Here is a 72,089-nt window from a genome sequence, read left to right as displayed (position 1 = left end):
CTACAGATGACTGAGGAGTGATGACAGTCAAGTCCTTTCTCCTCACTGCTGCTACCCATGCCCGTCTCCTCCTATCTGTGTTTTTTGGGAAACTACACACAAAATAAGTGTGTCAGGAAAAATGCAGTTCCACATAATTTGTAGTTACAATTCAGGCCACAAGTTAACTACTAACGTTATACTGCGTTATGTCACGTTGGTGCCATGAAACAGATAGCTGACAATTTGGAATAACACATACACCAACATAGCTGTTTGACAAAGCATCATAATTTTATGAGTAATATTATATAAATGTTAACCTTTTTTCTTTAAATTGTGTGACATAGCCTTAGCTTAATTTGGCATTAGGACCAGACCAGGACAGTTACTTTACTTGATTAAGGTTAGCTTAAAAGAAGGATCACTTTTTGAGATATATATCTCATTAAACATGTTCGTAACAATAAAATATTGTAAAACAACTTCTTACCTGTGGAATGTTATTCCCTTCTGCTTGGTTTTAAAACTTCTCTCGTTAGTACACCCAAATGCAGAGCAAAAATGTGGCATTTTTGCCGAGTCTGACACGGGTCTGAACCGGTCAGAGCACCTAGGCAAGATGGTGGCGGTATTGACGCAGCCCACAAGCCAGGGTGCGGCATCTATGTGTATATATCTATGGAGTGAAGTTGCGTCTTCTTTTCCTCGCAGATGGCGGTTCGGGTTCATTCTCTCCTGTTGCGTGGTAAGTGTGGTCCATTCACAAACTTTATAACTAAAAAAAACTTTCACTACTCTCTATCGACGAACTACTAACACTCTCTGCTGTTTCCTCCTCCTNNNNATACACTTGTATAAACATATTAATGGGTAGAATATTCAGATTCAGATTCAGATTGACAATAAACCATGCCAAATATTACACACTGGCCCTTTAAGGAAAAGAAATATGGAAATGACGTACTTTAAAATAACTTAGTAATTTGGTTTCATATGGAACACAAACACCAGTCTCCTGGGGAAAAGTCCTGTGTTTGTTTGACTTATCCACCACCCCAACCTGCCTTCTTATGTGGAGTTTTGGCCTTTAAACTACTTCCTTCTTTATTCCCATCAGTGCATTGGACATGTGATCACAGCCTTCACAATTACATGGGATATATGCAACTTCTGGTACATTACTTTTCATACGTACATGTACGAACAGTGCATGAGAACAGCCTGAGACATAACATGCTGGACAAAGCTAGGCTTGCTGTTTCCCCCTGTTTTCAGAGAGAGTGGACTTTAGAGAGTCGTATCAATCTTCTGATGGAACTCTCAGCATGAAAGCAAAACATATAACTAATTCCTTTAAATTGTATTCGACAAAAAAATCAAAATAGTTACTAGTACTGTTGTTAGATCAGTTAGTCACAGACATTGTTTACAATTTAAAAATACTGAAACTATGCAACATGTGTCACATAACCGCTATCTGGTTGTTCAGCACAACGACTTGTAGCCTGTAAACAATGTTGGTTAAAGGTAAAATAAATTAGCTGAAGGTTCCATGACTAGAATCAAAACCTTTTGCCCCTGTTGTCTGAATACCACCTATATTTTCTTCAGATTTTGGTCTCTTCAGTCCTGTCGTTTGTGCTTTAATATGTACATATAATACAGATACTTCATTTGTTCTTTTCTTTTTTATGAATAATATCAAAAAATACAGTCAAAAAGAAATCTGTGGTAAGGTTCATTTCTGATCTGTCTGCTCAGCAAGATTCAGATAAGAAAAGTCAACAGTGTCTTTTACTTCAGAATAATATCTCTCCTGTTTTCTCCTCGTCTTAACCCACATCGTCGTAGTCCTCCTCTCCCTGGTTTTCATCCTCGCCTCCAATGTCATCATAGTCCTCCGAGGAGTAACCTGCCGCTGGATCTGGATCCTCGAACAATGGAGGAGGAGGAGGAGGTAGAAGTACTTCCCCATCCTCCGGCTCCACATAGTCAGACTGCTCGTCCATGTCCTGCACGTAGTCAGGCATACTTTGCTTGTAGTCACCCTTGTCCTGCTCGTAGTCAGGGAAGCTCTGCTCATAGTCACCCTTGTCCTGCTCGTAGTCGGGGATGTCCTGCACAGAGTCGCCCTTGTCCTGCTCATAGTCGGGCATACTCTGCTCGTAGTCGCCCTTGTCCTGCTTGTAGTCAGGGAAGCTCTGCTCATAGTGACCCTTGTCCTGCTCGTAGTCGGGCATACTCTGCTCGTAGTCGCCCTTGTCCTGCTCATAGTCAGGGATGCTCTGCACGTAGTCACCCTTGTCCTGCTCATAGTCAGGGATGCCCTGCACGTAGTCGCCCTTGTCCTGCTCGTAGTCAGGCGTGCTCTGCTCATAGTTGCCCTTGTCCTGCTCGTATTCTGGTGTGCACTCCTCGTAGTCCTCAGCCAGGTTCTCGTAGCTTTGGGCTGCTGAAACATACATTTTAGAGTTACAACATACCAATGTAGCAGTTTGGTGGTAGATTGCGGCCATAATAGACAGTGAGATGGCAGTTTGATTACATTATTATATGACTTATATTAATGAGTAACTATATGTCTGTCATGTGAATTGACAATGAACATTCACTTTAGATATATTTTATTCTGTGAGGATAAATATTTTATACAGGGCTATTTCTAATATTCTTAAGAAAGACATGTTAGTCACTTCCCCTGGACAAGACGACAGTCCTTTATATTACTTTGGGGTCCTACAGTATAAATAAATCCCTCTTGAGCCAGAATTAGACTTAATTCCAGTCTACCTGCCATTAGTAAGTGCTATATAGTAATTGTCATTTTGGCAGTCAGTGTAACCAATTAACTAAACTAATTTTGGATATGTGTGAGCTTAACATTTTGGGAAATACACTTTATTTGTTGGTGGAGAGTTGACTAGATGTTTGATACCAATCTCATATAAGTTGAATATGAAATTACAGCAGCCAGTTAGCTTAGCTTAGCTTAGCTTAGTTTAGCTTAGCACAAAGCTTCAAAACAAAGGGAAACAGCCTGCCTGGCTCAGCACAAAGCCAACAAAAGCACCTCTAAAGCGTACTAATTAACACCATGTGTATTTTATAAACTGTATAAAACACAAGTGTAAAAGCAACAATTTGCTGCTTTGCAGTGGGTTATGTCATGTGCCAGACGTTTTCTTGGCCAGGAACAGTAACTTCTTAGACAACCAGTATGAACGTTGTAACTCTATTAGGAGTCAGTAGTGGTTATCAGCATTATAGGTATAGGTTTGAAAGCTCCTGCTACACTGACTACTATATTCAGAATGTCATTATCTGGTTGTTTGAGGCATTTCCTGCTGTATTTTTGCCCCTAAACATGGGTCTGTCCTTGCTAACCATTGCTGCGTTTCCAGCTGCTTTCGCGCTAATAAGTGTAGGACTCCAAAAAGTGCTATATATGTGTGATGTATTATTATTACTATTATTTTTATCATTATTATTATTTTAAATAGTAGTTGTTGTTTTCTTTTTTACAGAGCCTTTTAACATGTGGCACACTCTCTACAAGTTGAACTTAAGGTTTCATTCACGTTCACCACAGTGTTGTTAAAACATAAAGAAATGTACATTTTTGCCAAGGTCATTTATTAAGGTTATAACGGTATTTTGAACATAATCATCAGTGTAACAGGAGCCATCTCACTGACTAATGTTACCTGACTAATCCCAGCAAGCAATAGTCGTGATTTAAACATATTGGCTATATTTAGCTCAGATTTAGTCTAGCTACATGTAACCCAAATCTAGCCGATTTAATTTTGAAATTGATTAAATGTAATTTTCGCCATTGCAGATGGTGTGCGGTATGATATTCAATCACGTATGGAGAGTTAACAGTAATTTAAATATGTTTATCTCCATTTTTTGGACATGGTCTCTACATAGCCGTATAATTGATGACGTCTACACTTTGGCTATGGTTAGACGTCTACCAAATTTTCACTGACAGCCCAAATTCAGCCGTGATTTAGCCTAGACGTCAGGTCTTCATGTAGACAGCTATTAGACGTTTTTTAAACCAAAAAATGCTTGCTGGGATGTTAGCAATGATAAGTTTAGAGTTAGGTTTTGCCATTCTTTATGTTTTTCACACCTCGCTGACAATGGAATATCAATGGTAAAATGTTAATGTTAGTTTTAGATTAGTTATGAAAGACCAATGACTGTATATAAAGATGGCCGGCAAGACAGCTTCCCAAAAGTGAAGCCAAAACATTTCTGTGGTGTTTAAAAGAAAAAGTGAGCTAGTAAGGCTTAACATAAGAAGAAAATACTGTTATGCGTATGTGCTGTTTTGGGACACATGTTGTATCGTTATTGGCCTCTAGGTGGCGAGAAGGCTCTTTGCAAGAGCCAGTGTTATAATGGAGCTGATCATGCTCAGGCGTGTTCTACCTGCCTCTGCATTAAAAGCTGGACGCTGAGTTTGTAAGAAGCTTTTCTCTCTGTCGTTTTTCACCAGGAGTATTTCCCCACAACCTTCTGTGATACACAACAGATTCAATCGCCCCCTGGTGGCTGGCTGCAGTACAGGTCATAAACCCTGCCACCTCTGTGTTAGCAGATGGGACACGGGCCAAACTAAAAACTCAAAGTACACGTCAAACATATTTTTCCCAGAGATTGTTTCTGTCATTTTATGTAGTTTTTATCACGCTGATGTGTGTTCAAATGTTTGTTTTTCTGATAAGTTTGATTATAAGTAGTTATTTGATGATATCAAAAGGGGTTTGACATCATGACTGAACGCTGTGTGTGTCAGTTGGCATGCTCGGGATCAGTGTTGCTGCTGTTGATGTGGTCGGACCTGTGAATTGGTGGGAATTTGATACCACAGCTCCACTATCATTACTGTGAAGACATTGGCTCTTAGAGTGCAAGATGGCGGCGCCAAAATCAGGAGGATTGGGAGGAAATGGAGACCTATATTTTGCATTGGTCTTATAATGTAAGCCAGTAAAAATCCCAAAAAGCTGTTATCAATGCATCTACAGCCAGCAGGCTTTTACTGTACAAAAATACTAATGTATTTTTACAGACAGCAGGTAGTTTAAGTTTATAAAACTGCATTAAAAGCAGGCTACTCCTCCTATAAAAGCTGCTGCGCATCCCTCCACAGTTTGTGGTACATTTTACAATTGCTTCATTTCCATGGATCTGAGTTGAACTGCAAACATCATCTACACTTCTCACTTGGTCTGATTTAATGATGCACAGATGAACTTTGGTTCAGAAACTGCAGCTTGGATATGTGGTTCTCTCTTGGCTTCGAGAAAAGTTTCTGGGGTTTTCACTGCCCTTCATGTTGCCTAATTTTACTGTCATCAGTGGTCACATGATGTTTGTTTGGTTTGTCAAGACAAACTCATGTGAAACCAGAAATACAATTTCTTTTTTGTATGTCCTTTAGACTTGGGTTTATTGTCAAATGGCAGATGGACTGAGGTTTTGTATTCAGCTCTTGTGAGTATGTGGTGAAAGTTAGTGGAGGTCATGTGGTTTAAAAGAGGACGGGGGATTCTGAGGGGAAGTGTGGTATCTTGCCTTCTGTGAGAAACTGTGTCCGAGGAGGTAAAGCTGGGGTGAAGTCTTTGGGGGTTCTCTCCTGGTAGTTGTTGCTCCTGAAAAGTCGAGAAGAAGAAATGTTGAGCTGTATGTTGTATTGTTGTTATGTAGAAAATATCACCCAGAGGAACAGTTCCACATTTTGGGAAATATACTTTTTTTGCTTTATGGCACTGAGTTAAACAAGAAGACTGATACCACTCTCTTGTTTGTCCAATAGGGGCTGTTCTCTACTTACCAGAGGAGTCAGGGGGGTGGCTGAGGTGTCACTTTGTTTTTTTATTTATTTATTATTTTTAGATTGACCCTCCCCAGAGCTGCAAATATTTTTCCTTAGCCTCCCTGAGTCACTGGGGGAAAATGCATGACTCTCCCGCCACCATAAATAAGCACGCGCACAGCCAGCATTGTAGCAACACGTGGACATAATGACCTCTTTCCTAAATAAACCACAACATACTGAACAGTGGCAGCAGTGGCTACAATAATATCAGTAACTTGGCATGGCAGGCATTATTAGATTTTAAAAACGTATCCTTTGGTGATTGAAAGTAAAAAGCTACAAATAGAAATTAAAGAATGAAATCCTGGAGTTGAAGAAAAGCCTTGGTTTTTGACTATTGTCATGCACATAGTAGCAAGGAAATTTACATCCGGGTAAAGCAAAAATAAAGTGGCCAGTGATTTTGAATGGTTAAAAAAATCTCCAAGTGTATAACAAAACCATGAAAAAATAGGCTTTAAATGTTTTTATAGGATGTGGTTAGGGCACTTCAAATGGTGTATTTTTAATTAGACATGTAGAAAAAATTGACCAATGGAAATCTAAAAATCTGCTGATAATTGCTCTTTTTTTCCAGTGTCTGGTTATGATAAATGGTGTAATTTTGGTGCTTTTTATGTCCCTCCCCTAAGACAAAATTTTTAAAAAAAAATCACTCCCCGTGCTTAAAAAATTATTTGATGTGCCTCCCCCATTTTGCACCATGTCCTCCCCTCTTCTAAGTAACGAAACATCCCTTAAATATGAAGCTATAGCCGGCAGCTGGTTAGCTTAGCTTAAGGACTGAAAACAGAGGGAAACCTGGCCTGGGTCTTTCCATTATACCTTTATAATTTGTACAAAAGCTGCAGTAAAAATATGACAATTTGCAAATTTATGGGGGGACCACACTTCAGATAGAAAGATTAAACATTTTAATTTGCTTTAGAGGTGCCTGTAGGACTTCATTTATTAACTTTGGAAAGAACCAGGCTAGTTGTTTCCCCCAGTTTCCAGTCTTTATGCTAAGCTAAGCTAACGCTTCATATATAACAAAAATATATGACTTTGGTATCAATCTTCCCATTTCTCATTAAGAGAGTGAAAAAGTCCCCTTTAAGGTCCAGTGTGTAGGATTTAGTGGCATCTAGTGCTGAGGTTGTGGAATGCGTGTAGGAAAAATATGGTGGCCAAGACAAAAATGTGAAAATGTGATGTCTAGAGCCAGTGTTCAGTTTGTCCATTCCAGGCTACTGTAAAACAACATGGAACACTCTGTGGAAGAGGACCCGCTCTGTGTGTAGACAGAAACGTCTCATCCTAAGGTAACGAAAATACAATGGTTCTTTTTTTCAGGTGATTAATAAAAAAACACAGTTATGAATAATATATTGTTTTTCTGCTACTAGATGTCCCTAAATCCTGAACACTGGACCTTTAATGCTGCGTTCCCATGGAATCAGGCAGACGGTAGATGGACAACACCTTCTGGACAGCACGTAAAACACAAACAGCCTGGTGGAATGGCGGGACGGTAAAACAAAACATGCATAAATAGGAAGTGAATGGCAAAAAAATGCACAAAAATTGCACAGTTAAATTAAAATGGTGGACTTTGTGTTGCATTTTGGGTATGGCTTCAAGAGACTTGCAGCAACAAAAATATCATAAGTGCGACTGACTATTTTACAAAAAAAAGAAAAGAAAACGATGAAGGGCATGGTTTGCCATTTTGAGGACATATATTGCAAATGGCACAGTTTTTAATTAACTTACATTCCCTTTTTTTCATTCATCTTTGAACAAATCTAAATGAATGGCACTTTCTCTGTGCCACTGTAGTGTAAGATTTAACCACTAATCAGGTAAATGTTTCATTTTGCATAAGTTGATTAAGGTTGGAGTTCATGTAACCATGTTTTATGTATCCATGTATGGCAAAGCACTTTTACACAAGTTTGCGTATTCATATATTGAAAACACACACATACCATACCATGTATTGCCTGGAAGTGTAATAGTAGACAGTAGTAGTAGGTAGAAAAAGATTACACCATTAGGACATGTCTGGGCATGTCTGGGCATGTCCAGACGTGTCTGAACAAAGGCAAAAAGGCCTGCCACTAGAGGGGGAAGGACTAAAAAAGTGCTGAGTCAGCAGAAATGTGACACCGATATGGTGGGAAGGACTAAAACTCAGCAGAAATGTGACACCTTTATGATCAGCGCCCAGTGGAAAAGTTTAAGGAAAAGAGATGACTCAGCAGAAATTCTACGATAAAAGAGCGAGCGCAAACAAAGAAATTTCAGTCTTGCTCCGGAGCTTGGCTCATTGAGTTGTGATGTGTTTGTTGCCTGCGAGCACATTAAACTCAGTTGCATCTGATTCTACGTGTCTCCAGTGATTTTTTGACCTCTGAGTATTTGAGTTTTTGATATCTAATGGAAGACAAAGAAAGTCTGTTTGAAAAGAGAAGAGCGAGGTCGCGAGCTTTCTGGCACGGCTCGGGACCTTGACTTTTTTGCTTCTACACCACCTGTTGATTTGGCTGGTTTTTTTTACCATAAATTCTCAAACATGTCTAACATTACATCAAATACATTCCTTGTATTACTGATTTAAACTCTAGTGCTGCGCTGCATTACTGTTAAAACATCACAAGTATCACACGAGACACACAGACCAGACCTGCATCGAGTTATCGCTGAGGTCACATCCCCTTTCTGGGTAAACAAACGTGTTATTACACAGTTACACAAAGAGAGAAACAGGAAAATACTAAAAGCTGTTATATAGCAGGTTAACCAAAGCTTTCACACTAAGGTCCGAAGCACTTTAGATGCATGAACGTCCACTGTCAGTGTGGTAAACTGCTGAATAATGATGGTGACAGTTACTACTGACAGATAGCTAATGTTAGCTTGAGTCAAAGGCTTCTGCAGTGGTGTTACAGTTATGCAGGATAGCAGCATCAGACTGTCATCTGTCTGCCACTGTGTTAAATCATTGAGTCACTTGGACGGCGAAAGACTGAGAGGACATGGCGGCCATTGACCTTAATATATATTACAACACATTCTCACTTCGACCTCGTCACAAATTGATGTTTGGTCATGGACTTTCCACGTCCACATACGACGTGTAAGGTACTCTGGGTGTGTTGGTTGTTGACGTTCTGGGACGCCATATCAAGTTCTGCCTGTTACATGTATTGTCGTCTTTCAAAATACACTTCTGTTTTCACAGGAAATTTAACGTTTACATACAGTCTCTTTCACAATAAATGCACTACGTTGCTACAACACTGCAAATTGGCTTTTAGGAGACAAGAACAGGGTTTGGCTTTAGAATCTTAGGGGAGGCAAACACCGCTCTCATGGGAGAAAGTCGTGTTTGTTGGACTCATCCGCCACCCCTCCTGCCTGCCCCAGTCGGACTTTTGCCACCTTTAGTCCTTGTCCTGCCGCATTTCCCCCTGATGCTGCCAGGCGCCTTTAAACTATAATGGCAACCAGCCATGTATCATGCCGATGTTAAAGGACGGCTTTTTTCGTTGGTTTCTGATGCTGCAAGGCACTGCCCAAGCTCCGGATTCCAAGGACTTGAGGGTGAGACTGGGCTCAATTATTATAAAATATACATAAGTATAATATATATATATATATATATATATATACTTTGACTGTTGAGCTGCAGCAATCACATCACGCCAGGGGGAGGCTCGCCTAGGGCCCCAAATATGCTAGGGCCGCCACTGTGGCCCCACCTAATTTCACCGTCACTCTCCTCTACTAACATGGCAATTTGCCGTCTGCCCAATTCCATGTGAAAGCAGCACAAATGAGGAACTTTTCTGTTTAATACTGAGATCAAATATTCAACAATTCAATTTTAAATATGAGAAATATGCAGCAAAGTGTATATTCATATTACTTGACAGTGAGGTTGGAAGATCTTCTGTGAAGCTGTGTGATCCTGTGTTTTCCTATGGAAAAAACAAAAGAACATGCAATTAGATTTAAGCTACAGGAAACTCAACTCAACTTAACTTATAGCACCTTTCATACAAACATGCAGCTTAAAGTGCTCCACATGGCAAATTTGGAATGACAGGTGCAAATTAAAGGATAACACGAACAACTATATATAAAGGTTTGCAAGAGTAGAAAATTACAGCAATAAGATAAAATATTAAAAAAGCAAACCAAATAAAACAGAACAAACTAACAAAAAAGATGATTAAAATCCCATAGAATAAAAAGAAAGTAAATAAATAGAATTAAAACCAAACAGGAGGGATAAAATGAGGTGAACTTAAAAATCAAGGCTGTAATGTTACTCCATATTAAGATGTCAGAAACTTGGTATCAGATCTTGAAACACTATGAGGCTTATTATTTTGGTGCGTGAGCAGGATTGTGTCGATACAAATGAGGACACAAATAAACATTTTTTAAGACCAAATAATGAGGTTCTTTATTTACTTTCAGTTTTAAGTAGGACATGATCATGAGAAACCCCCAGTGATAAACACTTACATATTAGATCTGTGTTTCTGTCTAAATTTATGTTCATGTATTCATGTTTTGATATGATCTTCTTTTATCTCCACGTGTGCTGTTACTTGTGACTGTGTTATATTTTGCTCCCTTTATTTGCTCTCTCCATAATAAACCATCAACAAGCCTGTCTCTCTGCAGCTGCAGCCCAGTTTCCCCACAGGGATCATTAAAGTTTCATCTAAGCTAATCAAATCCAGAGGGCACCACTAATAATAGCAATTCATACAATTATAATAGTTTTTCTTCTGCTTTGCAACGAACCCCTCGGAGTAATACTTTCACAGCTACAATGGCGGGCTGTTTTAGTGTGTTTGGTTTCTCTTCCCTGTTCTGGATTTTGATTCGTGGTAGTACAGTATATTGGTTTTCAGTTAGCTAAAGAAACAAACACAAAAAAACAGGTAGTTAGCAATACTGAAAATGAAACTGCTCACTTCTTTTTACAGTAAATTAAACCTTCACATGAAATTCCTGATGAGAACACGAGGAAAGTAGTTGATGGTGTGCTGCCGTTATTACAATTACATTTAGTCAAATGCAATTTTACACTCACACTGCACCACAAATCAAAGGAAATTGTTATACTTCACTTCCTGCATTTATCTGAGAACTTCAGTGATAACAGCTTAAAAAATATGATGCACTATTATAGATCAAACTATCCAAAAATAGTTAAAATAAGCTCCACTTAACCAACAAAAAACCTTCACACACTTTCATACACATCACATTTTTCTGCTTTTCTGTCTTTTAATAATTATTGTTGTTGTTGTTGTTATATATATTTAGTAGTAGTTTGTTATCACTTTTACTGTATGTAATCATATTATCATATTATGTTAAATTAATTTTTGTGTTCTTCATAACTCAGTTTTTTATTTCTGTTTTTTTATATTTTTGCCTTTTTTTCATTTTATATATTTCAAATTGTGCAAAAAATAAAAATATAAAATAAAACAAAAAGACAAAACCCTACAAAGTTAAATTGATCAGTAATGGTGATCATATAATATAATATATATAAAGTTGTGGTAGAAGTATTCACATATTTTAAGAAGCGGTACGTCAGTGTAGAAATGAGCTGTAGTAAAAGTCCTGCGTTCAAAATGTCACAGAAGTACAAAAATATTAGCATCAAAATATAGTTAAAGTAGCCTACCAAAAAGTAGTCATTATACAGACTGGCTCGTTTCAAAATAATGTATATTATATTATTCATATCTAATCGTATCGTATTGTATCGTATTATATTATATGATATTATATCATATTGTAATTGATTCATTAATATGTTCATGCCTTTAAAGGAGTAGTGTGTAAGATTTATGGGAATTTAATGGAATCTCCAGCAGTAAGGATTGCAGATTGCAACCAGCTAAAACTCCTCCTGCTTAGTGCTTAATTTTTTAATTTAATTTAATTTAATTTAATTTTATATACTTTATTAATCCCCAAGGAAGTTTTTAACGGAGCCATATTATCCGTAGCAGTCTTTTCCTCTCCAAAACAAACAGACCAGGTGATTTAAACCAGTGTAAACACTGAATAAAAAAAAAAATAGTGTTTCTCAACGCTCTCATCACAGAGAGGCTTCTAACTACGATGGCCAAAGCCAAAATGCAAAAATGTGAATGGCCCTATCTAGAGCCAGTGTTTGGTTTGTCTGTTCTGGGCTACTGTAGAAACGGGACAGTGAACATGGCGATCTCCGTAGACAAAGACCTGCTCCCTCTATTAATATAAGTGGCACATTCTGAGGTGAGGAGAACGCAATACTTATTCTCAGGTGATTATACATAAAAGAAAACATACTCATATCGTACTCGTATCATATTCCATTCCTGCCAGTATATCCCCCTAAATCTTATGCACTGGACCTTTAATGTTGCAGGTGAGCTAATTGTAATTACTTTATGCAGTGTATCTTAACCTATAATACTGCATCATATTTTCTCATTTGATTTATATTCTATTTTGATGATTTGAATTTGCAAAGTATCAGGAGTTACTAGATAAATGTAGGGGAGTAAATTGTAAAATATTTGCCTCCAAAATGTTGTGGAGCAGAAGAATGAGGCAGCATGAAATGGAAATACTGTGAAGTACAGTACAAGTACCCTAAAAATGTAAGTACTGTAGCTGAGTAAATGTCCTTAGTTACATTCCAGCACTGGACAGCCTGTTTTATAGTAAATGACTCATGTGGAACACTTTGCGGCATCACTGGTACTTTTACTTTTGATTTTGCTGATAATATTTGCATATTTTTAGTTGAAAGTTCAGTGCAGGACCTTGACTTATAACACAGTAGTATTTATTTATTTTTATATTACAGTGTTGCGACTTTTATTTAAGTGAAGGATCTGAATATTTTTTGCAGCTATAACTGATGTGAGGAACGGTGGTAGCTTAGCCAGCGGAGCTAACCATAGCTACTAAAGCTATTAGCATAATAAGCATTGCTTTTATTATAAATTTGTGATTTTTATCTGACAAAAATATCAAAGAAAGTCATAAATGAATCATTTTAATTGAATAGTTTTAATGTTTTACAGTATATTTATAGATTGTATAGTTAATTGCTATCTTATTGATGTTATTTCCCATTTATTATCTTGATTTTAGCTTTTGCCCTCCTTATTTTGATGTAATTTTATTCTCCTTGTGTTTTAAGTGTGTGAAGTTTTATTGTACAACAGCTGGTAATTGTGTTTTGAAAGGTGCTATATAAAGAAAGTTTATTATTATTATTGTGATATAAAAAACTGTATAATTTTGTTTTAGATAGCTACTGACTATTCAAAAAAATAAAAATAAAACAGAAAATCAGGGTTTGCCTTTTTGAGGACATATATAGCAAATGGCACCGTTTTTTAAATTAATAATATTCTTTCTTTTTCTTTTCTTTTTTATCATTTTTCTTTATATATTTCCAAGGTGGCAATTTGAATCACTTGCAATGGCCGGCTCTCTCTATGGGCCCCTCCACCCCAGGGACCCCAGTGTAATCCCACTGCCTGCACTGTCTATATTTACGCCCCTGACTGGAACACATTTCTTATATTTTCTCATGTTTTTATTGAGTATTTTTTTCTATTTTATTCTGTCATGTCTGTTGACTCTCTGGACTGATAAAAATGTTTATGATTCAATAAAGTCTGACCATTAAATAGATTTAGATAGATAGATAGATAGACAGATAGACAGATAGATAGATAGATAGATAGACAGATAGATAGATAGATAGATAGATAGATAGATAGATAGATTTTGACTTTATATTCAGTTTTTGTTGTCTTACGCTGCACGTTTTGTACATCCTGTGGTGTGCATCTATAGACGTATATTTCAGGGGGCGATGCAGGAAACACATTCCCCTCTATATTTAGAACATGTATATTTGTCTCTCCCCATTTTACATTTTACATTTTGATGAAACTGAAAACATTTCCACCATAAATTGGTGCAGAAAAGGCAAGAATCGGTGCATTAAAAAGTCACCCAAATGCAAGAAATTAAGTGCTGGTGCACAAATTTTCCTGATTCATATGTATTCATATGTTCATATTTATATAGAGGTCATGATTCCAAATTTCCCCCAAAAAACCCTCTCACCTAACAGATTCTTTCACATTATATTTGACATTTTCCTGTGCATCTTATTCCCCTGTATGATTACATAAATGTTGTTTCAAATAAATATCCACACTGCCTGTCATTCTATTAATACTGACCCTGCTGAAGTGATAATCACTGGCTGCTCAAGAGGCAAATAAAAAGTGTGCGTGTCAGAACAGGAAAAAGAAATAAACATTTTTGTTTTGGCATGCAAATGATTCCACGTCCTGTAACTCTCTGACAGATGTGTGTGAGCAAAGATTGGACCTACCTTGTCTGGAGATGCACTTGTTGATGAAGATGAAGATGAGGCTGATCACCCCACTTGCAAAAATAATCGCTATTATCACCCATAGCCACTTGTAGGTGTGCAGGAGATCCATGGGCACTGTGTTCGACACGACAAAAGAAGATGATTAAAAATAATCACATTGATGCTGTCAGAAACTACAGGAAGACATGTGAGCCGCTGCTTTTCAGTATACAGAACTGTGGATCGGAAAGAAGACCATTCACCACTTCCCCTTTTTGTGCGTTGACTAAGTCTTAAGGTTATTTTGGTGTTTGCATTAGCCTTCTGAGAATCAAACGGGCCACTTGAGAAGCTCGGGCACTTTTTCATGTGAAGACATCTAGCAAGAACGTGAAAGCTTTTGTTCAGCTGAGATATCTGAGTTTGTGTTTGACATTAACTTGAAAGAGGAAGGCAGTTTTCACATTAATTACTCATGTCAGCTCGAAAAATGTATTTATGTTCCCCTTATCTCTTTGAGCAGAATGATGTAAATGTTCTTTTCTTTGGTTTATCTGAACGCCCCATATCCTCTCTTTGCAACAGCTTCCTGTCAGCTTCCAACAAAAAGACATGTCTGGCAAATACTGCTGATTCAGAATTAAGTCATGCTGGATATTAGGATATTTTTTCACACATGGATGCACATAAAAGTCTTTTTATACTCATTTCTCTTTAATTTACTTATTTTATACAATACAGTGATGCTTATTATGAATAATTTGATAGTTTGATGATCTTAAGGGTTAATTTAAGTCCAAGATGTTTCACATTAACGTCTTCCCAAGTACTCAGAGTGTGTCTTACCTTTTCAGAGAAGAGCTGATGTCTTCAGGGCGGGGTGAAAGTCTGTTGAAAGTCTCAGCAAACGGTCGATGAAAGTGGATGAAGAGATACAGCAGCAGTCATCATATGTTGTATTTGCATGACAGTTTCTAATTTTCTTAGTTAACCAAAGAAACTTGTAGGCTGAGGCTACAGTACACTCCCCTGCCTCCTGCCATGCTCCAGTGACTGCAGCCTGAGAGTGTGTGTGTGAGACTCAAACAAGCATGCTAAATATGTCATGTGTGAAGACATGACGTTTAATGTTTTTGTGGGAGATGATACTCCTCACTCAGTCTCTCGATGCCAATGTCACAATGTCAAAACCAATATTTTATGTATCAGTTAAGAACCCCTGGTGATGTCAGTGTCTTGTAATAGTTTATGTCAAAAACAGAGTATTACATCCATTTCCTAGTCTGGTTATGTTTTCACTTCCTCTTAAATCACCATCATGTTACATTGGTTTTATCACCTTCATAGATCATCTGAAAAGTGTTGTGCAGCTGCCTTTTAAAATTAGCTTTATTAACCCTTTCCATGTCAAAAAGAGACAACTTAACCCATTCAGATCCCCTGTCCACTCCGATAGACGTAACTTTTCATTACTATCATCTGACACTAGCCTACCCAAATAAATAGACTTAATTGATGGGATGTCTATAGGCCAAGAAAGGACAGCAGAGGAGATACCCGCACACCAATGCAACTGGGCTGGACCACCACAAAAATGATTCACAGGCTGAGACCAATCCAGAAAAACACAGGCTGAGACCAATCCAGAAAAACGTTTTTTGTTTTGTGGCAGTCCAGCCCAGTTGCGTTGGTGTGTGGGTATCTCCTCTGCCGTCCTGTCTTGGTTGTCGATTGTACTGATGCACCCAAGATAAACTTTTTGTCGCCCTAAGCGGGCCCAGTGGCTGTGTCTCATTTCAGGGGCTGCAGCCTTCAAGGGCTTCATTTGAAGACTGATTGCGTCACATCGGCGCGACCAGCCTATCCCAATGTGCTTTGTGCGCAGATGACGGTTATATGTTAAGTTAAGCTAACTAACAGTTGTTAACTAGCTACCGGTTAACTGTTGTCCATGATTTAGGGCTAACTAGCTTACTAGCTTACTCCTTTTTAAGTCAAGCTGGTTGCTAGGTAACAGTAACGCCAATGGGTTGGGCCGAGAACAACTGGTGATGCACCCAGGAAATCCTCCGCAGACTGCTCTCCAACCCATGTTGGAGAGCGTTCGGATTGACTGATGTGGTTTTCAAAGGATGTGGCCAATGTTGACTGCGAAGGCTGCGTCCGTCAAAGGCTGCAGCCCCTGAATTGAGACACAGCTAGTTTCACAGCAGCCCTAAGCCTTTGCAGTGTGTCTATAAGCCAATCACAGTGTTCCACATCATCTAAAGTAGACTGCAGTGGAGCCATACCCCCTTTTTTAAAACAGGCATGGCCGCCAATGGGGCAAAGGCATGTTTAAGTCTGTTAATCATATTGTTTATGTACATATTTTGTGTTCAAACAGTTTTTAAAGTAAACATGAGATATTATATTACTTAAACATGTTTTAAAAAAATCATATGAAAGATTTATGCTTTTACTTAGGATTTTTTTTAAAATATCCATCCATTGTAATGGATGGCAGAACTGAGTGTCACTGGAAAGTGAAAAGAGGAAATACTGTTCTAATTTGATTTTCTAATTATACATTCATTCAATTTCCGTAACTACTTATCCTGTTGGGGGTCTTGGGGGGCTGTGGCCTATCCCAAGTGACACTGTGTGAGGGACGGGGTACACCCTGGACAGGTCACCAGATTATCACAGAGCTGACACATAGAGACAAACAACCATTCACACTCACATTCACACCTACGGACAATTTAGAGTCACAGATTAATTCACTGCATGTCTTTGGACTGTGGGAGGAAGCTGGAGCCCCTGGAGAAAACCCACTATTTTTACAGGCAGCTCATAATGCATGCTAAGAGTTAACCATTCATGAAAAATGAATAAACTCGTGTTTTTTTTTTGTTAACAAAAAAGTTCTGTTAAGACATCTTATTGTCATTTTTACTTTTAGGTGGTGTCTGTGTTAAGATTCTTTGTCTATTGGAATGTACAATAAATAAAAACACAATACAGTATCCCAATCAGATTCTTTTTACTAATGATTTATGAGTACATTAAGAGTAGAGATCGATCATAATATTTTTTGTTGGGACATAACTGGGCTTTGAACGGGTTAAATGTGAATGTGGAACTTGGTAGTTTCTATTCCTCAGAAGAAGAAAAAAAATCAATGTAAATTACTTTTATTTTGAAAGATGAAACCGGAATATTAAAGCTGGCTAGAATGAGCAAACAGGAAATGGACAGAGTGCCATCAAAATACTAGCGCAAATTTTTTAAATTGCCAAATAAATATTAGGACGCTGCTGTATAACGTTTATATTGATTCCAAATTATTATTACGGTTTAATTATTTGTTATGCTGTTCGATTTTATTTTCGCTCACGTTACGACTAAAGCAGGCGCCGTCAAGATGTGAAGGTAAGAATTTTATTTTGAAAGTTTAACCGGAAACGGCCCTCATCTCCCCCGCTAGCTTAACCCTAGTTGTGATGTTAGCCTGTTTTCTTGGACACTCCTAGCGCTTATCCCACTGCCCCGGTAATTGCCTCAAGCCCCCTCAGGAAACCATGGCCGAACAGGCCTCGGGACCCCCTCTGTCGTCCCAACATGACGGTAAATCTCTCGTGTTTGTGGGGTTTCGTGGGGAGAGTGTTGAGGGCTGGGAGCAGCGAAGCCAGCGGCCCTCTGCATCCTTGACAACATTAGCTAGTTAGCATCATCAGGGCGACGTGTCACTGGCTGTCACTGGCTCATATTGAACATTTAACACTACGCACTTGGTGCATTTTTGGATATCCACTTGAACTAATTTGCGGGAGGTCACTAAAGTTTCGCAATGCTGAACAGGAGCTATGTCATTCTGCATCCTAACATACCCAAGCTAACGTTGTTATCTCTTTACCTCTGCAATTTAGCTGGTTAGCTTTTAGCTTGAGCTAATCTGACTATATTGATCTAAAGGTCGACACTAGCCTCTGTTAGCCTGGCCTGTCAATCTGTAATGTGGATCATATGGATTATATCAGTCCATTACAATGTGGCCTGCACACTCGGAGGTTGGACCATAATACAGGAGCATGATCCAGCTGGAGGTTTCTCCCTCTGGTTCGGGGACCATCCTGTGGTCCTGCAGGAAATCCAAGCTGCAGCTTTAAGTGAATAGAATACAATCATGCAGGGGTTTAATTTGTTTACATCTACCAGAGGGCACACATACGATAATATCACGATACTTAAGTCATGATACAATATTATTGTGATTTTAAATGGCATTGTGGTAACATATATCGTGATATATTGCACTATAACCTTATTTCAACTGCCAATTATGTCCCCAAAGGAAAGCTCTGTCAACATGTTTTATCTAATGATCACATTTAGCCATTTTTATTGCAACAACTGTATCTATTGGGCTGAAAAAGCAATTTATTTTGTTATTCTTGCAGGCTACCAAAAGTTTAATTTGTATCTGTAATATTAATAATTTATATTCTTTTTAAAAACTACTTGGCGTTAGGGATAGGAGTCGAGAAGCAGTCAACAGCAAAATAGAGGCAGAATTGAATGCCTCCAAGCTTATCAGTTCCTGTCTTTCTGAAAATTTCCCATTGCAAAACAGTAACCTTAAATATCTTCGCTGCTGAAACTTGCAACAAGAAGGAGTCATAGCGGAGAGGAAGAAATGGTTCATATCTTTTTTTCTACGCTGTTTATACAATGTAAATCTGGGCAGAATCAGTAAGGGAATCAATAAAGGTTTGGACTGATCAGCAGATTCGAGAATGGCATTGATATCAGTAAAGACTTATTGATATCCATCCCTACATTTGACCTTTTTTTTTTTTTTTACCATATTGGAATTAAAACTCAGAATCGATCAGACCTGGAATTGATAAGCAGAATTGTAAATAAGATAAGATAAGATAAGATACACCTTTATCGATCCCATAATTGAGAAATTCCAGTGTTACAGCAGTCAAGGAGAAAGAGTCAGATTAAAGATTTCAAATTTAAACTTAAAAACTTAAATAACTAGGCATGCAAATAAGTACAAAAATACAAGAGACAGCGATAAATAACAATAACAATAATAATAATAATAAAAATAATAGGAAGTGGATAATAATGAGCAGCAGTGAATGAAAATGACCAGTGGATAAAGGGAGCACATCTAGTGCAAGTGATTGTATGTGCAAAACAGCAGACAGCTGTGGTGTCCATAAAGTGTCCATAGTGTCAGATTCACACGATACCACACCCTTCTTGGCGTCCTTGCATCAATACAGTGTTGCCACAAAAATTATCGTGAAACAATGCTGTATCAATTTTTTTAATTTTTTTTTTTTTTATCCTCACCCCTAACATCTACCAGATAACAATTTCAGGCTCGCCATCAGTCTCCGCTACAAGTTGTGCGCACAAATATTGTTGATATAAGCAGTAATGGAAATTTTGATCGCAGCAAGCACAACTGTAGGATTTATAAGATGAAGAATAATTATTTTTCTGTCCATAGATTTCAGTGAGCACAGTAATACTTTGCTTTAAATTTAGTACTACAGCTGCAGAGATAATTCCATATGCATCATTTGGGTCTAAAGTCAGGTCCCATTTTAAGTTTCACTGCCGAGGAAACATGAGAGAACCGCTACATAATGTGATTTATTGTGGTGACCTTTTCATGACTGCTACAAGCATTAGAGATTTTTGGGGTTGCAAAACATTGTCATGCCATGCACAGTTCCTCTATGTAATCATTATTAGTGTGTGATTTAGCACAGTGTTATAGCCATGACTAACCTAAAGCACCTGGCCCATAGCATGTTTAGCAGTCCCTTACCTCTACACCTGAAATTAAACATTTATGGATTTATGACCATTTCAATCAATATTTGGCAATGGAACATGTTGTAATGGTTTTAGCACAGTGTAATATAGGTTATGAGGATGCTTTCGGTTATTGATTATCAAAGATTGACTGTAAACGCTCTGAGGGTTTGAAGAGCTGCTTTTAAGACAGCTGCAGTCATCTGTACTTCAACTGTATCAGTGTATGCTGGTGCCATACTGTGTGAATGTGTAAAACAAAGCATAATAAGAAGGTGGTCTTTTTTATGAGGTGATAATGCATTCATTGTCAGATTTACAGCATGTACTTTTGCATAGTTCTTGTTTTATTGAACATAATTCAACAAGTGCTCAGAGTTAAAGTCAATCAGCAATGAAATCAGTATTTCCTGTGTATATGTCATGTTATCTAATTATCTAAACCCTCCTTGCATATACTTTTGTTTCCATTGTTGCTTATTATTAAGCTTCAGCCCACTGATTCTAGAGGTTGGAAAGCATATTGAGATTGAGCTTCATCTATATAGCACTTAAGGTGAAATGTGGATTGTCTGTTGGTTAATTACTGACTTTGTGTAAATGGTTCACATGTGATCTTTGTCTATCCCTTTAACTGAATCATCATCCCAAGACAGACAGTGTGACAAGTTTGTTTGGTCAGCCATGATTTTATAACAGTAGAAGCTGAGCATGCTTTGAGTTAAAGTGCAAAAGGGCTTAACATGACATTCAGTAAGAACTCATGTGAATATGTGTTAAGCTTATGTGGTGATAGAATTTCTCCTTTAGAGTCTGTTCAGCTGTCACATGATCGTGGCGGAGTTGTGCTGAACCACTCGGCTGCTTTGTGCTAGTAAATGTTTCCATTCGTCTGGCTGTGTTTGAGGGTATCATCGTCTCTCTCTCCTCGGTCCGCTGGTTTTGAATAAGAAAGGAAATAAATAAGATGTGCTAGATGTCGGAAAAATCTTGTGACTGAAAGTCAGTTTGGAAGACTTTTGTTCATCAGTTTAGGCTTTCGAGTATTTGTATGGGAAGAAGACAATAAGTCACCCGATACACACTGATAATTACAAATGATATTGTGTGACTTGATTAGCTGCCATAAGCTTGAATGGACCTGAAAGTCAAGACTGAAGTTTAAAATCACAAAAGTTTGGACTCATTAGAGAATCTGTGTGTGTATTTATGTTTGAGGGGAGATCAAGGTGACTAGTATTATATTATATATTAGGTTGCTTTAGTAGTGTTAAACAATATTGGAAGATAAATCCACATTTGAAAAATATTTAAACACTAAGAAGAACAGCAAAGAGTTAATTAATCTTAGGACACATTCACACTGGCGCTATTTGGTCTGCTTTAAACAAACCCTGGTCTGCTTCCACAGTTAGTTCGCTTCGTTTGGATTCCAACTCTGGTGTGGACCAAACGAGCGATCCCTGGTCCGCTTTTAAACTGGGGGTCTCGGTTCACTTGCAAGTGAACCCTGGTGCGGTTCGCTTACAGTGGGAAATGCAAACAGACTATCCAGCTGACCAAAGAGAGGATGTGAACCAAAGAGAGGAAGGGACGTAGAGCACAGTGCATTTTGGTGTTTTTGTGGTGACGAATGAAGGGGATTGATTTCGGTTTTCGGTCTTGGCCAGTCGATGAGCTGGGTTTTCTTCTTCCTCTTGCTTTTTTTCTTCCTGGTCAGTGGTCGTATCCAGCAATACTGCCCCAAAACGATCAGCTGTTGTAACTGCGTGATGTTGTCCAGGCGGTTTGATCCGCTTTAAAAAGTGCAGTGTGAAAGTGAACCGAAACAAATGAAGGTGTGAAATTTTTCGGCATTCCCTGCTCAATCGAACCGAGTCCCTCGGACTATCCTGGTGTGAATGTGCCCTTACTTGGCTGCCTTTACGTGACTATTGATTTGTTACCAGTGTGCTTGTTTGCTCATTTGTGTATTTCTTTATTCATCTACCATTTATTATAAATTTTCTTTATTGTATTTGCCTGTTACTGGGTGATCACTGATCCAGTTATTAAAGCAAAGTGAAAACATTGATGCATATTGTCATCTTTAAGGGTATACTATGCAGGATTGTCAGTTACTGTTTGTAGACACCTTGCTAGCAAAAGTCAAAGCCAATACCAGATTCATTCTAGTTTGGGGTTCCGCCTTGCTTTATTTGCGTTTTTCTGGCGCTGTGTCTCTGTGATGCCTGCTGCTTATGGTCTGGCACCTGGGGTCTCATTTATAATCATTGCGCACGCACAAAACAAGGCCTGAAAGAGGCGTACGCCACTTCCCACACAAAAGTTTTGATGTAAAAAAACAGACTTGATGGGAGAAACTTTGACCCGTGCTCACGAACATTTCTGTAATGGGAAATTGCCGATGCAGATGGTGAGGAGGAAGCATTCCATTTTTGGCTTTTGTTCTTATGACAAATTTTAGTATGTATCCTAGGAATTGTTTTGTAAATGAGACCCCTTGTCGCTACCTTTTTTTTTTTTTTAAAGCCCCGACCTCACCTACAGGGCTACACGCCCATAAACGTCCCGAACACAGAAAATAAGAAAAACTATGAAAATGCAGGCAAAGGCAAGAGTCTCTGCAGAAAAATACACCACCACACACTTATAGTGGCTCATAAGTGATGACTGAGAGGAATTACTTCTGTATGAGTCTATACATTGTTTGTAGGAAAATCCTGCATAGTATATTTTTAAGATTCGCCTTTATTTGGACATTTCCCATGGCACGTATGTGTCACCATTTCCGTCCAAGCACATAACTTTCCTAAACACTCAAACAGTGTTAGCAGCCTAGCACCTGGCTGATAATGGCAAGCAGCCAAAAAAAATACAATGATATTGTCAGTGTCTCATGTCGATCACAGGCCCCTAAATTAAATTAAATCGTAATTGTGTTAGACTCAGCAAATATTGTGTTGTTGTCCAAAGAATCGATATTATATCGTGATGAAATGTGTGATTTACTCCTTATTTACTTTGTCCATATACCTCCCTGTGGGATCAGTGTGGACAAATGGAAAAGTCTTATGTCTCTCCAGCTCTCAAAACAAAATGGTAGTTGGATATATTTGACTGAGAACCTCAATATTGGAATAATTTTGAGTTATTTTTGATGCTTTAAAAGGGATGTTTATGTCCAAGAAAATGTTAAAAACTATCAGTGATTGTGGATATGTTGGCTCAGCACTTGGCTCGTACTGTCTGAGCTGTTGTCCTAGAGGTGCTGGGTGTTTGGGAAAAAAACTTTATATGTATGACAAAATAATGTTTTTCTTAGACTTGATTCCATCCTTGCTTTTGTCTTAAGAATTACTGAACAGTTTTACGGGTTCACACCTCTAGAAATGATTCAAACAAGTAGATCATGGAAGGAAAAATTACCTTTTGGTGAGCGGACATAAAAGAACATTGCCTCATTTTTAAGGGGTCAGAAACTGGAAATCTTAGAAAACAGTGAGAGAAATAAGCCTGGCACAATTTCCCAGAACCCAAGCTTTCATCTTTACATGTATTGTTTTGTCCAATGAAATTAATCAAAAAATAATACCTTTCCTATTTAATAGTTTTAGTTTAGTAAAAGCTGACTTTCAACTTGGACACTTTAACGAACACGTATTCGATGTTTTGATATCCGCTGGTATGAAAACCATCACAAGACATTGGCTGCTTTCTGACACACATTAAACATGGCTTAATAGAGACAATTTCAAACACAAGTACACAAATTGGCTTCACTGTAACTCGCAGCATTCACAGACAAACATACATTTTCCCCACAAATAGGCACAAGCCTATGGCATTTTACATTGTATAAATTAGCCTAGCAGCTAGCGGACTTTCCCTCTTCTCATATAAAACCAGGGACAACAGCAACATTAAACGAAGGTAATGGTACATAATTTGGCTCCATTACAACTCACAAGGTTCACCGACAATAAGACAATAAGACCGACTGTCTTATACTAAACACGTTTTCCAAACAGATGTAACATGCTACCGTTATTAGCACAAGCCTATGGCATTTTACATTGTATAAATTAGCCTAGCGACTAGCAGAGATTTCCTGTGCTCATATGAAGCCAGGATAAATCACACACAAGACTTAAAATGCTATTTTAGTGGAGGCTTTATTGTCTTCAGAATTTATAGTTTCTTATCTGTGAAATGAAAGTAAATAAAAGCTTTGTTTCCACTGAGGGAAATGGTGTCAGCTTACAGAAACAGACAGAAGGTCTGTGTCGCTGTGACGTGTAGATACATTTCTGGGGAGGTGCATGTCAGGCTACAGCGTAGGTTATGGCGTAGGCTCTACGTCGACGAGGAGCCCACGCACTAGCTACGGCGTCGATTCAATGCAGAAGTATTAATTCCCTCTAAGTTGCACATTCTTGTCTTAAATTTGACGCTTCTGTTTTAAACTTTAGGTAACGTTGTGTTGTTTTGTTTTCTTCCTGTCACCCAGAGGTGCTCCAGCAGCGAGTGGCCGCTCTGGAGCAGGAGAGGGCTGAGTTCATCAAACTCAAGCAGCAGCTGGAGGCCGAGTTTAACCAGAAGCGAGCCAAGTTCAAAGAGCTCTACCTGTCCAAGGAAGGTGAGGATCTCACAACTGTGCACGCTCGCTGAAATCTTACCTACTGAACTACTCATAATGCTCATGTAAACCTGGTCATAACACAAGTAATGTGCAGCTTTGTCTTGGTCTGTCCATTGTCATGCTGTGTTTCTGGCTCCTGTGTATGCCTTTACCCCTGGTTCTCTCCTCTGCTCTGTTCTTGCACATTTGCTCACTTTGATCCCCCTTGTCCCTCCTCAGAGGAGCTGAAGAGGCAGAACCTGGTACTGGAGGGCGCCCAGGTTGAGCTGAGCTCCGTCCAGGCCCAGCTGTCTCAGGCCCGGGCCGAGATTGAGACCATCAAAGCGGTGGCCACTGTGTCGGAAAACACCAAGCAGGAGGCCATCGACCAGGTCCGCAGCCAGTGGCAGGAGGAGGTGGCCTCACTGCAGGCCATCATGAAAGGTAAAACTGAGCTGCTCTCACATGATCAGTTTAATGAAAAGCTGAGAGTGTGGGAGGGAGTGTGCCCGTGGAGGAGCTCTGACAGGTTGGGGGAGTGAGGCTGTGGAGGGCTTTATAGGCGATGAGGAGGAGTTTGAAGTGGATGCGCTGGGGGGTGGGGAGCCAGTGGAGGTTATGAAGGATGGAGGTGATGTGGTCACCCAGATTTTTTGCTCTGATAGCATTATTAACAAAGTGGTCAACAGTCTGTCAGACAGAGTGCCATACGAGGCTGATTTGATCTTCAGTGAAAAGTGTGAAAGAGAACCGACTGTTTCCATCAATAGTTGGCAAAAGCTACGTCGCCTGGTGTGAAAGTTTTTCCTGAGGTGTTCCATTTCTCTTTTTAACATGCAATTTTATCATCGCACTGCTGAATTTAAGTGAGGGCGAGGAGGAAGGGTGCAGTGACACCCCTGACGGATATTGGAAGAAGCATCAGAAACAGACAAAACAGCAACTGGTTTATGTCCAGGCTTGTTTTTTAATATGCTTTATAAATGAATTTGAGTTGAAAACATTTTTGTATTCTTACTCGAAACTTAACTTTTTCAGTGAGGTTTGCTCTAAGTCAGATTCACCAAATTCTTGTAACTGCTCAAACCTGTTGTGAAGTGCTTGTTTCAACCCAATAACCCGAAACACCTCCAGCGGGAGGCGTCCAGGACGATCCTGATCAGATGCCTGAACAACCTCAACTCAAATCTCTAAGGCTGAGCCCAGCCCCCTTACGGAGGAAACTCATTTCAGCTGCTTGTATCTGCAATCTCATTTTTTTCGGTCACTACAATAAAAAATAATGATCCTAATTAGGGCTGCACGGTATATGCGGTAGACGGTAGAAATGATATAAATTTGGCCCACGGTAGAGATTTGCGCTCTACCGTCCTATCGTCGATGACGTCATCGCACCTGCCTCAGTGTGAAAATGGCTGCGAGCACAGAGACAGCGGAGCAAGAGGAGCTGGTTCAGGTCCGTGATTTAGCGTAGCACGTGCAACATGTGTTGCTGGAGAACTTGTGAGTGAGTGAGTTAATGTCTTATGAACAGCCCCGGACTTCTCAGACTCTTTTAGCGACTTACCGCTCAGAGTGAACTCATTCAGCGGCTCCTCTGGCAGCAGCACAGCGTCTCTCCCTCTCCTCTCTCGCCGTGCGCACACGGGAGTTGGTTTTCGGCAAGAGAGTTTGTCATAAACCTTTGGTAATGTAAACCTATGTGACGCTAGGGGCTCCACAAAAAACTCCATATGTGAATGTGTGATAGTTGTGGTATCATAGCAGCCTGTCACAGGTTACAGCGTGATGATTAGAGGAGAAATGGCAGAGCATAAAGGTCCAGGTGGAAAAAACACAACTCAGTCATTTAGGATTTTGCTAAAAGAAGGAAATTACCTTTTGATATAGATCCCAGGGGACATTTTGCACCATAGAGTACTGGGTTTTAATTTTGAGTTTTGAGATCTGCATTCTGCACAATAAATGCTCTAAAAAATACATTATATCTTTGCTTTTGTTGTTGTTGTTTTTTTATCAATTTAGCTTTGCTAAGGGACTACAAATCCCATTCAGAAACACTTCTATTATAACTTTTACACTTAAATTTATACCGCGATATATACCGTTACCGTGAAGGGATTCGATTTATACCGTGATATAAATTTTAGGTCATACCGCCCAGCCCTAATCCTAATTTTCTTTACTAATTAAAAAAGAACAAAGTAACAGATTGACTGTGTATTACATGTTCTCTGTTTCATTGCATGCTTCCTCTCTGTCGTCCGACCCAGAAACTGTGTGCGAGTATGAGGCCCAGTTCCACCAGCGTCTGGAGCAGGAGCGAGCCCAGTGGAACCAGTACAGGGAGGCAGTGGAGAGGGAACTGGGTGAGCTGAGACGCCGCCTCACCGAGGGCCAAGAGGAGGAAAACCTGGAGGATGAAATGAAAAAAGTAGGCTTTGTTTTCTGTCGTACTGTGGGAACTACCACTGTGCTTTATGTATATTTATTTTTATACAGTATTTATACAGTATTTAATATTTTAATGTTTTACAGGAAGTGAAAAGAGAGAGATATTTTTGACACATATCTGACAGAAAAAAAGAGATAATTAATCAATCAAGACAGAGATGCAAAATAAGAGTTTTGAATTTTAATTTAATTTTATTTATTTGTAGTTTCCCCATGTTTGCTTATGCTTCATTTCTTTTTACAGCTGCAAATGTACTGGTTTTCAACTAAAAGTATTATGCAATGTTTGCATGAAAACAAATCACACTGATGCGGGGAAGGAATTTATCCCAAAAAAACCATAAAGAAATGAAACATAGAGTGGCTTAACTTCCAGTTGTTTAACTTTTCACCTTGCTGCTGTTGGGTTGGTCAGAGGCAAGGAGAGTTTAGTGAAACACTCTATGCTCCAGTAGTCTTCCAACTTATTTAGTATGCTAGAAAAAGATGTACTATGTCAAATGATGAATGCCAACATTACCAGGATGTCCTCCTGCATCTGGTTGCATTTTGCAGTTTACAAGCCATCATGTTTTTCTAGCTTTTTGTGTTCTGACCCAGAATCCTCTGAACAGTGGAGGATGCATCACATCGAGCTGCAAACAGATGTCGGCTCATTGACAGCTCATTTTGAAAGCTGTCGGAAGCCACAATGACAGATAACATCAAATTCAAGTGATTTATGACCAGTCAAATTGTCAGTAATATAAGAACAGGGATTGTTTAAGTAAACAAAATAATCATGGAGATAACCAACAATAACATCACAGTGGTCCCGGAAAAAGTTTTCTATCTAATGGCAGCACCCTCCAGGGCTGAAAATTGAAGCCGACACAGAAGTGCAGTTCCTCTAATGGCTGATTGAGGCTGGCTCCAGAAGTCGAAGTCGAAGACCAGCACAGATCTCTTTTATCTGGATGGAGAATGTTTACTGACTGTATGGTATGGCTCGATTTGACTCCACTCATTTTGGTACCTGGTCCTTTGCTCTATTTCTTTTTCCACTGCAGATAGAACCCCTTAGTGTTAGCGGGATTCTTAGATAATCACATAACGACGACGAGAAACTGCCGTGACATCTTCAGTGCAACACTCGCTGAATCCTTTCATTTGCAGCCAAACACAGAAGCGTCTGCACTTTGACAATTGTATCATGTACTGTGCGGCTTGGTTTTTCAGGCTGAGGTTTTTTTAAAAGTCTGGGTCAAGTGACTAAAAAAGTTGTGGTCATCGATGGTAGATTTGCTATTTAAAAACAGCAGGTTTGTGCAGGATGTCCTGTGTGACATTGATGAAGATTCTCTCAGTCCAGTCAGTGGTCTGCAGTGTTATAACTCCACCCTCAGTTATCGGCACAGCTCGTTTAGAACCTGACCAGGGTGGTACCAAGAAACGAACCCGGTACCTTCCCTTACTTTTTGCAAATGAAAAATCATGTCGCAAGTCGTGTTGAGCAGAACTATGCAGCACCATGTGTCAAAGTGCAAAATGCTTTTCGTGTAAGAACTGTGTTTTTGCAGCTGTAAAAAGAAGCTGTAACTTGACGTATAGCTGCACACATGTACATGTTTTAATGAGGTATTGTAAAAACCCTTCAAAGGCCCAGGAGGATGCAGAGAAGCTGCGCTCAGTGGTGATGCCCATGGAGCACGAGATCGCAGCCCTGAAAGCCAAGCTGACGACAGCCGAGGACAGGGTGAAGGAGCTGGAGGCCTCTAAGGTTAGTCGGCAGTAAATCGATAATTCACTGTGGGGAAAATGAGAGGTGAAGATGATGTTAACTGGGCGTGATATTGACCAGGCATGGCAGCTGCTCTTTTCTAAGTTAATTTCATTTGAAGTGGGTCAATATGTTGAAAGGAGAAAGCCTTTCTACCACTTCATTTTTTAATATACCTTCCCCCAGTGCACGGTATGTAGGACGTGATGTCATTGCACAGAAAAACTTGTGATGTTATTTTGTAATTATGAAAAGATATTCAGAATAGGGCTGCTCGATTATGGAAAAATCATAATCTAAATTATTTTGGTCAATATTAAAATCATGATGAATCATTGACTGTGGAGACATCATGCATTTTGAACTTTTAAAAAAAGTTTTAATGGTGAATTTTCTGGCATATTGTATTAAAAATCAGTCCCTCCATTATTTTGCAGGATGTTTTTAGGACTGTTGCGGCCTGCAGCTTTTCCAAAAACAGTTGCGTTGCATGTTGCCTGTTTAAATGTGTTTGGGTTTTTTTTTCTTTCTTTTTTGTGGGGGCAAGTAAAAATTGCAAAAACAGTTGTGACGCTGTTTCTGATGCGTAACCTTTTATTATGAGCATTCAGTGTTTCCCACAAAATTACTATCTATTTGCGATGCTAGGCTGGGTGACAGCTGATTGCCAACGATCAGCTATTGCTGCCATTGATGTCTTAGTCAGCCACTCTCCTCCCACTCTCTCTGCCCGGTTAGCACGAGCTAACACAGCACAATGTGATCTCATCGCTATTTGTCAGATTTTGCCGTTGGGCAGAAGCCTCACGGCAGCCGTTAACATCTGACACTGAGCCGTTAATCTCTGACTCTGACGTTAAACCTGTTAAAAACCACTGGGTAACATTAGCCGTGTGATGCTAACAGTTAGCCCTGTCTGTGTGTGTGTGACTCTGTCACAGGCACAGCAGCAGCGTCATGATGACCACAGAGAGAGGGGCGAGGAGGAGCTGAATGAATCACTGCATGCAGCTTTACAATAAAATTTTAAATAAATTAAGTTTTTTAAATCACCAAATTTGCAGTAAAGTTGCAAGGTTGCGCAGAGGCAGCAGCGTCATGATGACCACAGAGAGAGGGGCGAGGAGGAGCTGAATGAATCACTGCATGCAGCCTTACAATAAAATTTTAAATAAATTAAGTTTTTTAAATCACCAAATTTGCGGTAAAGTTGCAAGGTTGCGCAGAGGATCGGCTGAATTTTTTTTTTAAAAATTGTGGCGATCGTAACATCACAGCATCCTGCAGGGACTGAAAAATATATAACACAAATCTCAGTAACGTAAATGTAACTCTCCATCACAGCATCATGACCTTTTGATATCTGCTGAAGTTCAGCTTCTGCTTGTATCTACAGAGCAGGCACAACAGACTGACTAAAATACAGGGCTCAAGCTCTTTGACAGTGTGCGGGTATGGTCACATATGTATGCAGCAATAAACACCCCATAGCATTAGTTATTACTTTAACACGGTCAGTATTTGCAGTGGTAGGCTGCCTGAACACTGTGGGGAGAAGGACTGGCCCTCTAGGGTGTTCTTGTCTCATTCTGCTAATCCACACACTCAGATGATGCTGCCTGAATGCCTTTTGTAAAATTTACACAATCTTATGTATCACAAAGATGCACTTTTTATGAAATACATATTTTCATGTTTGTGCTCCTTATATTCAGGTACCATCCACTCATTGCCAATCTCACAATTAAAACAGGATTTAAAAAAAGTGTGCATGCATATTAGTGCACATAAAATAAGTTATTTCACTTCAGAAAAAGAGCTGTACTGTATTTTAGTGGGTTCGTTTCAGTTCAGAGTTCAGTATGGTGATGGCTCTGGGGTAGAGACTGTTTATGAGTCTTGTGCTGCGTGTTTTTATGGACCTGTAGCGTTTTTTTAAACAGGTTACAGGAGTTTTACGGAGTATTACAGTGCAGTATTATTAGTATTCTACACTGTTTTAATGAGTTAGACAAAACAAACATTGTGAAGGTGTCACTCAGGGCTCTTGGTCATTGTGATGGCATTTCTTACTATTGTAACTATTTTTACAAACCAAACAACCAATCAATTAAAAGTCGGCTCCATTATTTTTGGGGATGATGAGGTTTTTGTATCATTTTGCGTTCCAATAGTTTTCCTTAGTGTTTGAATCCAAAAATTACAGTTTTGCTTGTATTATGCATCAAAATGCTTTTTTCTCGAGCCCTTTTTAAACCTTTTTCCTACATGACCTGACGTAGGTCTCTGCACAGTGTTGTTGCTACATGTAAACCTGTTCATTGCTGTGGACGCCACGTTAGTTCTGCTCTGAAAGTTGCGCAATAACAAACAAAATAAGCGACTGAGTCAGCAGCAGACCAGCAACTCCTGTGTGCTGAGAAAATTACTGTTTCTGTCAATGGAGTCTGATAACTTTGAAGAGGGTGATACAACGACTTCACCTTCCCGTATGAAAGAGCTGGTGAGGTAGAATATTCCAAATATAGCGTACGCATAAACCGATATTTATTGTTTTTTAAGGTGACTCTAAATTGGCCGTAGATGTAACTGCATCATGAGCGTCTGTCTCTATGTGTCAGCTGGAGGCTAAAGAGCAAGATATGTCTCTCAACAGCTGATGGAGACGAAAGCAGAAGTGACCAAGAGTTCATATTGGACTTACATTCATCTTCAAATAAATGGTTATGCTGCTCTGTGTCTGCTCGGTGTGTAAATAAGGAACGGTTCACCACAACAACCTTATAAGGTGATGATAATATGTCGATGGTGTGTTTTCAGCTTCAAGTTGCCTCTCCCTGTTTTAACCAACCTTTCACCACAATACAGTTACAGTGACTAATGACAGAGAGGTTCTCTAAATAAAATGAAAGCTTGAACCAAATGAACCACAGCTGCATGTTTCTGTACTTTCACAGGTCAAGGAGCTCAATCATGTTCTTGAGGCTGAGAAGTCGTGTCGTACGGACCTGGAGATGTACGTCGCTGTGTTGAACACTCAGAAGTCAGTCCTGCAGGAAGATGCAGAGAAACTACGGAAAGAGCTCCACGATGGTACTTAGCTTATTGTAAAAACTGAAAATCCTTTTGATGAATACAAGAAGTGTACAAGTTAATGAGAGCAGAAGACGTCACAGAGAGGCGTAAGGGGTGTGACATGTAACAGGACAGCATTAGCCTCTAGTGTGATATTTAAAATATGTGTGGGGCAGCGCTTTCTAAACGATATCGATGGCATTACGGGGTAATAACAATCCTTTGCTGTCCCTGTTAGATGGCCGTTGATCTCATTCTTTGCTCGGAGGGTGAGGAACTCTTGGACCTCATTGCCTCCCCACATTGCAGACATTTTTGGATGCTGTTCTTCTACTTGAGTTAGCTGCTCATTGCTGCTAGCTGCTTTTTAATTTCCTTGTGGTGGCTTTCACATTTAACATGTCATCAGAATGTCACAACTGTCGTGTCCGGTGACAACTGACCACGGTTAGGTGCTACCTCGGCTGCCAGCATAAAGACAAGACAACTCTGTCTCTCCATTTTGCAACTGTACCTTTTATACAATACAGCAAGGCTGCATAACGGCGTGAAATTCCTGCCTTGAAGAGGCAGTTTAAAAGGAGCTACTGGCTCTAGATAGGTCCATTCATGTTTTTGCATCAGGCACTGTAGTACTCCTTCACAGGAGAAGTTTCAGTTGGTTGCAGTCTACAACCTCACCACTAGATGCCCCTAAATCCTTCACACTAGACCTTTAACTTACTGTTTACATTCAAAGAGATAAAAAAAAGTCAATATTTTATAATAAAAAGCTAAGATAGGGGAACAGTGCAAAACAACTTTGTGTATCAGAACTTTTTTTATTTGCTTTTCTTTCCAACTATATCAGTCATGATATTTCTGACATTTTGGAGGCAGCTGGACCACTAGCTTGGGAACCACGGGACTAAACTGTAAATAAATAATAAGAATAAACTTTATTTATATAGCACCTTTCATTCAAGAAATGCAGCACAAAGTGCTTTACAGTAGAGACATTAGTGATCTATGCTTCATGAAAATAGAGAAGATGAACATAAAACAGACAAACAAGGCACTTCAAAATAAAAGGTTTAAAACAAGGATTAACTAATTCAACAATTTTCGTTTAAAAGTGGTGATTTGAGGTCCTACTAATCGAAATCTCACTTAGTATTTCTTCTTGTGTCACCTTCTAGGCCTTCTGTTGTCATTAACAATCAGAGCGTACAATTTCCAATGGGCACAGACTCACCAATAGAAATTGATTAACCAAAATAAGCATCTTTAAGATTACCCCATAACATAGTTAAAACAATAACAGCTTCATCAGAAAAATGTGTTGATACATCAATATTAGGGAGTATTTTTAATTCTTATACTCATATATATTGCTGATGATACTTCTGCACTTTCACTTAAGTAGCATTTTGAATACATGACTTTTACTTGTAATGGAGTATTTTTACATTTTAAACTGATACATTTACTGAAAGGAGGACTCAAAGGACTGCGTATGTCTTCCACCACTGTCTGTGAGTATATGTAACAACCTCAACCTTTTTCCTCTCACTCTCTGTCTCTGTCTCTCGTTTGCTGCTGTTTGGGGTCTCAGTCTGTCACAAGTTGGAGTTGGAGCGGCAGCAGCACAACCAGCTGAAACACACATGGCAGAGAGCCAACGACCAGTTCCTGGAGTCTCAGCGCCTCCTCATGAGGGACATGCAGAGGATAGAGAGCGTGCTGTCTTCAGAACAGCTCCGCCAGGTGGAGGAGATGAAGAAGAAAGACCAGGTATACACACACAAACACAGACCTGTTATTGTCTCACTGTTACAACACTCCACTTTATAAAAAAGGGGGGACTTACTGTTGTCAGGTAAAATTGTTTTTCAGTGATTAGCCAGCAGATTGAGCCAACTCAGAAGCTTCAGAATGAGAAACAAGGGGTTTGCCTTGGTGTTATGGTGTATAATGCTCAAAATATGCAAAGCAAGAGAAGAAAAAACAAGTGCTGTAAAATTCAAGAGTCATAAATATAAAACAAAAATTTTAAATTAAAGTATGGGACATGTATGAAGAGGATGGAATATGCAGGACAGACTTGTTCTCATACCGATACAAGAATCTCAAATGCCTCCGGTGCTGCTTTAAATGCTGGATCAGCTATTGGCCGGCATGCAAGTCTGTGCACCAGTCAGATAATGTGTAATTTATTAATACACTTAGGTTGCATTGGTTTAATCCTTTTCGAAGAATCAGAGACTGTGATGCTGACTGCGAAACATCGCTGATCCCAGAGGTCATTTTCCTATCCGAACCCGACCCGAGTCCAAGACAGTTATAACCGAGCCCAGCCCGACCCCGACAGACTTTCTGATTTTTAAGTCCGAGCCTGACACAGTTTGTTACCTGACATAATTATTGTTATGGACAGTGTGTAAATGACCATCAAAAGGCTGCTGTTATGTACAGTCAAACTTGCGCGCACACACAGCAGCGCAGCACAGCACACACACTCAAGTGGAGAGAAGCCTGTGTTGCTTTCAGGCGTTGTCATGTAAATAACAAATTCCTGCAATTGAATAGGCCATAGAACAACACAGCAGCATGTCAAGTGGGCCGAACCCGAACCAAACACGGAGAAAGTTTCTGATTTGTTATCCGAATCCAGCCCAACCCGGCGGGTTTTGATGGGTCCCGTCGGGCTCGGGTCGGGTATCCACACTCTGGTATACAGGCTCCCAGGAATGACGCTCAGCAATGCTTTCAGTTTTTCCCATTGGCCACTTGCGGTACTGAAACAAATCTCCTGTGGCCCAAAAAGCATTTTCCCAATGAACCTTCTGTAAAAGAGACGTCTGTAAAACTGTTGACACCTTGAACTTCAAATATTCAAATTATCATGAATTTTTGATCCATGGAGGTTTATATTTGTAAAACTTTTCTCAAGCAGAGAAAAGCAATTTAAAAATCTGTGATGCATCACAATGTAAAGTCTACGAGTCGAGTGGGAACAAGCGGGCGGGACCAGCCGGAGAAAAACTACTAGTTATATTAAGTAGGCTGCATACCGCGGAAGTAAACCCAGAAGCTAGAACCTTTTTTTGGCGTATGCACCAGGCAAACAATTGTCATCGGACAGAATAAACACCATCCTGGGGCCTGGTATCTAGTTATTATTATACATCTATGGTAGTATATAGCCGTTAACCTTTTTTTTGTTTTTCTTTTTCTCTTCTCAATGTGATTGCATTAGGCTGGCACTCGGTATTGGCCAATACTCAAGGTCAGGTATCTAAATTGGTATTGGAGTGACCCAAGTTCAAAATATTGACTGAAGAGTGTGAGAAGTGTTCATAGTATGAGGAAAAAATGAGCAAATGTGAAAAATGTGCAATGTGTGAATAAAACCTCGAGGTCTCCCAAAATCATGAAGCTAATCGTCAGCTGGTAGTCTGTGGATCCATGTGTGGTGGTGATGTTGACTGATATAGGATCTTATTCTGTATTCACTGTGTGAAATATATATATATATATATATATATATATATATATATATATATTTGCCCTTGATGTTCCATTTTTATATGTTAAATTGTGGTGGACACAAGCTTATGTGTAAAGGATAATACCCAACAATACAGCACCACTGCAAATTTCACCCTCAGAGGAACATAACTATAATTAGGTTTCATCTAATGAGGTGGAGTAAATTTAATAAATGGAACAAATATGTGACAAATTCTGATTAACACCTTTGTCTGTCTCTCCAGGAGGAGGATGAGAAAGAGAGGCTGAGCCAAGTGAAGGAGCTGCATGAGGAGGATGTGGCAGACAACACCGAGCCTCTGGAGGATTTATTCCTCGGGCTGAGCGTTGAGGAGGTATGAGCATCCCGTAATGCGATATGTCCCTCAGAGAGAACAGAGCAGAGCTATTATCGTCTTACGTCATATCATATTCCCTTTCTGAGTAATGTGAGCTTCAAACGGGCAACATGGCACCTTCACTTTTATCCTCATGTATTGTGTTTCCAGCAGCCATAAACTGATGCTGCTGTAACTGGTGAAGAGAAACCAGGGATGATTTAAAATATATATTTATGTGACTTACCTTAGAGATTTAAGTCCTTTGCTAGTTTGTCTTCAAAGCTGTTACCTGTAAAATTAAGAATTATGAAGAATAATGTGAAGAATTATAAAGAAAGTCATAATTGTAGGGCTTTGAGTGGCATTAATCCAGGCAGACAATGTATGGATTAAGCTTGCTCGCTTGTTGTTAGACGAGGGGACCATGATGCCTGATCAGTTACCTGACTGACAAGTGCTCTGGCTAGTGGACCATCAGTTGGATTTTTGGCATGGCAGACATTTCTGGTCAGCTGTCCTGCAGTTCAAGCAGCTCAGTTGTTCAATTTCCCACATGGTTTCTGTCCCAAAGATCTGTTAAGATAAGGGCCTGTGTCCACATAGTGTTCAATTTGAACCTGAGGCCCTTTGCTGCATGTTGAAAATTTCTATTTGAAAGGTTTACAATTATTTCTGGTTATGATCTGATACAAGGTTTGTTTTAATCTCTATATGACATGGTAAATAGATTCCATTTTATTCTCAGTTATTCTCAGGTAATTCCCGTTACTTCCTATGGAAAGTTCCCTATAGGAATGTTGCCAGGTGTTCCAACCCTAAAAAGGAATGACATTTTCTCTCATCAATGTTTTTTCTTGGACATTATAGAAACACTTAATCACAAATTTCTCAGGACACTTATTTGCTCCCTCTCTTTCAGCCTCATGCCAACCACAGCGGCCATGGCTCTATGCACTCCTTAGACACTGACGTGGTCGCAGGCGGCCCCACGGACCCCTACAAGGAAAACCTGCGGAGAGTTCAGTCCACAGACAGCCTCGGCTCCTCGCTGTCCGTCCAGCAGGGCCTCGGCGGCCAAAACCACAAAGCCAAGTCGGCCAGCCACTTGGACGAGTCAGACTTTGGGCCCTTGGTGGGGGCCGACGGGGTGACGGACAGTAGTTTTGGTGAAACTTTATCCATCAGCTCCATCAAGCTGACAGCGAGCCACTTCCTGCTGACTAAAGACCAGGAGAAGGCCATCAAAGCCATGACGCCTGAGCAGGAGGAGACGGCGTCACTGCTGTCCAGCATCTCCCACGCTCCTGACACGGCCTACTTACCGCCCGCAGGTTACAGACTCGTCAGTGACAGCGAGTGGAACCTGCTGCAGCAAGAGGTGAATCACCGAGGCTTTTTCATGGAAGTTCTGATCGTTTGAATACATTGCTGTGGTTAAATATAGTCCAGACTATTTCATGGTTATAGCAGGACATTAAACATTTGCAGCACGAGCTAGGTTTGAAGGTTTTCCTGTAATTTTAATATGATTACTTTTAGGGAACACATCACTCACCCCAGGATTTTTGCCATGAAAACTATTTATTTATTTATTTTTCATTCGATTTTAACATCAGAGCTGCGGGTGGCATATTTTATATATTTTATGTTCGAGACACTTGTGAAACGATCTGCATCGTACATATTTACAGATTTTGCCCTCCTTTTCTTTCTTGTCACCTTAAGAAATATCTTGTTGCTACCCAGCTAAACTAGCATGACAAGTATCCAGAACAAATTGCTGCAGGTAAAAAGTTGATCAAAATTACTGCAGGAACAGCAATTTATGGTCGAACTATGATTGATGCATGAAAGATATATTTTTCGTCTTCAGTGTACAGTATTCTTTAGTTCACAACCACACATCTCAGAGGGAAATATTGTACTTTATTCTACAACATTTATCATCAAATGCCAGGCTGGAGGGGATCATGTGTTGGTCATGTGTGTGTATTCATCTGACCACAGCTAATCTTGCAAACTACTGGACCATTCAGCCTAGTATTTCGTGTGCACATTTATGACTGTATGCTCAAGGACTTCTTTGGGTTGCGGTGATTTGCAAACTTTTTTATAGATTGTTTTATACCGTCATTAACTGCTTATCCCTACCTCCTCTCAACTGGCCGATAGAGGTGTGTCATATCTCGTTCACAATAACACCGGTATATTTTTTAATATCTGAAAAATTCATATCATGATACTCACAATATTTCCACTTGATGACATATTAATGTCCACGGCAACAACAAGCATGGCTGAAAGCAAAATTATTACCGACCCCACTGTGGTTCCAAAAAGAGGAGCAGCTTCAGTAGTGTGGAATAAACTGGCGTCCTGAATGTTTTATGAACAGCCACGGACTTCTCAGACTCTTTTAGTGACTTACCGCTCAGAGGGAACTCATTCAGCGGCTCCTCTGGCAGCAGCACAGCGTCTCTCCCTCTCCTCTCTCGCCGTGCGCACACAGGAGTCGGTGTCGTCAAGTGATTTTGTCATAAACCTTTGGTAATGTAAACCTACGTGACTGCGGTATCATAACAGCCTGTCACAGGTTACAGCGTGATGATTAGAGGAGAAATGGCAGAGCATAAAGGTCCAGGTGGAAAAAACAACAACAACTCAGTCATTTAGGATTTTACTAAAAGAAGGAAATCACCTGTTGATTTATATATACATAGATCCCAGGGGACATTTTTTGTATTTGGGAGCTGTTTAAATATGTAATTTGTGGTAGATTTTATTTTGTTGAACTGTAAATATTGTAACAGAATCTGAATCTCACTCTGAGTTAGGGCTGCTCGATTATGGAAAAAATCATAATCACGATTATTTTGGTCAAAATTAAAATCACGATTATGCGGCGCATGTGATGATTTATTTACATGACGGCATGTCATTTCTGTCTCCACATGGTTGCGCGTTTACAATTCTCCTTTGCTCTCTGTATCGCGCACTGCAGAGTTCAGCCCCGATGCGCACACATGATTTGCAACACAAGACAACAAGAGTAAACTGAGAAGAAGCGCATAATCGTTTTATGTCGATTATTTTGTTTTCATAATCGTTGAAAGCCCAAATCGTAATCTAGATTAAAATTCGATTAATCGAGCAGCCCTACTCTGAGTTACTGTTGTAACTAAAGAAACTAAAGAAATGAGAGTTCATTTTTGTTTAGTTTTTACTGAATATTTTAAGCAAACTGTAAAACTACATCACTAATTCTGTTGCAGTTCTATGTTCTTAAATTGATAATATGTATTTTTTTATTTTTTTTTATTTTACTAATTTGTTATATCATCAAGAATATCGTTATCACAAAAATACCCTGAAATATGGTGATATTATTTTAGGGCCATATCGCCCACCCCTACCATCCGATAGGAGCAGCAAGTCCTCAATAAATCTTGCGGCAAAAGTATAGAGTGAAAGGCATTTCTGGAAGTCATGTTAGTGAAAAACAACGAGCCTTACCTAGTGTGCTGTAGGCCACATTTTGGCTTTCATCCTGGCTCAAAAACTGACATCCAAAGAAAAATTTGGTCACATTTTAAACTGGAGTATCTGCAGATTAATTCTGTACCTGATACAGATTTCTCAAGAAATATCGTAAAGTCACATTTTCACTTGTAGTCTTTACATACTCATATTGTTAATATGACTGGTTCATGGTGTTCTTGTTGGTTTGTCACCAGGTGAAAAATGCCGGCAGGAAGCTCGGCCGACGTTGTGATATGTGCTCCAACTACGAGAAGCAGCTGCAGGCCATCCAAGGACAAGAGGCTGAGACACGAGATCAGGTTTGTGTCTCTGCTGTCACTTTATCACCTTTCTTATTACAAGAATGATTGCGAACATCAAACCACAGATGTTTTTTAAGAGTTTGTGTGGTACTCAGGACGAGAGTGTAAAGAGCTGTACTGCCTTGACCCACAGCGATTCCCCTGATAGTGTTTGAAAATACTCATGAGAGGGATTCTCTGTCACACTGTCCTCCAGGTGAAGAAGCTGCAGGTGATGCTACGTCAGGCCAACGATCAGCTGGAGAGGACGATGACCGAGAAACAGAGTTTGGAAGATTCGGTCAAAGTAGGCAACGAGGAAACTGCAGCTAAGGTTTGGACACAGTGAATCTATTAATAACTTTATGTTATTTATGTTAAATGATAGCATGGATAGAGATGGCAGTCACTTTAACGTTAGTTATGAGATTTTCCCGGGGCCAAAAACTGAAGAAACAATCCCAAAGTGAAAGCTCTCCATCTTGTTTTGCCCATGACTCACACAACCCTGACCTGCGTGTGTGCTGCTGTTGATACATTCGTCAGCACATCTCTGCATCCGTTACATCTTAAGTGTTGCCATGATACAAGCTAAGTTGACCAGCTACTTTATCAGTTGGCCGCTCAGGCGCAAAGAGGCATGAATGTGCACCTGCACAAGCTTGGAGCATGACGTATGACCTGCAGCTTCTACTACAGTCATACCTCATCTTCTTGTTTTAACAACAACATTCTTTTTTTCAACTTTGGGAAAAGTTAAGCCAGTCAACTTTGAAAAAATGAAATATAAAAATTTAAAAATACACTGGAGTGGTGTTTTAAAAGCTTTTTTGAAGGAATTAATATCTCAGCATGTCATTCTCAAATTAGATTAGATAGCATAGAATGATGGCTAGAGGAAAATTAGACCTTTGGTTTATTATTTGAGTTGATTTTTACAGTTAATTCTCCATTTTATAAACCCTACCAGACTGTCTTAAGTTCCCACAACTTTGAGGGATTTGGGGGCTTTAGGGGATATAAACAGGAAGTATAATGTTGTTGCCATAGATTCAGTGAGTTAGTCTGTGGGCTACAACATTTTTAAACCCATATGTATTTACATTTTGGCAAATTGGCAACATTTAAGTATGCAGAATGAACTATTAGCAGTTCCTGTTTGTGATGTTCCTATGAAAGTATAGACAACTATCACTGTGATACTTTGATTCTGAAGAAAACTTAAAAACTTGCTGATTCTCAGGCAGGTTCTGCATTTATGAGAAGTGTCTTTTTCTGTCAAGTTTATTTATGGACATTTATTTGATGCTGTATTTAAGTCAAGCTGAATCAAACTATAATTACGAGCTTCCTGCAATATCTTCGCCTTATTTCTGTCCCCCTCTCAGTTGTAAAACCCCTGAGAAAGAACTGACTCATATTTTCATATGTAATCAAATAAATAATCACATATAGATGTTGTTACACTCCCTCACATCTAGCTCGTTGGTAGTAATGTAGAGAAACATGGTCCTTCTTGGCTGTTGTTCATTGTCCCATGTCTATTATATTTTTGTAATTATCTGCAGGATCTCAGCCGAGATCGAGTGCAGTAACTGTGAAAGACAGGAAATATCTTCCGAGCACAGTACTGTTAATGTTTTAAAGTTGGTGTAAATAGGCACTGAAACTCGGCACTACTGTATCTATGTGTAGGTGTATAACAGAAGTGCACTGTGAGGATTTCTTCCTCTTCTCATCTGCACTGGTTTGGTATTTCAAAGACTTACCACAGTGGGAGGAGAGGCGCCGTAGGAGGGAGTGTAACTGGTGATTTGAGGAGCGCAATGCAATTCTGGTGCCATGATTCACAGTGTTTTTGGTATTCCACCATCAGCCTTCTTGGACCAGCTCAATTGCATCTCCTCAGGCCTCAAATTCACACATTAAACTCCTTTTTATGTATGATTGGCATATCTGTTCACTCTCTCATACATTTTTTAACCAATTATTGCATCTAAATGCACAGTTAGAGTACAGAATGTAGGGCTGATTATTTTAATCATCAGTCAATCCTCTGATTAACTTTTTTATTTGTTGTTTTGTCTAAAAAAAGTCATAAATTAATGAAAATAGCCAATTATAACTTCCTAGAGCTCAAGGTGACAGTCCAAAACACTGCGATATTCAGTTTACTATCATTTATGACAAAGAGAAGCAGCAAATTGTCACGTTTAATTAGCTAAACCTGAAGAAAGTTTAACATTTTGTGCTTGAAAAATGACTAGACAATGACTAGACAATAATCTACTATCAAATCACTGATTTTGTTCTCTGTCTATTGATTAATGGTTTCATCTGTAAACGTATGGCAGTAATACTGTATGAAACCCCCCCTTTCAGCTGATTACCTTTCTTTACAGTCACCTGAGAGCAGCAGGTGTGTGTCCACCCTGCAGGCTCTAATTTCAGTGATTAAATCATGAGCAGTAGACCCCCAAATGATTGCAAATAAACCACACAAGCACATGTGGACGTTGTTTATTTTGTTTTTTATACTCCAGGTCTTGTTTTTCCCCACTGGCATCCAAGCACAATCTCCAGAAGGGATGCACGTCAGCGGTATTGGCCAACAATGGCTTTAAAATGAACTATCAGTATTGGTCAGCATGCTTTTTCTTATTGTCCACAATGAATGAATATCACATACACTGAAAAATATTGTATTTCATGTCTCCATCTGCTGGTGGACCATCATGATAAGAGTATGTATACATAATATGATGTTAATTCCACTGCAGAAGAGACTCAATGATCACTAAAATTAGGTGGGGAGAAAAGTGGATATAACGATATCAGTATCAGTTATCAGCCAAATTAGTTATATATTGTCATATTGGCTATCTGCAAAAAAAAAAATCAATATTGTGCATCTGTAATCTCCAGAAACAGCTGTTACAGTCACATAAGTCTCTTATATTTTCTGCCCTTTTTTATTTTAATTGATAAATTGATTTTTAATTTCATCCAAGATTGACAGTCTCTTTTCAAGGGAGACCCGGCCAAGACAGCAGCATAAAAAAGTTAGACCAAAATAATGACCACAGTAACACCTAGAAGACATTAACGTGTCAAAATATTACAGAGTCACAAGCACCAACTGATTCATTCATTCACCCTTGTACTTATGAGAGCTTTAAAATCAGGCAGAGACCAATTCTTTCAGGTTGAAATCTTTATAAAGGCTGTTCCAATTGAGGAGAGCAGAGCACATAAAAACTTCCTCTCTTAGCTCAGTCTGCGCACCGGGAACAGACGACAATCTTAAGATCTTCAGACTCGGTTACTCAAGATAATCCACAGACCTTGTTGTGAGCAGTTTCATCAAGGAACTATTTTCCTTCTACCGAACTACACCCACCAACTGTGTCACTGCGCAGAAGGAAGTGTGCATCTACTGTTAGCTCACCTAGCGCTACTGAGCTAGCTAGCGTTACAGGACACCATTAATGTTTTCATCTTGCACTGTCATGAGCTTGAGCCTCTCGTCCATGAGTAGATGCACGCTTCCCACTGCCCAGTGATATGGTTGGCGTGTGTAGTTCAGTGGGAAGAAAATAGCTCCCACATGAAACTGCTCACAACAAGGTCTGTGGATTATCTTGAGTAACTGGGTCATGATTTCTGGAAAGCGACATTGCTGCCGAGTTTTCCAGATATATCTGTATTGTGTTTTTATTGTTGTTGTTTTTGGCTGCTTTGAGCACCACAAGACATCTCTACAGCCGATACCTCCAACACATCTGGAGAAAGGTGGTTTTCACTGAACAGAAAGGGGGGTGACAAACTGTCAGACAAATGCTGTGGAGTAAAGAGTACAGTATTTACCTCTGAGATGTAGTGGAGTACAAGTATAAAGTAGCATGCCGTCCTTTCCCGTCAGTCCTCTCTCCTAATTCGACAACAGCAGGTTACCGGAGCAACAGCCAGCTCATGACTCATCCGTTTCCTAACCCACAAAACGAGCGCCTGAAGCATGACATTTTTTATTCAGTAGACCTGTGGGTGCAATATGAGCAGGATGTGGTGGAGCAGCATCATATAGTTTTGTGCTTCAATTTCACACTGCTGTGACCAAAGTGACTATTTGATATTTTATTTGTAATATTTATTATTTATTGATGTTAACATGATTATAATGAGGTGTATGCAGCCTCAAAACACTGCAAGAAGTATTGTTAATCAGTAGTAAATTGCATGTGTGTGACAAAAAAAAGATTTTGTCTTAAGTTAAAGAGATATCATCCGCCCCTGCAGATTTGTTCTTCAAGTTCTTTTGTAATTTTAGTAGTATATTACAACAGTTTACTTCCAAGAAAAGCTTTTCCATACATAACCAAATTGTCACTACATCATAGTGGATAGGAAGCTGCTCTTAAATGAGATGAGAGGAGCTTATGTGATTGGCCGTCATTGGTAATAGTGCACTAATAAACAGCTGACACAACACACCCTCTGATAATGTGTGATAATGGATTCTTCCTTATCCCACACTCTTCCCATGTGCACCTGGGATGCACCAAAGATCTGAAAATAGAGTCCAGTGGCTGCCCATGCAGGTGTTTTCTAAAAGGTGTTTTCATTTCTGTCTGTATTAGACTATGGTGATGTGCGTTACATGCATGCAGTCTCACCCCTACTTAAAAAACTGGACTCTGCATATCATGCTGCATTACATTTTATCACAAATGCAGTTTATATGAGTCTTCTGGATGATTGACTCATTGTGAAGGCATTATTAGGTAAACTTATTCTATCTTCAGCCCTTTTATCCTTTCATACCAGCAACTATTGCACTCCTTCTACCAAACAGATTCCTTTAAATGTCCTCAGGGTGCGCTCAGAGCTTGGTAAAACTGTTTTCTCTTCTTATTCACCCTGGGCATGAAGTGAGCTCCAAAATGTTGTACACTTATGCATAAAGGTTGAACACTTTAAACCCTCTGAGACCCACATAGACCCATTTTTTGTCCTTTTGTTTTTTAAGCGGGGACAGGGGGATCTTTTGGGGCAGATGGCAGGTCAACGGTATTTGCCACATAGATGTGGTATACATCATCTGAAAGCTGGGAACCTGAAGATTAATTTGAGATGCAGCTCAAATATATAATAAATATTGGGTTTTGGTTAGGCGATTATTCGAATTTTAGAGTTTAGAGTGGTTAGGGGTTCAAAACATTATGATGGAAGTATATGATGGCCTTTCCCATGCACATTTATATCTCATAAGTTCTAGGAATTTTTGGGTTGATGCCATTTGTTACTGACCTGGAAATCCAGATGCCCCGCCCCTAGCAAATTCGAATTTGCTCTGGAGGGGGATCTGGCCCCGATGAGCAGAGCCCGGTGAATCGCCATCGAACCAATCAGATCAGTCTGTCTGGCAGAGGCGGGCTCTGGGCGGGTGTAACTTGATGAGGACAGCACTGTGCTGTAGGAGTCGAAAAGTAAACAGCCAAGATGGCAGCTACCGAAGGACCGCGTCCATTCAGTTTAGCTTAGGAAGAAATGCTAAGCCAACTACACTTATCTTTTTCATTGAGAGAGGAACAGAAGACTGCCCTTGAAGCCTTCGCTTCCAGGAAGAAGGTTTTTGCCGTTTTACCGACGGGATATGGCAAAAGCATGATATATCAGTTAGCCTCACTGATCGGAAAAACCAGTGGGGCTTACTGCAATGTATACATCACCTTGTTTTTGCTGTGATTGGCTATTGTGCTATCCAATTGCGTGCGGTGGCATTTAATATGCCTCAGTTAGTGCCGCCCCTTGGGTAGGAATTAGGGATGCACCAAATATTCGGTAACAGAATATATTCGGCCGAATATTGCAAAAAAACACACATTCGGTATTCGGTGGAATAAGTGAAAAGCAAGGCCGAATAATAGCGGCGTGTTTTGATAACGCAATCAAACAGCGTGCGGTGACGGATGGAGTAAAATGTCAACAGTGTGGCGATATTTTACTCCGTCCGTCACCGTACTTGCATTTGCAACTAAAAATAGTTTTGTGCGAGCAAAATAAACCATTCAGCACGCTGTGTGAGTACAGATTTCAACCAGCAGCAGAAATGAAACGGCGAATCCCGCCAGTTGTGGGTTGAACAGGGGTCACAGACTTGGACAGGAATACGTATTCCTGTCAAATACGGCGGCGCATGATAACGGCTTACTGGCGATGTAGAAGTCCGGCTCCAGGTGAATAACTTGTTGTCATGACTGCCCAAAAGTACCTGGACAGCCGAGCCATGGCGGCACACAGTATGTGAAGAAGAAGAAACGAGCCGTTCACATTTCTCTCTTTGTGTCCACAAACCTCACCGCACTTTAGGGACTGTTCTTTACTTATGAAGGGACTTGTCAGGGGAGGAGGGTGGCTGGTTGATTTTTATTTTATTTATTTATTTTATTTTGATCCCCCCTATGTTAATCACTTATTGATGCTGTTTTTGAAGTATGAATAAGTCAATAAGTAATTTATTCCATTGAAATATCATTGATGTATTATAGAAAAGTGATTTATCTTTTTATAAAAGACAAAAGGCACATCTGCCTCATTTTTGTTGTGGTATCGTGATACTACTCAGAACCGTGATATTTTCACTGGTATCGTACCGTGGGTCCCAATTTTGGTACCGTGATCTAATCTGGAGGGGGTTCATCTGCAAAAACTAATGAAAAACTAAAAAAAACAGCATTCGGTACTCGGTATTCGGCCAAGCGTTTAATATTATTCGGCTTCGGCCACAAATTTTCATTTCGGTGCATCCCTAGTAGGAATGGTGTATTGGTGAGGGCCAGACTCAAAATCTTTCTAGATTTGAGTCTGGATTTCCAGGCTAATTTGTTACAGATTAGGTGCTAAATTTAAGCAAGTTTTGCCATTCGAGAATTGATAAAAATGGTCAAAAATCCACCCAAAATATCACATTAAGACACCAAGATGTTGAAGAACACCATAGAAAAATACATGCACCGTCCTGACCACGGTAGAAGTTTTAAATCCAAAGGCTGATGGTTTTCTTTTTCTTCACATAACAAGCAAATTACCACCTATTCAACTTGAACTCTAATAACAAATCTCTGTTTTACAAAGTACTTAAACCAACCACAAAGTAAAACAACACCCTTAGAAAACAAAAGGTTGTGAATTATTATTTTGCTTAGGGCTTTTCAAATTTTAATGGAAACAATCTTTTTCAGTGCATTTAAATCAGACAACATAATGCCAACACAAATACATGGTCTCAGGGTTTTACTTAAGTAGGCCGACATAAATTAAAATTGATATACAAATAAAGATAAACCAGAATACAAGCATACAGATAAAGACATATATTCAGTTCGAGGATTCAGAGAAGAAGTTAAAGTGTTACAGAGGACAGGAATGTTACTTTGATTGTTATCTATGATTTGTATAGCTGACTTTACAAGGTTCTCACAGTGCAGCTCAGCCATATTCGCTCTGTGGTGTCACTAAATGTGACCGCAGGCTTTTCGAAAGAGTGAAAACACCTTTTGTCAGTTCACAAAACCACTAGGCTCATTTTAGACAGATGCCACAGCTGTGGGTTGCAACTGGTACAAAACACTGTGGTCAGTGTGGCGTCTGAAGCTGTTTGGAACCAGGATGGTCAGCTGTCACTGCAACTGCTGATTAGTGGCACAGAGTTGCTTCTGAGCTTCAGTATTAACTTTTTATAACTGCTTGGTGACTATCAGCTGTTAGGTTGTACTTTAATGCCAACAAGATTAAAACAAGTTATGATTAACAGCCACTTTTTTATTACTCTTCTTCTAATATTCAAGCAAACCATCAAACACAGATCAGCCAAAACATTAAACCCACCGACAGGTGAAGTGAATAACTTTGATTATTTTGATCCAATGCATTGTTCTGCTGGGAAACCTTTGGTTCTGGCGTTTATACCACCTGACATGTTCCACACACTCAAACACCATTGCAACAGTACTCCCCAATGGCAGTGGCCCCCCAGCAGGATAATGAACCATGCCACACTGCAAACATCGCTCAGGAATGGCCCAAGGAATGTGACAAAGAACTCAAAGTGTCAACCTGGCCTCCAAATTCCCCAGATCCCAATCTGAATGAGCACCTGTGGCACGTGCCATTAACCCACCTCTCAAACCACTGGACTAAATGGATCTGCCGCCAGCACACTGGTGCCAGACACCACAGGACACTCCCAGAGATCCTGTGTCCATGCCTCGACAGGTCAGCGCCAAGTCCGATCCAACGAGGCCCCACCTTGGACTAGGGGTACATCTGGGGTACCAGCACATCACAAGAATCCTTGAACAGATTGGGACCTGGGAAATTTAGAAGCCAGGTCGAAACTTTGAGCTTTTTGTCACGATGGAAAGGCCATCACTGTCATTGGGGAGTGCTGTTGCCATGAGGGGGGGTACTTGGTCTGCAACGGTGTTTGAGTGTGTGGAACATGTCAGGTGGTATCCACATGAATGCCAGAACCAAAGGTTTCCCAGCAGAACAATGCATTGGAACAAAATAATCAGAGTTATTCACTTCACCTGTCAGTGGTTTGAATGTTTTGGCTGATCGGTATAAATCACTCTCCTCTCGTTTTCACACACTTAATTCAGTAGATCCTTTACTGCATTAACAAACTCATTACAGGACTCGACCTCTTTATGAATTTTTGGTCTTTGCAACCTTTATGCATATGTGATTTGTTCATCTCATACAGTTCCCATATTTTTTTAACCATCTAATTGTGTTACATTTAATCGCAACCCCCAAGAGGATTTGTTATAGATTTGTTTTTGCCATACCCTCACACCCTTCAGGGATTGCTCCAAAGACAGTCACCCTTGGATCTTGGGGATATTTTGATGGAACACTGCTCTCAGGGCGTCTAACACATCCTCCCAAAAGTTGCTTAACTTGGGGCACGACCAAAAAATATGAATGTGGTTTCCATTGTGTGGGCCACATTTTCAACAGCACTTGTCTGAATTGGATGGAGCCCACTTGGCTGTTACTTACTGGGTCTGGAAATATCGTATTACTTTCCATTGAAACTCTCGCTAGATGCTGGAATTAGCTGTCAAATGTGCCTCACTACAGATTTCCCTCCAGGTGTCTGGTGATAGATCTGCATTCATTTCGATCTCCCATTTCTCCTTTATTTGTAAGCTGTTGAAGTATATTTTGATGTTAATGCTTTTGTACTTCTACTCAAGTACAAGATCTGAGTACTTCTTACTTCTTAGTATTTTCCGACTGTAGACCTTTTTGAAGACTGTCTCTAAGCGATGTTTCTCTGTGTGTTGTAGGTGTCCGCCCTCATGCAGAGAGTCCAGGAGTCAGAAACGCTGCTCAGCACACTACAACAGGCCTTCAGTGAAGCAAAGAGGAACACACAGGAACAGATGGTGAGCAGCATGTTCTTCCTGTGTTGCTTGTTCTTGCCAGCTGTGTTTGAAACTTAAGTTCCTTCCTAATGTCAGAGGCTATCAAAGCTGGCAAGACTTTAGCCCGTCAAATGAGCATATCAGTTTTTTGTTTTGACAGCAGGCTCTAGTAATAGTCATGCAGCCAAACTGAACTGCAGCCTGTTAGTGTTTTGGATTTACTTTTCTCTGCCTCTGTGGCAGTAACGTCACTGTTTGCTCCTGACCACAAATATGTAAGTATGTTAGATCAGTTAATTAGTTTAATTTCACATGTCATCATATAAGGTCAGTAAAGTTTAATCCCACCAGTTCTTTCACTTTGTCCATTAAAAATGTTGCTAATCACTGCAGAAATTGCCATATGCATTGCTAAGTAAAGTAAGTGTAAAGTATAAATGTAGTGTTTTGAGAGTCCAGGGTGAAATCTTAGTATGTCTTGTTTTGTCCAGCCAACTGTCCCAAACCCAAAGATATTTAATTTAAATAGAAATTCGGAAAACGTTCACATTTTTAGAAGAATAAAGTGATATGAATGTCAGTTATCTGAGTATTTTAATTTTTTATGGGGAATTTATGGGAAAGCCCACTACATGTTACATCCTTTATGCCAAGGGGGAAAAACAAAGCACTCGATGCCATGCTGAAGAGTTGTTGCATGGCGTTCTGCACATCAGACTTAAAGAAGCAGTGTGTAGTAGGGTTTAGTGGCAGTGAGGACTGCAGGTCGCAGCCATTTGAAACTTCTCTTTCGTCATTGTTCAGGAGGTCTGCTCTGGGAGCTGAATTATCCGCAGAGGTCTCTTCCTCCCAAAAACAAACGGACCAGGTGATTAAAACCAGTAAAAACACTGAATAAAGCAGGTTCATGTTAAAAATCAGTGTTTCTGCAACGCTGTTCTGATCATGGCGAAGGGGCTGCTCGCCCAGCACCTGCTAATGTGTGCTCACCTTTTTTCTCTGATAACTTAAGATCCAGATGTTCAGGAGGTTTTTACCAGGAGCCGAATTATCCACAAAGGTCTCCTCCTGTGCGCAACAAATGGACCTGGTGAACTAAAACTCGAAAAACGCAGAATAAAGCAGTTTCATGTTAAAAATCAGTGTTTTTTCAATGCTGTTTGGCTCAGTGGGGGCTGGAGCCGAGCTGCCGCCAACATTTGCTCAGCTGGTCTTTGTGATAATTTAAGATCTAAAACCCTTCAATATGTTTAAACATATAGTTAAAAATGACCAAGATCCAAAAAGCGTATCATAAAAATGTGGCTTAAAACTGGATGAAAAGTCAATTTATGACAGCTTCTGGCATATGATGTCACTGGCAGGTGACCAAATGACATGGACAGTGTCTTTGATTAAAATGACAGATTTCGCTGGGTTTGAACATTGTTGGAGACGTTCAAGTCCACAACTCAACAAAGTGTATAACATTGATCTTGTTGTTTTAAAGCATTTTACAGTGGAAAAGTTACATATTATATCTTTAATTTAAAATGATATAAATCAGATAATGTTCACCTCTTAGAAGAGGAACATATGTCAGTTGTCAAAGCTATCGTGATTCATTTTTTTTGCTCAGCTCTCTGAGTGTTTAAGGAGAAGTTTAAACCTAGAAAGTAAACAAATGAGTCACTTTTTTGGAGGTGAAATTGAACTGTTTTTGTAATGTCACCATTCCTGCCTACCTCAAGTATTTGTTCTTGGTTACAGGATATCAAATATGTCCAGGTGTTACTCATCCACCACATCAGAAATGCACAGATTTTTAGACTCCGTTTTTACATCACTGCAAAACCAGACCATTTGCATTGTAAAGTAAGTGCATGACTTTTTCTAGAAGTTAATCGTCGGGGGAAAAACAGGAGGAAGTGAGCGATGCAGAAACATCCTCAATAATGAATGTGCAGCTGCGAGCTGTGTCATAGCACATGCATCGCTGTGCCCTCAAAGTCTTTGCAGACAAACTTCTGCCAGAAAATGAGACATTCCCGTTTCTGCATGTGGCTTTGATCTGAAGAAATATGGGTCTAAATACTGTCATGAATTCAGTCATAATGTTACACCGAGCAGAATGATGGCTCTGCAGGGAGAGTCAGAGGACCAGTGAGTCACTCTTCACCATGTTGTGAAGTGCTGCTGGTTCCACATGGCAGGGGTTTAGAAAAAAAAGGAAACAAGCTAACACACGATGAGTTGGCTTGATTTATTTTGTTTGTTTCAGGCGGTGCTGGTGAAGTCGAGGGAGCAGGTGGCAGATGAACTAAGCCGACTGCAGAGAGACAACGAGAGCCTGCAGGGAAAACACAGGCTGCACGTAGAACTGCAGCAACAAGAGGACTTCCAGATGCCCAATACTGTGCAAGTATGTGAAGCAGGGGGTCCTTAAAAAGTCTTAAAAGGCATTGAATTCATTAATCCAAAAATAAGGCCTTGACTGGTATTAAAATATAAATGGTAAGGGGACTTACACTTGTCACATTCAAACATACATTCACACACAATCATACACTGATGACACAGCCACCAGGAGCAAGTTGGGGTTCAATATCTTGCCCAAGGATACTTCCACATGCGGACTGGAGGAGCAGGGGATCGAACTGTCATCCTTCCAATTAGAGGACGAGCTGCTCTACCTCCTGAGCCACAGCTGCCTGGCTAGAGTCAGTCTTTTAGAAGTCTTAAAAAATGCTAAGCAGGGTGTCTGCCAGTCCTTAAAAGAATCTTAGGGGCTGTACACATGCCGCGTTTTTTTGTGCCCTCACATAAATTGTTTCAGTGTAGACACGTGGCAGGCGCAATTTACACGCCAAAGTGACGCCTTTTTTTCAGGGCATGACGGCTGCGCACTGAGATAAGTGTAACTTTTGGAAAGAATGGATGTACGAGGAACAACTAATCCCAGCCGACAAATATCTGTCCTTTCATCCATAAATATCAATCTGTGATAAATATGGAGGAGTGCAGGGCTACCCAGAGCTTTCCATCTGTCCCACAGACAATATTTTTGGCCTAATACTCACTTACAAAACAGCGCCTGGAGGAAGATCAGCTCTGCACTCAAGATTTCTGATAAGTAGGCTTTGATACCCGCTGTCATGGTCGCTTAGCAACCTCAGATGCAACCTGCCTTTACACCCTTGAAAGTTGGCACAGAGTAGGCACAAGAGTCGTGTCCAGCGCAAGACCTCGTGTTTTCCAAGTGGTTAAAGACGTGGCATGTGTGTGGCCCTTTTAAAATGTCTCAAAATGTAAAGCCTTAAAAGTCATTAAATAGTCTTAAATTTGAATTTGTGAGGTCTTAAATGCCACAAATATTTGATCTAACTTCATATATCCATCCGTCAGTTTTTGTCAAAATGAGTCGAGCTCTTTTGCATGAGAGGAAAAGAAAAGATTATTTTTTCGGGCGTTTTTTCCTTTAATGGATAGGACAACTAAGTATGTGAAGGGTTAGGGAGAGAGGGAGTGACACGCAGCAAAGGGCTGTAAGCCGGAACAGCACCCAGGCTACTGCAGCGGGGACTGAGCCTCTGTACATGGGGCGCCTGCTCTAAACACTAAGCCCCTGATGCCCCTAACATCTATTTTTTTATTTAATTTACTGAATGCCTCTGGCATTAACGTCACATAGATCAGGATAGTGGAATCAACAACGCAATACAATGATGAAGTACTGTAATTCAATATGATTTTGACCAGAGAAGTCATTATTCGACATGATTTCATTGGTCGCTTAGTGGCAGAGGAAAACAAACAAAAACATACATGAAGCTCTTTTAGGAGCTGCACCTTCAAAATAATCAAAACCTATTTGACTGGACCATGTGGGAGTTTAATTTGGAAGGACAGACATAGGAAGTGGCCACGCTCAGCAGTCAGACAGGAGTCAGGTTAATTTCCAGGGCTGGTACCTGCGGTTATTCCACAGGCTAGTTAATAACATGTCGGGCAGGAAATCCAAAGTGTGGGATCATTTTGAGAAGGTGAAGGACGAACCCAAGGTGATATGTAAACTCATCTTCATTGGTCAACTACAAACATGACGTATCATCTGAAACATGGAAGTAGCTACATGCCCATTAGCCCACAGCGTCATTAACAGGCGGCTCGCTCAGTGTGTGACGTGCACTTGTAGATAAAATATAGGCCTATATTAATGAAGGTTCATTAGTCCGGTTTTGTATTTCTCTGTAATGTAGCACAGTGTTAACAATGTTACTGACACTATTCTTTCTCACACCTTCAACTCAATCCACCAAAATATATCATTTAATAATTAAATGAATATCGTAAACATGCAGGTGACTAGTCGACTAATGGCCCTAAATGATGACTATTGGTCGACTAGGAAAAATCTTAGTCAGGAGCAGCCCTAATTTTGAGGTACTTGTACTTCACTTTAGTATTTACATCTTAAACTACTTTACACTCCACTCCATGACATCTCCAGGTGTGCTGATGTTGAATGTTTGTGAAAAACCAAAGTGTTCCTTTGATTGCTGAGAAAATGTTCCTACTTCTCAAGCTAAATAAACTCTTTTAAAATGCTCTTGGATCAGCTGGAAAATGCATCGTCACAACGCTGAAAACAGGGCTGTCTGACACCATGAAAACATTTTAGAGATTTGTGGTTCTCACAGGACGGCCACACTACAAACATATGATGATCTTATAGAATATGATGCCTTGCTGTAGATTTAACTACCCAACAGTATATAAAGGAGTTAAAATGAGCATAACCTTCAACATCTACAACAGTAGAATTCAACATACACATTAATGCAGCAGTAATAAGATACAAAAGTAAGGTTTTGAATGCAGGACTTTTTCTTCTAGTAGAGTATTCTCACAGTGTGGTATTCGTACTTTTACCTAAGTATCTTAATATGTCTTTAACCTCTGCTCATTTTGAGTTTTCTGACAAAGGGAGAATACTATCTTTTTATGACCACTGTGCGCTCTCAAACACACACATCATCCTCCCACTCTGTTACTCTTTGCCTCTTGCTGAATTACGCTCTGGAGGTAAATCTGGCAGAGTGGGCTCGTGCTTTAGTGGAGGTGGAGTAACACTGGTGACATTTTCTGCTCGTTGGTGGTTGAAACAAGCTGCTCACATAACATTTAAATCTGTATTTACTGCATCAAGATACCAAAGATTATGTTAATGCGAAGCAATGTAACTTCTTATTATTCATATTTTACACTGCTAGAATCTGAATAAGATCTGGATTGTGTTGCATCAGATATTTTTATATCCACCACCACATTTGTGTGTAAAGCACCTCTGTATTTCATAGGTATGATTATTAAGTTTCAAACTAGTGATTTACATAATGGGGTTGCACCATTAAAGTCTTAGCTGCAAAATAAGTTACAAATATCAACAGTTTAAGGTGATAAAGTGATATATTAAACTAAACTGCCAATCCTGTGTAGGGTATATATGTATTTATGGATACATGGTGAAATATGTGTTTTGTAACCCTATTAAAAGGTTATCAATAAGGTTAAAAAACCAGATGGGCACAACAGAGCGCGGCACAGGCTGCATTTTCCTGACTGAACCCAACCCGAGTCCGAGACAGTTGTAACCGAGCCCAGCCCGACCCCGACAGACTTTCTGATTTTTAAGTCTGACCTGAGCCCGATGCAGTTTGTTACCTGACATAGTTATCGTTATCATGGTTACAGCTTGTCTGTTTACCGTGATCACACATGGACAGTGTGTAAATGACCATCAAAAGCCTGCTGTTACGCTGCGTTCAGGTGTTGTCACGTAAATAACAAATCCTAGCACTTGAATAGGCCATAGCACAACACAGCAGCATGTCAAGTGGGCCGAAGCCGAGCAAAATGTGTGATTTGTTATCCGAACCCGGCCCAGCAGGTTTGTACACTGAATCCTTGTCAACCAAGAGTGACCATTCCCTTTTGACTAATAAAAGGACAGCAGTGTGCCTTGCTCCAACTTTTAGTATGGGATCAATGTGCTAGGTACCTCAACAGAGACGTGACTAAAAAAACAGTACAGAAATGAGTGGTTCTTGTGGTACCATCCACAAGTTTTTGTCTAGGAAATGCAATAATCACTGTAAAAAAAATCACTGCACTGCTTGGTGGAAACAAGGCTTATGCTTCAAAGCCAGACTCATTTGACAAAAACAGTAATTTTACCTCACTGAACACAGGAGCTGCTGCTCTACCGCTGCCTTGATCAGTTAGTTTGTCGGAGTTATTGTGTGACTTTGGTGTTTTAGATAGTTAGTTCGGATTCAGCAAAGTCACACAATTACCTAAACAAGTCATGGATTGAGGCTTTTGTAAATGGAGTCTGGCTTTGATAAGAGCATCAGTAAGCTAAACTTTTAGTTCAGTTCCCTGTTGGAAAGGGCTGACCTTTTGGCAAGTGAAATGAGACTTGGATTATACTGCATGAGTTGTGTGAGAGTTTGTACACTAGGTATAGACATAGTTTTTCTGTTTCTAAACATGGTCACTGAGCCCCGTTTCCACCAAACACTTTCGGTATAGTGTTTCACTGCAAACAGTACCCTTAAATGTGGGCGGGGTTGTTGTCACTCACTGCTCCGTCCAGCACTCACTGTATTTCCTCCTTTATCAGTCTGCACCTTATTTATCATCCACAGAACGAGGCTGCACGCCGACATTTTCAGAACAAAATAGAACAGACTGCAGTGAGAGTCTCTCTCCATGGAATATTTAAAAATAGCAGCTTTGTGCATTTAGTCCTTCTCAGGCAAACTCGGGGGTTTAGTGTTGCTGTAGCCCACAGGAAATACATACAAATGGTCATTTATGAGGGGAAGTATTCCTCTAAAAATTGTGCTCTATGATAATGATTCTCCACACTGATGCCTGTAATGTAGTTTCGTTCTTCTCCAGGAGCTACACAGCCTGGTGGTGCGGTTACGTGAGGACCTGGTGGCGTTACGGACGTCAGCTGATCACATGGAGGAGAAGCTGAAAGCTGAGATTTTGTTTCTGAAGGAGCAGAACCAGGCGGAGCAGTGTCTGAAGGAGAACCTGGAGGAGACTCTGCAGCTGGAGATCGAGGGTTGTAAGGAGGAGATAGGTGAGGCTTAAACTCTCCAGTTGGATTGTTAATTGAACTTTGATCAGCTTTTTATTTTTTAGTAAACAAACCTTCCAACACTTTAACTTGTGTGGGTGTTTTTTATTTTTCTGAACATTTCTTACATTCTCTTCTGTTTCTGCTTTTGTTTCTTCTCCATTGATCACTGTCATTCAGACATCCTGGAAGGTATGACAAACACGTTGAGCTAGCTCACTTTAACTGCTTATGCGTGTGTGCGTGCGTGCGTGCGTGTGTGTGTGTGTGTGTGTGCGTGCGTGTGTGTTAATGGCATAGCTGTCAGGCTGACAAATAACTGTAGTGAGTCCGCCACATACCCCTTTTCCCACACATGTCTTGAACTGTCTTGGAATGTCTATAATGTGCATTAATAGCTGATTCACCTTACTGAATGTTGTCCTGCCCCACAGATTGTTTATAACATGTTTTACTGTAGTTTGATCAGGATGTTTGTGTATCCTGTTGATAAGTTAACACTGTTGTTTTTGTGTGTTGCACTTACAGCCTAAATCTTTACACGTTTACACTCACTTGAACTGGTCACCTTAACCCGGTGTGCGACAAGAGATTTGGTATCAGAATTGTATGGGGATTGATCTGTCTCAATATTTTTTGTGTCAGGGCGGCTTCTAGCTCAGCAAGTAAAGTGTCCGCCCCAGGCTGAGTCCTTTGCAGCAGCCTGGGTTCGATTCCAACCTGCAGACCTTTGCTGGTGTCATCCCCATTCTCTTTTCCACTTTCCTGTCACTCTCTAGCTGCACTGTAATAAAAAAGGCAATAAAAGGCTATTATTTGTGTGAACAGATCGACAGGAACGATTTAAAAATTATGATAACCATTGTATTCAATTACTTTAATATTATTTTCATTGTATTATGGACCTAACAAGAATAACAGAAAACAAAAATCTAGTATGACGGTGTCTTTGTGGTGAACTAGCTACTTCGCTAATGTTTCGTTGTTATGGCTGATTGGTGCATGACAGTCCCACATCACACCCAAAATTTAACTTAAGTCTAGCAGCAAAGTTGCTTCACTTGTTACTGCTCTTCTATCATCAGTGCACACTGGCAGGGAAGGAGCACAGGTTGCTAACAATAGCCTGTGGGGCTAGTGGCCTGGAACAAAAGCAGTGTTCATTTTTATTTGATGACTTGATCGATTGATAGCCTGAAACAGAAGTGGTGAACCTGTCACGAGCGTCCCAACAACCCCAAAATAATACCTATAGCCCACAGATGGCATATTTGCAATGTCCAGCAACACTCATCGCATCTGTTTACATAAACTAATGACATATCAAGGTCTTAAAGGGTTGTTCTGTTTTATAGGGAAATATTTCAACCACCAACCCTTGTAACTCTGTCTTATCTTATTTGCAATATTGTTATGTAACATGTATTTGCTTATCAAAACTTAATTTTGAGAGTAGAGAGTAAAATGGATCTGTTGGGAAGTCTGAGCACAGAAATGGCATATTAAAAAACAAGCTAAAGTTGTTTTCTTCCTGTTTTTAATTTACAAACAATTAAAAACACACCATGTTTGGATTATTGAAAGGTGTGTATTCATTTAATTGTTAAAACATTCACACCTTACAGATCTACCAGAGACTCAGGCCCTGTTTAGACGATAACGGTTTCTCTAAAAACGGAAAAATCTGTCCTTTGCATTTTAAAAAACTTCTGCGTTTATATGACGACGTTATTGAAACGATCCCCGTTCACACGCAGCCGCAAAATCTACTGGAAACGCTGTAGTATGCATGCCAGGCCAATGGGTGGCAGTGTAAATTTGCAAAGTAACACCACGGCATGACGCCATGCGCCTGCGCTGAAGCGCCTTCCTCTACAACGTGGTGATTACAAACCAAAACAAAGAAGACACAATGGTGAAAGCATGCACAGATAACTTTGTCTGGATGGACGACGAGGTGGAGTTGCTACAGTAACAGATCTACACTTCACTTCAAATCAACAGGGTGAGCAGCACAAACAGAGCTCGGCATTGTTGTTGTGACGGTCGGCATGCCTAGTGACTGGAACCGTAATGCGCATGTGCGAAAAGTCTCAGTTTTTAGAGGAACTGGATATTGCAAGTTTACATGACAATGGAGACGCTGCCGTTTCCAAAAAGTTTCACTCTGGAACCCGTTTTCAAAACGTTGCGTTTTCAGGCACCCAAAATGCCGTTGTCGTGTAAACGATCGGCCAAAACACAACTAAAGTTTACCGTTTTCAGTTGAAATCGTTGTCGTGTAAACGGGGCCTCAGAGATAACTTTGACACCATTTCTCTTGTCTTTGAAGTGACCAGTGAGCTGAGCTGCCCAAAGACAGTGTTTTATGTTTGTTACAGTTTATTTTTAGGTCAACACTTTCTTTAAGGCTCAGTCAGTCTATTAGCTTTTAGGATTTGTCCTGTAGATCTCTTACTGCCTGTTTGACACATCCCAAACACACACAGCACCTCTCAGCTCTTTGCTTTCACTAAAGGTGCAGCTTTGTTGCATTATTCATGAAGTGCCGAGTCATTTTCAAGAGACCCCGTCATGATCCCAGAGAGAACATCTTTGAGCTTTTGAGATTCAGATGAGCTGTGTACAGGATGATCCTCTAATGATATCTCCCTCCAACAGCCTCTTTCTCCAGTCTGAAGACGGAGCTGGAGCGAATAAAGGCGGAGAAGGAACAGGTACTTAACTCTATATGATGTCATGCAGTGTTACACCTCAGTGGGGGGAAAATAGAGATTTCTTTAATGCACATGCTGCTCATTTCATCCTGTGAAAAGACTGTCAGAAGACTTAATGTTGTCAGCGATGGTATTTCTCCTGATAGAGATTTTTAAAGCTGCACTAATCGATATTTTCAATCAATATTTTAAATTGACAATGAGTCAAATATTTGTCAGTGGCTTGTAGTGACTAATCACCCACCTCTGCAGTTCTCCTTCAGCTCCACTAAACATTTTTGTTTTGGTTTTATGGCCCCCAGACGTCACTGTTTTTGTTCAGTCTCAGCGCTCTCATAAGTGTTGCTTCCAGATGCAGGAGGCTGATAGTTACAACAAGAGTAAGCTAGCAAGGCAGTTTTGTGCTTATGTGTGTGGTATTTATTTAGATTGGGAAATCCCACGATTTCTACGAAGCATTAGAGTGAGCTAAAGTTGGCTTGCCGACTCAACAGGGACTACAAATTGTCTCTGTTGCTAGGTCGTTACTAAGGGTGCTTTCACAAACTCAGGTTTGTTTGCCCCCTCAGTGCGGTTCGTTTGAGCAGGTGCAAACAGCAATCACACTCAGTTGTACACCAGAACAACTGGACTGACACCTTCTTGAAGAGGTGGTCTCAGTCCGGTTACAAACAAACTCTGGTGCAGTTTGTTTGTGGTGAGAACGTGTTGCAACCTGGATCTGAACCAACTGCAGTCACATGACACATTGTTTGGGTTAAACATGAGCATGTTACAGTCCTGGAGGATTATTAATGTGCACCTCCTCCTGTACTGCCTTAATATGCACATTCAGCACATCCAATGCATCAAAACATTGTTTTCTAGTTGGAGCCGCGCGTCGTTTTCAAACTGTATGGTTTGACTAAAATGAACAATGACAGCAATATAGTCCACGATGAGCAGCGCTAAAATCAACCTGCGTAATGTCGGGCTGACGGTGAGCATCTGTCACCCTAGTTTTTGCGGTGTGTCCTGGATGGTTGGCACAAGTTGGCCCTCGCTGAACACAAACATCAGGTTGTGTTCTCAATGTACTAACTGGCTCACTAGTCTTGAATCCATCCTGGCGGTCTTCCAGTTTCCCTTCTTGAATATTTAATACAGATTACTGCCACCTGCTGGTGTGGAGTTATTTCCTCTGACACAGGTGCAGAATGTACGTGCTGGTTGGTTGTCGGCTGTAGTTTTTGTGCTGAGTGCAACTTTTTGGCTGAGACACAGGCGATGCACAGTTGGACTTTGACGCCACGTGTTCTTTAATGTTAGATCAGTGTGTATGGGCCTCAATCTACAGATCAGTTGCCCTCCCTCCCTTCAGTTGTAGACTCTTGGTGAAATATGTTGTCTACAGTACATTTGTCTTTGTATCATTAATATGTATTACCTACATAACTGTTGTTTATGTAGTTGCAGAGCAGTTTAACAGAGAAGACTGAGACACTGGAGAGTATCCAGGCCCTGAGGGTCAACCTGGAGCATCAGCTCAGAGAGCTTACCACTGCAAAGGTCAGTCTCATTCACACACATTTACCTGAAGGCCTGTAATGTCAGAGCATCGCTGATGTTTTGTAAACCCCAGACCTACTGCTATTTTAGGACAGAACTCTTTTCATGTCAGGATTACAAGAATATACAACCTCACTTTAGTATCTATTAGGGCTGTGCGATATGACGATATATATCATGTGACGAGAGAAATTTTTTTATTGTTTCATATTTTGCTCTATCATTTATATCGTTGTGACGCAAATTACACTTTCTACGGTAATATTTTTCGTCATTTGGAGTCTGTCTATCTTTTGCACGGATCACATTGATAAATTACTCTTCTTGGCTTTTTAATTTGCGAAGCTTTTACAGCACGTACAGTAACATAACAAGTTTATATAACTCCGCTGTCTGTCTCTTCTGCGCTGAGAAAGAGCAGACAAGCGAGACAGCGACAATAAATGACAGCAAAAGCCATATTCAGACCAAATCAGGTGGTGTAGAGTACAGCCTCAGTATTGAGTGGAGGTGTGTGGGGGTGTGGGCGTGTTTGTGCTTTAGAACATAACCGCTGTGAAACAATCAGAAAATAATGTTTTATTGATCTGATTCACCGGCTTTCTTGCTACCAGCGCTCCCTCTCTTCACTCACTCTCTAGCTTGCTTGACCACAGCTGCTCGCTGTCTCTCTCTCTTTTTCCCTCATCTTCTTTAAAATGAGTTTGTTACCCGACTCGTCGTAACGTTATCAAACGAGGAGAAATTGGGGACAACTTTTTATTCATTGGATTAAAATGTGCTATATCGTGATATGTATCATTATCAGGATATGAAATGACCTATATCTTGATATGAGATTTTGGTCATATCGCCCAGCCCTAGTATGCAAAACAATTTATAGAGAATGCTTTAATGAATGCCAGAAAGAGGTGGTGTGTAATATTTCCTTATTGAAATACAGAGTATTTTAGAGCATTTTTAGACAATCCGAAGCCATTTGTAAACTTCTATGTGATGACACTGAAGCATTCATTCAGCCAGTGACACTACATCACTTTAAATTATTCAGCAAATGCGTTTGAGTTAAATATTTATTTCACCTCTTCTGTAATGTTGAGGATTTTTTCTGGCATTTTATGGGCTCCATTTAGACTTTCTAATTCAGTTTGTGTGTGTATTTTGTGTATGTGTGTGTGTGTTTTCACTGCAGAGTGCACTAGAGAGTCAAGTGTTTGAAGAGAAAGACAAAGCTCAGCGGCTGCAAACAGAGCTGGATGTCAGTGAGCAGGTTCAGAAAGACTTTGTCAAACTTTCTCAGACCCTTCAGGTAAGGAGGAGTTGTCTGTTTATGGGACAGTTATCACGTAAACGAAAAAAAGAAATTAAAAAAGGCAAAACATTTAGAAGTCTTATTGATGACATTTTTATGTTGATAAATAATTTGCAAAAGCGATCGAGAGCCTGAGTAGTTGCCAGTTGGTCTTTTAAACATCTGCCCAGTTGGCACATGCTAACACAGCAGTAGCTAACATCCGACACCGAGCTGTTACACGTTCCAAACTAACTCACACATACAGACACTGAAATGGCTCAACACTGTAGTTACACCAGATAAACCATTAGGTAATGATAGCCGTGTGATGCTAACAGTTAGCCCTGTAATTGTGTGTGTGGGAGACTCCTACAGCAGTAGCATAAAATATGCTGGCTTGACACGCTGCTTTTCCCCGCTGCTTGTCTGAGGTCCGACCTCCCTCTTGCTCCTTCCCAGATATTTTCACATCTAACTAAGTGAATTAAGGGTTTATTTCAACCAGTTGGTGGGTGTTAAAACAGTTGAAAGACAAACCAAGATGGGTTTTTTTTTTAAGGGTTTTTTCTGCTGATTTTCAATGGAGTGCGTTCTACGATTACAAAATGACTGTTTCTTTAAATGGAGTCTGGTGGTACTGGGGACAGTGATTTTGGGGCTGTTACTGGCTAAACAAAAATGATCTTATTCTTTAAAGGGTAACGTCGATATTTTTCATCTTGGACCCTATTTTTAAGTGTTTTCTTGTCTAAGTAACTAATGGTAAAGTAAGTCTGAGGAAGAGGCGTTTGGCTCGAAACGTTCTCAACGGGAGCTACTTGGTGTGCGGACTTAAGTGTTTTTTACTTTGCGAGATGTTTCTTTGGTCGACTACTGATTTCATTGGAGGTTTTGATGTGCGTATCTTTTGTACTGTTTTTAAATGACTAATGGTGACAAGCTTTTGAAACTGGTCCATTATCGAGTGAGACCACTGCAGCCGATTGCGGCAAAACAGGCTGCAGTGTAATCATTCAGGACATTGTTGGATGTATTTTTGCCCCTGTCTGGCTTAGAGTATTATTCTAAGTGTCTGACAACATTATGGAAAGGATTCCTACAGAGATAGACCTTTATGATAATGAGTAAGAGTCTTTTTGTTTAACCAGAAACAGCCCCAAAATTGCAATCACCAAACCCACCAGACTCCCCACTTCACACACTTCATTCAGTGTCGACGGAAACAAAATAAAAGTCACGAAAGCCATCTTGGTTCATCTTTCCACTGTTCCGACAATCAACAACTCTGGTTCGGTTGAAAGGTACCCTTAATTCACCCAGTTAGATGCAAAAATATGTTGGCTCTATGCACGCTAAAATTACTTGTTCACTTATTCAAGTGGAGTTTGGTGGGTTTTGCAAAATCAATTTTGGGGCTGTTTGTCGTTAAACAAAAAGGATCTTACTCCTTAAAAAGGTCTGTCTGTGTGGGGATCCTCTCTATATGCAGTCAGACACTTAAAATAATGAAAAGTAGTCTAAACCTTTCAGTGTCAAAACAAGCACTTAGTGAACATACACTGAAAGTGCAAGAATTGCCTCAAGTCATTACAATGCAACCTGTTTTGCGGCTGCTGGACAAGTTTCAAAAACTTGTTCCTGTTAGTCACTGAGACACAAAACATGGAAAACAGGGTCCAAGGTGAAAAACACTGAAGTGTTTAATTGCTGTGAGCATATGTTTATGTTTGCAGAGATTTTAGTGAGTAAGTCAAACTGGAACTGTGAACGTAGGAGAGACAAAAACAGATTGTTTTTGTGTTTAAATGAACCAATCGATGTTTTGTCCGCAGGTACAGCTGGAGCGAATACGACAGGCGGACTCCTTGGATCGAATCAAAGTCATCCTCAATGACACCAACTTGACTGACATCAACCAGCTTCCAGAGACATGATACCACTGATTGAAAACTGCCTTCAGTTTCATTCCCCCTTCTTTCTCTTTATCACTGGCCCCAGTAACATTGATCCGACCCTTCCTCCTCCTCCTCCCCCATAACCACCACAGAGGAAGAGTTTGGAGGACAGACATGGCATGAGGAGCCTTTTGTGTACATTGAGAGTCTTGGAACACACCATGGATAGAATAATGAAGAAGAACACTACTAAAAAAATTGTAAATAACTAAATGTGTGACTATGGACGGAGGGAGTCCATCTTCCTGTGGGTCTGTCTGTGTCTTGTTTCTACTGTAGATATATGACTGTCTGTATTAGCTCAACCAAAAAAGGTTTGTCGTCTTCTTAAGCACTTTTCATCTGCAACCTCTCTTTCCAGGTAAATATAGAAAACAATTGGATGCATAACTTTTTCTCCCTCTTTTCTCAAAGCGGTTGATATTCGCTTCCCTGTTCCACTCGCTTGTTTTTCCCCGTGTTTTTGTTTCCTCGCCTTCTCTGACTATTTTTCCTGTGACATTTTCCACCTTGTTCACCTTGTGACAAACACGATGAAGGAGATTCATGGAAAAATACTTGCACATAACTTAAGTTAGATTAAAAAAAAAGGAACACAATTTGAGCAATACCCTCCATTTCTTAAACCTCTTCCACTGTATCTTGTTTTGTTCTTAACGTCTAACAGAAGCCTTTTTTAAAAGCTGCAGAAATACAGTGAAGAAACATCAAGTCATGTTTCAAAGTTTTATTTTTCACGTTTCTTGATTGTCGAGGAAATCATCAAAACACTAGCTGACCTAGTTTACATCATGGTTTGGTGAGGAAGCATAAATGGATTTTAATTCACACTTTGTTCCTTTTTGTTTGATTTATTTTTTGACCTTCTTAAAGGGGACCTATCATGCTCATTTTCAGCTTCTAGTAGAATATGTTTACATGCTTAAATGGTCAAAAAACACTTTATTTTCCTTACACTGTCTGTGCAGATACACCTCAGAAACACCCTCTATCTCAAACGCTCCGTTTTTGCACCTGTCTCTTAAAGCCAGCCTCCCGAAAAAGCTTAGTCTGCTCTTATTGGTCAGCGTTTTCCAGTCTTCTGTATCTCAGCGTCTCTGCCAAGCCCCCAGGAAGTGCGCTGGACTTTGAAGCCAATTGCACATAGTGGTCAAACTGTGTAACTACAACTTCTGGGTCAGTAACGTGATGCCATCAGGCGCAAAAACAGAGACGTCTATAAATCAATAGATAATGTTTTTAGGCGTCACTCATTTCACTTTTGGGATTTGATTCATTTGATACGATAATGTGAAAAAGAGCTGCAATGACTAAATAATTTTATCCCCATTCAAGTTGGTGGAGGGCTAAATTGAGAGTTAGCCACTCAGCCAGAGAAGTCTCTAGTGCGCTAGCTCTATGGATCTGGGTAATTTGACACTCAGGAAGTTAAAGTTTTTTGGCGTCATGCACCACTAAGCAACTTTTACTGGAATGAATGGGGCCCTGCCTCCAACATTATATCCAATTCTCTTTATACATCCAAAGTCTCTGCACCATCATTGTACCCGGGGAGTGACTGTAATGCAGTATAGCGTCACTTTATACCATGAAAACCCGTCAATAAAAGCCTTAAAACCCAACCGTACATGTTCCAGCAGGAATATGATCCAAAATCGCGGCGCAGTTAACTACATCAGCAACCAAGATTACATGTTTCCCTGGCGTTAGCTTGTAGCTACATGTAGCAATGTAGGCTACATAATGTAAACACTCGCAGTAGCGTGCCTGGAGCAGATGACCATGTAAAGAAATCTCTCATGAGCTGACATCTTGTCTCGAAAGTAGGAAAAAAAAAACAATGGAAACTTAGTATTCAGAACAGTCTGAAGGTCTGAGGTTTTTGCTCACAGTGATTACTTTTACATACGTTTACCTTCTCGTTTGAAACTTTTATCCACCATTATTTAGAACATCGGACATTGCAACATAACATATGTGACAGAAAATAAGGAAAAGCAAAATAGGTCCCCTTTAATGTTATTCTAAAGCCCTTAAGTTACAGGTGGTGGCTTTTTGGTTGGCGCAAGTTATTTTTCTTCTGTCACAGCAGTAAGAGGCAGTTAACTGTTGGGGGCGCCAGGGGAAGGAAAGGCGAACCTCTAGCTAGCAAGCGACTCTGCCACTTCCTGTCTGACGGAGAAATTCAGAGGATAAAATTTCGACTAATGGACAGCTGACATATCTGTAGTGTGTCTACGAGATTCATTCATCACTTCAGCAAAGTCTGTATCGGCGAGGCTACTGATGGATGTTATTTAAATCAGTGCGTTAGAAAGCAAGACTTTGCAGCTGTGCATCAGAAATCACTAAAAACAAGAATTCACAGACACAAACAACTAAAGCTGCCAGTATGCTTCGTCAGAGCTGCTTGTCGGATTGTCATGTAGCTGTTTCCTTCAATTTTAATTTGAACAATAGAATAAAATATGAATGCTTTCCAGGAAAGATTGTCTGAAAATGTCTGCCGATATCCCCATATTAGCCTCTCTGTCATGGCTGCTCAGACCAACCATGAACCCTTTTGGTCTCGGACAACGCGCCTCAGTGTGCCTCAGAACAAACCATGTTGTACGATGTGTCATCAGACCACCCTGAAGGCAGAGTGTTTATACCTTTTCTGAATGGCTGCAGTCAGAAGAACTCCCGAGTCTCTGTACTTTGGACCCAGTACATTTTACAAATGGGAACATTTTCGGATAGTGGTAGAGGTAGATGTATGTCAAATGAAAAAAGGGAGCTTTTGAGAGAGAAATCCCGCCTCCTTTCACCCCTCCACACACCTTTATGAGGGTGTGATTGTCATGTTTTTTTTGTAGCAAAGTTGAAGCAGCCCAGTTGTCAGAAGAAAATGTTGGGAATGTACATTTTTGCAAACCACGAAAATGTCAAATTAAAAGGTTCAGCGTTTCTAAAGTGATGTAGTATATGAACAGACAGACAGTGGCGTGTCACCTTGGCGAGAAAGAGAAGGTGTATGGCACAATACCTAGGTGAGAAAGGGAAATGGGATGGCATGTTGTCCAGGCAGGAAATGGATGGTGTATGGTGCGTCACCTAGGCAAGAAAGGGGCAGTGGATGGCACATGACCAAGGCGAGAAATGGACAACAGGTAGTGCAGCACCTAGGCGAGAAATGGGCCCTGGATGGTGCGTCACCTAGGCGAGAAACAGACAGTGGATGGTGTGTCACTTAGGCAAGAGAGGGATGGTGGATGATGATTCACCTAGGCGAGAAATGGACAGTGGATGGTGTGTCACCTGGGCAGGAAATGGACGGTGGATGATGATTCACCTAGGCGAAAAATGGACCCTGGATGGTGCGTTACCTAGGCGAGAAACAGACAGTGGATGGTTTGTCAGCTAGGCAAGAGAGGGACGGTGGATGGTGCGTCACCTGGGCAAGAAATGGATGATGGATGGTGCGTCACCTAGGCCAGTAAGAGACAGTGGATGGCACATGATCTAGGTGAAAAATAGCCGACAGATAGAGCTTCACCTAGGCAAGAAAGGGACAGTGGATGGTGCGTCACCTAGGCAAAAAATGGACGGTGGATAGTGCGTCACCTAGGTGAGAAAGAGACGGTGGATGGCACATCACCTAGGCAGGAAATGGATGTTGGATGGTGCATCACCTAGGCGAAAAATGGACATCGGATGGTGTGTCACCTAGGCGCGAAAGAGATGATGGATGGTGCGTCACCTAGGCAGGAAATGGACGTTGTATGGTTGTATGTCACCTAGGTGTGAAAGGAAGAGGGGATGGTACATCACCTAGGTGAGTAAGGGACGTTGGATGGTACATCACTGAAGCAAGATGACTGCCAAACTGCAGACTACTGTCAAGACCAACAAACAAAACCAGCTGTATTTTAGCAAGTCATTGCTTTGTTTCCAGCGGCTTTTTCCGGTTCAAATGTGGGTGTTGTGCAGCGACCCGTTGGTGGGAATAGTGCCACGAAAAGCGGATGTTAGTTTCCCAGACATCGCTGCTTTTCCTCCCTTGGTAGGATGGCATTGTGCCCCAAAACTGAATATTTTACACCAAAACATGGTCCTTTTTTTAAGCCATAACCAAATGGTTTTGGGGCATAAACCTAACTGAAAGTTTCAACATATCCACTACATAATTATGTTCAAATGTAACGTATTTGTGGTCTGCATGAACTTACGATGGCAACATTTTCTTTGGCGATTGGGTTGGGTTTTAGCTGATCTGACAAGTGCTTTCCTTGAAGCATACCGAGGCCTTCACCCCTACTGAAAATGAACAGCTGTGCTTTTTAGTAATCTATATTTAATCCAGTCAATCACAGCAGGGCTGGGGGAGGCAAGATTACACAGGTGGCATCCATTAAACAGCTACACATATAAATCTTGGTATTGTGAGGTGTGAGACAGCGCTGCCTGCCCCCTCAAAACCTTTATTCTCTAATGACATAAAGAAATGCAAGAATATTAATAGGAAGTTGTGTGGGGGGGGCTTGAATCGTAATCTGTCTAATATGTGGGTTCATGTGCAGTGTCAGGTTTTATTCCACCAATTTAGGCCAGCAGAAGTTATTACACAACCTTAATAAGTAGCACGTTATCAGCTGCTGGACGCCCACGTGTAATATTCAGGCTGATTTTAGGTATTAAGAGACAACGTGAAAAATACAGACTACTGACACTGTGGAAAATTATTTAAAAATGGCGAAGAACAGTCACTAAAATCTTCTTTCTAATGTGCAGACAGAGAATATTAAATGATTCTGAGAACCCCAGTTAATGGTTCCTTTGAATTAAGATTGTGATTCAGTGTTCTGCACTCACTTTAAATGGTTTAAGCTGCAAACGTGGTTTTATGGAAAATATAAGGCTGAATTTAAAAAATGAAATGGAGGGAGGGATTAAAACAAAACTATATACAGCTCTGTTTGGTTTAAGGACATGTTGATCACTGTTTTTTTTTACTGCATGTATTACATTTCCTTTTGTTGCATATGTCTATACTGTAGATATCTTGAGTTGATATTTATGATAGATTCATGCAATGTGTTATGAGATGATGTGGATGTGTGGGCAAGCCAGCCTGAAGTTGCACTGACAGAAAACCGTATGTCTTTTTGGCTTGTATGATTGTGGGCTGATAACTGAGAACTGGTGAACTTAAAAGTAGAAATTTTACAGTGTGAGATCTGGATATTATTTCTTTTTTTTCTCTGAAGGCCTTATTGCATTATGGCTTGGTGTGCTCTTAATTTTATTTGTGACAGTTATTGTCCCTCTAATTTAATGTCTGTTTATTACAGTAACAAATTTTTCCTGTGGCCCACGTGGCATTAATATGAAGATTCTCGCATCGACAGCACAGATATTCACTAATTCGTCATGTTTAAGAGGGTTTTTTTTTACGGAGTAATTTCTGATCTAACATTGCCAGATTATCTGAAAAATGTATGTTGAATCCCCAAAAAATGATGTTCAATGTTAAAATGAGATGGACGTTTGAAGTCTGGATGTCTGAAAGCTCACACTGTGGACCGCCCACTGCTTTTTAGTTTTGTGTATAAGTAGAAAGTCACAACAAATAAAGCACACTCGCAGCCAAAAATAAAATTTTGCATTGATCAAGGAGGCACTGGCATTGAAAAATCCACTAAGAAATAAAACACAGGCATTAGAAATTATTTCATTTTATTTTTTCTTTTTATTATTTTTATCATTTGTGTTCTGATGTTTTTCACTGACAGTCTCTTGATTTTTTGCTTTATGTCATTATGTTTTTCAGTGTCTTTTCAAAAAAACAACCTGATACCGAAAGAATTACATGAAATAATTTGAATACTGTCATTTAAAAACACATCAGAATGCAAACAAAGTAAATATAATTTAAAAATATATAATTAAAAAAAAAAAAAAAAAAATATATATATATATATATATATATATATATATATATATATATATATTATATATATANAAATATAATTTAAAAATATAAAAATAAAAAAAAAAAAAAATATATATATATATATATATATATATATATATATATATATATATATATATACATAAAAAATGGAAAAAATAAATTTTAATGTCTGTGTTACATTTTTTTAGTCTCAGTGTTTTCTTTTTCAATTCCAAATTTTATTTTCTTTGCTTTTGAAGATTATCAGTTTTGGGAAAATCTGCCTTTTTTTATTTTTGTAACTCGTGTTCTTTCACCACTTTCACTACAGTCTTTACAGGGATTATATGGGTACACTGAAATTTTATAACTTCAAAATATTTATTAATCTGTAACATACAGATAGTTCTTGCATCCCAAGCATTGACTATAATTTAAATTTTGAAAAGTCCTTTTCAAATAAATCACAATATTTTACATCCGACTAACAAATGTCAATTGGAGCTAAAAATTTAAAGATTTTTTATTATTTCTTTTTTTTATTGTTACCACTTCCTCGAGTGCACAGTCTGAGCTTTCAGCTTCAGCTTTTATCATTCCATATGTTGTGATGAATCAAAGCATTGTTATCCTGTTTTACATTCTAAGATCTGTACAAGGGTTAGACCATTACTCTCATTTGCTCACTAATTAAATGGCATCCGTTTTAAAGTAAAAACTGCAGATCCAGATTTTTCTTTTTTTTAAATTTTTTATTAATAAATAAGCTACAGGAGTTGCGATCTAAAATAACTGTATTAAGCATGGGTTCCAGCAGAGATGTAAATGCTGTTTCACAACAAGAATAAAATCTTCTAAGGTCTTAAATACTTTTTGGAGGCTTTAATGCTGCGAAAATGGTCATACTTCACTGCTGGATATTTGGTGTTAGTGCTCAGTATTGATGTCTAAAAACACCAACTGGTCGAATCCTGGTGTGTGTACCTGCAAATCCATCCAAAAAAAGGCATGAACAGCATGAATATGATTAAATTTAAAATGTAGTACTTCCCTTAGATAAATTCAAACATTGGTCACATGCGCTCTTTTAATTGCTAAATGTACAATATATATGTCATAGGTCCGAGTGAAATGATATAGAGCTGATATTCAATTCAGTTCATCTTTACTGTCATGTTGTTATATATTTGTGTGTAGTGCAGAATGAGACAGTGTTTCTCAAGAACCTCAGGTGCAAAATGCAAATATAAATATCGTGACAAGACATGCACACTTTCAGCCACAGGAACCATTCAAACATCAAAATGTTATGTTTTTAAGGACATTCATGCTCTTATCCCGTTTTATTTCTACATTTTATGCTTTTAAGGTACAAAGCTGTTCCTCTTTCTGCCCTTTAGTTCATTAATTTCAACTTCCACCTTTGAGTGTATTAAAATTAAGCCTCCAACTTTTTAAGAAATGTATTTCAGCTTTCTTGCATTGTTTATGGAAAACATTTGGTTAAAAATCCAATGGCCCATCAATGGGCCCTCCCCTGAGGTTTTATTTGACGATTATAATATGAAAAACAATGGCTGTATTTGTTGTGGTTTAAGTGGTTTACTCGTATCACACATGGAAAGCTACACTCCTTGTGGTTCCATTAATGATGATCATTTCAAGATACAACCATCACAGCAGGCTCAATAAACACTTCTGTCAGACATGATACAAATGGCTATTACTCACCTATAAAGCATGATTTGAAACCACAGATCGATATTATCCAGTCAGGAACACTGCTGACTCAGTTCTCATACACTCTCAAAGGTCCAGACGATCTAAATTCAGCTAAATATTTAGTCCAAACACATTATTACTATTTGTTTCAAAAGTTCATATTTCTTCACATATTACCCATAATTTCTCTGTCCTTCATGTAAACAACTGGTTGCCTGGAAGCCAAAATGGAGGTAAATTCCTGGCTTTTTCATTGACACCTCACTTGAGCCAATAGGAGCTTCCAGTGCTGTTCCTATGGCCTAGATAGCCAATGAGGGCCTGTGTCACTCACATTTCCAGGGTTTATCACCAATCAATAGCCAGCAATTGGCCTAATGGCTTATGGGTCCTGTAGTCAGTGACTCTCTGGAACTTCACAGGAAGTTTGAACTCCTAACAGGCATACATGATAAACAAATGGCTCCTCTGTTGTCTATAGATAGATAGATAGATAGATAGATAATCGATCTATGAGGAATGGGGAAAATCAGGTTTTCTAGATGTGTTTGTTTGTACAGGATGCTCCTAAATAGACATTTCTGCCTGTTTCAATTAGTTTTTCACTCATATCAACACATCCGGTACATTGTTTTATCCTCTTTTTTTACACTGCTT

The 72,089-nt window shown here is 39.8% G+C and overlaps 2 protein-coding genes across 5 annotated transcripts; one reads left to right on the top strand and one right to left on the bottom strand.

The window, feature by feature from the left end:
- Positions 1-1,685: 1,685 nt before the first annotated feature.
- On the bottom strand, positions 1,686-15,373 carry LOC126388376 (chromosomal replication initiator protein DnaA-like). Of its 2 annotated transcripts, none has more exons than XM_050041480.1 (5): positions 15,138-15,373; positions 14,310-14,426; positions 9,792-9,843; positions 5,575-5,651; positions 1,686-2,434 (listed from the first exon to the last, which is right to left on the bottom strand). In XM_050041480.1, exons 2-5 carry the CDS (start codon positions 14,419-14,421, stop codon positions 1,815-1,817), a joined length of 861 nt encoding a protein of 286 aa, XP_049897437.1. In that variant the 5' UTR covers positions 14,422-14,426; positions 15,138-15,373; the 3' UTR covers positions 1,686-1,814. The 2 variants fall into 2 exon arrangements, with proteins under 2 accessions (XP_049897437.1, XP_049897438.1); XM_050041481.1 differs by having other exon boundaries at positions 1,686-2,431.
- Positions 15,374-17,759: 2,386 nt separating this feature from the next.
- On the top strand, positions 17,760-64,375 carry rabep1 (rabaptin, RAB GTPase binding effector protein 1). 3 transcript variants are annotated; one of them, XM_050039190.1, is made up of 18 exons: positions 17,760-17,900; positions 24,625-24,753; positions 24,976-25,179; positions 27,009-27,169; positions 28,829-28,948; positions 31,906-32,041; positions 33,618-33,796; positions 35,779-35,889; positions 36,794-37,252; positions 39,609-39,713; positions 39,913-40,029; positions 49,052-49,150; positions 51,390-51,530; positions 56,075-56,264; positions 58,923-58,978; positions 60,428-60,526; positions 61,719-61,835; positions 63,653-64,375. In XM_050039190.1, the coding sequence occupies exons 1-18, from the start codon at positions 17,855-17,857 to the stop codon at positions 63,752-63,754; spliced, it is 2,571 nt and encodes an 856-aa protein (XP_049895147.1). In that variant the 5' UTR covers positions 17,760-17,854; the 3' UTR covers positions 63,755-64,375. The 3 variants fall into 3 exon arrangements, with proteins under 3 accessions (XP_049895147.1, XP_049895157.1, XP_049895167.1); XM_050039200.1 differs by lacking the exon at positions 61,719-61,835; XM_050039210.1 differs by lacking the exons at positions 58,923-58,978; positions 60,428-60,526; positions 61,719-61,835; positions 63,653-64,375 and adding exons at positions 56,442-56,453; positions 58,780-58,820.
- Positions 64,376-72,089: the final 7,714 nt, after the last annotated feature.

The sequence above is a fragment of the Epinephelus moara genome, chromosome 3, assembly GCF_006386435.1.
Source record: "Epinephelus moara isolate mb chromosome 3, YSFRI_EMoa_1.0, whole genome shotgun sequence".
In the NCBI taxonomy this organism is placed as follows: Eukaryota; Metazoa; Chordata; class Actinopteri; order Perciformes; family Serranidae; genus Epinephelus; species Epinephelus moara.
This window is presented reverse-complemented; position numbering and strand designations above follow the sequence as displayed.

What these genes read in the sequence shown, in the direction of transcription:
- rabep1 (XM_050039190.1), top strand. Translation starts at nt 17,855, where the DNA reads ATGGCCGAACAGGCCTCGGGACCCCCTCTGTCGTCCCAACATGACG. An exon ending in ACTGCAGGCCATCATGAAAG is followed by an intron (nt 25,180 to 27,008) that starts GTAAAACTGAGC and finishes CGTCCGACCCAG; the next exon opens with AAACTGTGTGCGAGTATGAG. An exon ending in AGATGAAGAAGAAAGACCAG is followed by an intron (nt 33,797 to 35,778) that starts GTATACACACAC and finishes CTGTCTCTCCAG; the next exon opens with GAGGAGGATGAGAAAGAGAG.
- LOC126388376 (XM_050041480.1), bottom strand. Translation starts at nt 14,421, where the DNA reads ATGGATCTCCTGCACACCTACAAGTGGCTATGGGTGATAATAGCGATT. An exon ending in TCTTCCAACCTCACTGTCAA is followed by an intron (nt 5,652 to 9,791) that starts GTAATATGAATA and finishes TCGACTTTTCAG; the next exon opens with GAGCAACAACTACCAGGAGA. An exon ending in GACACAGTTTCTCACAGAAG is followed by an intron (nt 2,435 to 5,574) that starts GCAAGATACCAC and finishes TGTATGTTTCAG; the next exon opens with CAGCCCAAAGCTACGAGAAC.